Raw genomic sequence first — 72089 nt, forward strand, 5'->3', positions numbered from 1 at the left:
GGTGACTGTAAGGCCTCATGCACCCTGGGCAGCAGGGCTGGGACAAGGGGTGGGCAGCAGGGACGGCTGTCCTGGGTACAATTGTTTATTGCAGGGATGGGGGGTACCCTGTGCCAGTTGCTTCTGTTATAAGGCTGGCAGGAGTAGTGACAACGACATCACTGCTACCCCTAAGGGAAAGGGGGGGGCGCAGATTGGCATATTTGCCCTGGGCGCTGGATGGCCTTGTCCTGGCACTGCTGGGCAGTAACGGGACAGGGTCATCCAGTGCCCAGGGCAAGGATCAGGAATTGCGCCCCCCACGGTTAATACATGCTGTAGAATGGTTGTACCACTATGCATTTTGTCTTTGCCCTCTTGCTTCACTGCACCCAGGGCAGCTTCCCCTCCAGCCCACCCCTAGTCCCGGTTCTCGAACTGGGCATCACAAATGCTGCTTCTAAGGACTTTTGGCTTTTTTTTCTTCCTCTAAATGCCCCTCGATGTTGGCCTATAGGGTTGATTTACTAAAGGCAAATACACTGTGCACTTTGCAAGTGCAGTTGCACCAGAGCTTATTAAATGAGGCAAAGCTTTACTTCACTGCAAAGAATACCCAATCACATGCAAGGAAAATGAAAAAAAAAATGCATTTTTGTTTGAACATGATTGGATGATTGAAGTCAGCAGAGCTTCCCTCATTTACTAAGCTCTGGAGCAACTGCACTTGTAAAATGCACAGTATATTTGCCTTTAGTAAGTCAACCTCTAAGACCCCTTTCACATTGGGGCGGTACGGGCGCCGGCGGTAAAAGGGCTTTTTTTTTTAGAACCGCTTTATGGTTTTAGCAGCGGTATTCGGCCACTAGCGGGGGGCGGTTTTACCCCCCTGCTAGCGGCCGAGAAAGGGTTAAAACCACCGCAAAGCGCTGCTGCAGCAGCGCTATGCCGGCCGTATAGCCGCACTGCCCCATTCATTTCAATGGGCAGGAGCGGTGAAGGAGCAGTGTATACACCGCTCCTTCACCGCTCCAAAGAAGCTGCTGGCAGGACTTTTTTTACCGTCCTGCCAACGCACCGCTCCAGTGTGAAAGCCCTCGGCTGCTTCAGCGGCTCCTTCAGGGCACTTTGCAGGCGCTATTTTTAGCGCTGTAGCGCCTGCGAAGCGCCCCAGTGTGAAAGGGGTCTAAGTGTCCATGCACACATGAGCACCTGTAAATGGCATTTAGAGGCAGGAGAATTTAAAGGCATTTAAAGCAGTCGTATAACCTGCTTGGTGATCTTTTTATCATTTTTATCTACAGGTAAGCCTTATTATAGGCTTACCTGTTGGTGTCAGTGGAAGGAACAGTGGCAGGTGGTTTCTTTTTTTTTTTTAGGCGGTGGGGGGGCGCTAACAAAGCATACTCTGATTGAGGTCTGAATGGTAGAATACAGTGGGGTTGATTTAAAGACAAATAGACTGTGCAGTTGCTGTAGAGCTTAGTAAATGAGCAGAAGCTCTGCTGACTTCCATCATCCAATCGCATGCAAGCAAAAATGCTGTTTTTTTACATTTTCCTTGCATGCGATTGGGTATTCTTTGCAAATTGAAGCTTTACCACAGTTACTAAGCTCTGGAGCAACTGCAACTTTGTAAAGTGCACAGTCTATTTGCCTTTAGTAAATCAACCCCAGCATCTCCACTCATGACCACCAATTCAACACACCAGGTAAGATTTGAAATCCCCGCTCTTCTCCTTCTCCTTCTTTTCTCTGCAACGCTTCTGGGATGGATCAGAGCCATGCTCGGTGCTGGTGCTGAACAATCAGAATCCCTCTAATCCATCCCAGAAATGCCCCACAGATTAAAGGGAGAACAACGGGGATTTCAAATCCCTGGACCACCGCACTGATTGCATGGGAGCTGACAATTCAGCATTCCCTGGAGGTAAGTGCAGCAGGGACCAGGTGTAGAGTGGGGGAGGGGTGTACAGTGTTAGATCACCTTTTTCATTTTTTCTGAAAAGGTGAAAACAGCACTTTAACCCCCTGCCCAGTAATTGCCTTGGCCATCACATACCATTAATATGCCAATGTGGAATCTGAATAGGACCTTTTCATGTCACTAGCTGTGCACACATCACACACTTGGCTCCCGCATTCTAAAGAAACGCTTGCATATGAAAGAAAGCCTCAGCTCCATCTGCTACAAGAACTTTCCACTTTGTATTATCTTGATTTACCTGCATCTCCTCTCCTCTGATAGTGACACTCAACCCACAACAAGAGAACACCCTCTAAAGTAGGCCACACAAGAGCAAAATAACATACAAAAATTTTCATTTTCGGAAGAAGCGTATGATTTTCTAAAGCTATGTTAAGGCTGGGTTCACACCATTGCGAATTGGATGCGGGGATCTGTCTTCCGAGCGTCACCGGTGCCCCCGCACCTCTGGCCACATGCAGTACTGCAAACCCCAAAGGCCTAAATCCTTCTTGTCCATCGAGACAATGCTCACAAATCGAGCCAGGATTTGACAAAAACCAAAACCGCATTAAAACCGCATTACTCACAATCCGAGATTTTACTGTATATCAAATTTGTGTGCACCAAAATTAACTTTAGCTTTTTTTTTTTTTTTTTTTACTAAAAATATAGGGGTTTATTTACTAAAGGCAAATCCACTTTGCACTACAAGTGCACTGCAAATGCACTAGAAAGTGCATTGAAGGTGCACTTGATAGTGCAGTCGCTGTAGATCTGAGGGGGACATGCAAGATAAATAAAAAACAGCATTTTATCTTGCACATGATTGGATAATAAAATCAGCAGAGCTTCCCCTCATTTCAGAGTTTCGCCTCGTTTCAGATCTTCCCCTCAGGTCTACAGTGACTGCACTTTCAATGCACTTTCAAGTGCATTTGCAGTGCGCTTGTAGTGCAAAGTGGATTAGCCTTTAGAAAATCAACCCCATAGTCTTGCACTAATATTATCCACTTTCTGACTGCAATACAAACAGTATATATATATATATATATATATATATATATATATATATATATATATATATGTATTGCGGTTTAAAAGTGGTTTACCGGGGTTATGGGAAGTGCGCTGTCTGTGCTCAGAAAAATATATAGATTCATAAAAAATAGTTCACAATATCTACTATATAATCAACAATATCTGCTATAACAAATGACAAAGCATAACAATAAAAGTTTATATAGTGCTGTGATTCTTCAATATCGTGATGATTCCTTCCGTGCAGAAAACTTTATTTTTCAAAGTGCAATCCGTGCAATATATGGCAAAGGTGATGAAAGTGCTGTGCTCCCTCCTGTGCCCTCCCTCACCAGCTATCCATGTAAAGATCCTCTGTACTGGTGAAATATCTCATGTGTCTTTATCCGCTTCCACAGGTCCCCAATAGTTAGGCGTATTCATATAGGATAAGGAATAGAGCATACATGGCGTGATATCGTTTAAAAAGGTTTTATTATAAAATAATATCCACTCACATGACAAGCCTATAAAACACCATGCAATCCGCGGTTTGCGTTCCAAAATCCAAGAAATGACGTCCCAGGAAGTCTCCGTACCTATGCAGTTTACTCCATTCCCGGGAGCGTCATCAGAGGCTCTGATAAAAAAAAAAGTGATAAAAAAATTAATAAAAAAATGAGTATAAAGAGATGTATCCTAATGAAAAGGAGATTTTTAAGTACCGTAGTTTTGTCGCCATTCCACGAGCGTGCCCAATTTTAAAGCGTTGATATGTTAGGTATCTATTTACTCGGTGTAACGTCAGCTTTTAAAGTTTACTAAAAAAAAAAAATTGGGGTATATATTGTGTTTTTTTTTTTTAATTCGTTAAAGTGTATTATTTCCCCAAAACTTACGTTTGAAAAACCGCTGTGCAAATACAGCGGGACGCAAAAAAATTGTAGCGATTGCCATTTTACTCCCCTGGGGTCTCCGCCCAAAAAAATCTATAATATTTGGGTGTCCTAAGTAATTTTCTAGCAAAAAATACTGATTGTTACATAGATGAGAGAAGTGGCGCGGTTGGCAAGTGTTTAATATGTGCATCTGACATAATATTAGCGCAAAATGATATTATTAGTTAAAAAAAAAAGTTAATTTTAGTGCACACAGACATTTATATATAGATATATATCTGTTTATATATCTATATATAAATGTCTGTGTGCACTAAAAATAACTTTTTCTTTTTAACTAATAATATCATTTTGCGCTAATATTATGTCAGGTGCACAGAAACAATATGCACACACACGCCAGCATGAGTGTTAGCTCCGCCCACTCATGTAAACTAGGTGAGTGAGCGCTGTCCAATCACGCAGGATTGGCGGGCTGGCTCAGCCCACTCCTGTAAACTAGGCGAGTGAAGGCTGTCCAATCACGTTCCGCCCGCTTATGTAAAAAAAAAAGCGGGGCGTGTCCTCCTCGCTCGCTCAATGCTCATCCTCTCTGGCAGCGCCGCTAAAGGGAAAAAAAAAAAAAAAGGGGGCGTATCCGATTGCCAGAAATGGGCGTGGAAGCCATTGAGTCCCTTGTCCCCGATAGGCAGGCGAATAGGTGGAGGCGTGTCCTTGTCACCGCCCAGCAGGCGTGGCCGAGCGCGAGGGCCTCCAGAGAGTTCTATGAAATGTGGCCGGCACACGCGCATTTCCAGACCAGACGCAGGGGGGGTCACTTGCGGCAGTGCGCTTTGTGCTTCCGGCTCAGGCTGATCCTTACGCCACTTCCGGTGATTGTGACGCATTGTGGGGTCTCGGCGGCCCGGTGACGCTCTGTGCGGGGGGCTGGTGCGGGTGCCATGGCGGAGTGCCGAGCGCCGAACGCTCGCTGGTTCTTCACCCGGGAGCAGCTGGAGATGAGCCCGTCCAGGCGGTGCGGGATGGAGGCGGACAAGGAGCTCTCCTACCGGCAACAGGCGGCCAACCTCATCCAAGACATGGGCCAGCGCCTCAACGTGTATCCTTTTCTTCTGGGTTTGTTTCCTCTGTGTTACCTCACCACTGCGGCCTAGTGCCGGCCGGGAAGCCTGCGGCCTCGCCTTCCTCCGTGTGCGGCTGCGGGTGGGAGGACGGCCCCGGGGATCGGTGTGCGGTATGTGGGGAGGGGAGAGGCCGGTGTACCGGCACCGGGAGGATCGGATATTCCGGGGAGGAGGGGGAGGGGGCTTTATATTCTATGGAGGCCGAGTGTGTGTGCCGGGGCCCGGGCCTCTCATACCCCCCTCCTCCTCCACACACACACAGGGGCCCCTTCCTGACATCGTGGGGCCCCTCTATGTACGTTCTACATTATGTATGTTATATCCTGTACGGTAGTGGCAGCCATTGCAACCCCTCTGAAGAGTAATCTGCTATGGAACGCTTTTCAGAGGGCAGCTGAGAAGGGAAAACATCATTTTCTTCTTCTTGTTTTTATTTTTTTATTTTTTTTGTTTCTTTTTGCAAGAAATTTTTGCACTGCATTGCACACGGTTGCGGAGCGTTTTTGCAACCCTCTTCACCTGAATGCGCCCGGGTTCGGCGGGCATCGGTGCCAACCAATGTGACCCTTTCCGTTGCACAGGAACACATTTTTTTAAAAATCTTTTTGTTTTTGTTTTTTTATTTTTTTGCTGCAAAAAGCTTTGGTATGTTGGGTATCTATTTACTCGGTGTAACATCATCTTTAAGGGGCCAGTTCACACCATAGAGACACAGTCCGGATTTGTTACAGGTGCTTTTTTTATTTTTGAATGCGTTTTTTTTTTTTTTACATGCTTTTAATGCGTTCCAGTGCGTTTTTGGTGCAGTCCAGTGCTTCCCCCCCCCCCCCCCCCCTCTTTTTTTTTTCTTAACCTTAAGAGCCAGTTCACACTGCGTTTTTTTTTTTTCTTTTTTTTCTGCATCAAAAACGCATAGAAAGTAGGGTTATATGGTTTTCAATGGCACAGTTCACACCAGTGGTTCCAGTTTCAGAAAATAAAAAGTAGAACCTGCTGCATTTTTTCCCGCACTGGGCTGTACTGGAACGCTGTAAAAAGCATCGAACGCTCCCCGGAACGCACCCAATACGCACCGGAACACCCATGTTCTTATTTAAGGTTAAGGGCCAGTTCGCACCATAGAAACGCGGTCCTGGTGCGTTCCAGGTGCTTTTCTGCATGTGCGTTTTTGATGTGTTCCAGTGCTCCCCCCCTCCCCTCCTCTTTTTTTCTTAACTTTAAGTGCTAGTTCACACCAGACGCAGTTCCGTGCGTTTTTTTTTTTCTGCACTAAAAATGCATGCACAGTGTTTTCATGGCTCTAGTTCACACCACGCCGTTTCCGGTCAGTTTCCAGAGCGGAAACTGACTGCATGGTTTGAACTACAGCCATGAAAACACTGTGCATGCATTTTGTGCAGAAAAAAAAAGCGCACGGAACTGCGTCTGGTGTGAACTAGCACTAAATAAGGACAAGTGTGTTGCAGTGCGTTTTTGGTGCATTTAGGTACATTCCGGTGCGTTTTTGATGCGTTTTATAACGTTCCAGTGCAGAAAAAACAGAAAAAATGCAGCATGTTCTGCTTTTTTTTTTTTTTTTTCTGAAACTGGAACTGACTGCACTGGTGTGAACTATGCCATTGAAAACCATATAACCTACTTTCCATGTGTGTTTGATGCAGAAAAAAAAAAACGCACTGGACTTCATGTGGTGTGAACTGGCCCTTAAGGTTGAGGGGAAATTGCATCGGACGGCATCAAAAAACGCATAGGAACGCATCAAAAACGCGCATGCAAAAAAAGCACCTGGAGCGCATGCGGACTGCGTTTCTAAGTGTGAACTGGCCCTAAATAAGGACATGCGTGTTCCAGTGCATTTTTGATGCGTTTTACAGCGTTCCAGTGCAGGAAAAATGCAGCATGTTCTACTTTTTTTTTTTTTTGGCACTGGAACTACAAGCACTGGTGTGAACTATGCCATTGAAAACCATATAACCTGCTTTCCGTACGTTTTGTTGCAGAAAAAAAACGCACTGGACTGCATGTGGTGTGAACTGGCCCTTAAAGTTTACTAAAAAAAAAATTGGGGTATATATTGTGTTTTTTTTTTTTTTTTTTTTTTTTTAAGTGTATTTTTTCCCCAAAAATGTAGTTTTAAAAACGGCTGTGCACATCCTCCAAATCCATTCTGCTTACCCAGAGCGTCCTCCTATGATTGGAGATATTTGTGTATAATATACAGTGTGATCTGCAGAGTCATTGACATTTGGAGTTTCTGAAAATGACTATGTGGGCTGAATTCACAAAGCTTTGAGGTGTGTGAATATAACCTGAATGTATGTATACAGCCAAAACTTCTTTTTCTTAGGTTTGGATGAGCGTGGGAGCCGTCAGTCACGGCACACGCTGGGGGGAGAAACGGCACAGAGGTCCGTGTTTTCACAGCGCATGCGCCGATGACATCGGTGCACTACAAGTGATATATCTCCTAAACGGCGCACATTTAGGAGATATTTCCAGTATCTATAGGTAATCCTTATTCTAGGCTTACCTATAGATAAAACTAAGACAAAAGGGTTTACAACCACTTTTAAAGCAGGTTTAGCTACTTTTATGTACTTTTATGCTCTTTTGTGCTAGGTTCACTCTGAATGCAGGTTTGAAATTGTCTGAGTTCAGCTGAACTCGCATGATTTCTAATCGGCAATTTGACACCTGTGCGAGTTTATGCAGCGATGTCTATTGAAATCGCCCCCGAAGTCACCAAAAATTGCGCAGGAACTACTTGTGGGAATTTTTTGGCGCTGCAAAGTCGACGTAGCACTGATTGGGACGGTGCTGTTGCTGGCAATGGGCTCCAGTTTGGCATGTCAAATCAGCCCGGTGTGAAAGAAGGCTTGGTCTCATTTAGAATTTGTTTCCTGGAGGCACAGAACTCTATTTTCTATAATTGTAGCTAAAAATGACTGCATCTGATGTAGGTAAACACAGTGTGAATGACAGCATTAAAACAATGTTCCATTCCATGCCTTTATATGTGTATAGAAATGTCCTGTTATCACATATAAATGTAGGATTGACAGGGAATGAGGTCTTAGACTGTTGTCCCTGGAATAGGTGTCCCCCATGGGAAGATTTCCCCTCTTCTCTTGTCTTGGGGTCACTTTCCTATTCTGCGACAATGGTCACCAGTATGATTGTCACGGTTTTGAAAATAAGGATCCTTATTCTGACATGCTAGCTTTGTGAATTGAGCCTTATTGGGGGGGTTGTTAAAACAGCCCATAGATTTGATTTGATTTTCTTTCCTTTCACAACGGGTGAAACAGTGTTGATGGGGGAATGCCTCCTGCAGTGCTATCGTGTATTGCTGAGGGGAGAGGAACCTTCCCAGCCAGCAGAACACAATGATTACTGCCAGCAGCTATAGCCAATGGCAGTAATCACATGTACAAAAAAATCTGACAGGCTGCTTGTAGCCAAGTCTGATTGGGTACAATCCGCCTGCCCACAGATGGATTGAATCTCTGCTGGTCCCTGCTGAGCTGGCCACATTTTGATCGATGGTTTGCTTTGCTAGCTTAAGTCTATTCACATTTTCTTTGAGCAGATAATTAATCCAATTATAAAGTTTCCTGGGAAGCTTCTTTTTTATATAGTGATGTAATTACATGTATTTTGAGGTTACAAGGGTTATCTGCTTCTTTTCATCTAGGGTGGGACAGAAAAAGAAACTATACTTACCTTATTTCTAAAAGTGTATCCAATACCTAAACTTTTTTTCTTTTGGATAGATAGGGAATTATTAAACACCTGACTTTTTTTGGCGTGTGTATTGTGTCCCATGGGGAAGTATTCTCTGAGCCCGGGTTCACACCATAATACGCTGCGCACCGCACAGGAGCGCTGTGCGTCCCTGTTCACCGTTTCAGGGACGAATCAGGGCCGATTCTATGCCTGAATTCGGCCCTGAAACAGAGCCAAAGACGCACAGCGTTTTTGTGCAGTGCGCACCGCAGCCGCCCCGGAGATATGTGAACCGGCTCCATAGGGAGCCAGTCACATTCTCCTGCTATGCGAATTAGAGGTGCGGAAAGGTGTGAACCCGGGCTTAAAATGGCCTTAGATGGATCGAATCTCAGCTAATTCAGGAACCAGCTGAGATTTAATCCATCTATGGGCAGGCTGGTTGTACTAGTCAGTCCATCTGTTGACTTCAATACAACCAGGCTGTTGGATTTTTTTCATGCAATCACTGCCGGCGGCTAAATCCTCCAGCCATGATTATTGTGTTCTGCTGGCAGTACACAATAGTGTTGCAGGGGAGGATTCCACTGACTGTTGATGGGGTTAATCAAGCAGTTTTCTTTCCCTCCACCTGCAGTTGAAGGAAAGAAAATTGCAAAATCTATGGGCTGCTTTTCTTTCTGTCCTGTGCACACCACAGGAAGTAAAAGGAAATCTCTACAAATGCGGGGGGGCAGATGTCCCCATTGAAATATTTCCCTTATCTCGTTTAGTTGTGAACTAACATTTTGGCTGTACAGCAGGTGTGGTATTTCTTGCATTGAGGCCCCATTCAAAATGAATGAGCTGCTTTAGCATATTTTAGCACCTGAATTTACATGTGTTATCTTGTGAACAAGCTTTACACTAAACGGTGGGTCACCTTTTTATCTAGTTTTCTAGTAAACTAGATTGGAAACAGAACTTTCTGTAGGGTTGAAGTTTGTTGAAACTTTTTATCTCGGTTCTATGAGCAGATAATCAGAAATAGGATAAATATTCAGAAGTTGAATCAATATTACGTTTTTCATGAGGATTTTATACATTATAGATCTGCTCAGTAGGGAGAAGTGTGGTGTAGGTTGTCGGTCATCGAGCAATAAAGTAATCTTATGATCTGGTGGGATTTATTGTAAATTGCCAATTTTCTGGTTTAATGACACACTTGCGCTCATCTGGATTTTAAAATATTACCTTTGCCTGGTTTGAAACCTGACGCTCTACAGGTAACTCCCTAAATTTGCACTAGTAAAATGCAACTAAGTACTGTACATAGAATGCTTTTGTTATTCATCTTTATTTCCAAACTGGTTCCTGCTTTCCTTAACCTGAAACCTACAGATCCCAACTGACCATCAACACTGCCATTGTTTACATGCACAGATTCTATATGCATCATTCTTTTACCAAATACCACAGACACGTAAGTATTTATCTTCTTTTCTTACGCTAAAAAGAGTCTATTTCCATTTAGTTGTAAAGTTAATGCATTTATGTAATTTGTGAACCTTTTCTAGAGTTTAAATCCAGACTGCCAGGTTCCCACGTGTAGTAACTGGCGATCCATTCACACTGATCTTAAAGAGGAGTTCCAGCCTGGGTGAAAAAAAATTAAGTCAGCAGCTACAAATACTGCTGACTTTTAATATAAGGACACTTACCTGTCCAGGAAGCCTGCGATGTCGGCACCCGAAGCAGACCCGTCTCTCGGCCCTGGGTGCAGGCACCGGCATTCTTACCTTAGAATCTTACCTTACCTCATTTCCCTTAGGAAACAAAGTGAGCCTGTTTCCGACTGCGCATGCGCGAGTCGCAGTGCTTTCTGAATGGTCCTGTCTCCTGGGACACACGGGGGTGCTCTTTAGTTTTAAGAGGAGTTACATTTTTGCCTGGAACTCCGCTTTAAAGAATGCTGCTTCTACAGAAGGTTTACCTGTAGAAGAAGCTGTGTTATCCCATGTGTCCATGCACATTAGGATGTTTAGTGGATGAAAAGAAAATCTTTATAGAATGCATTTTTGAGAGGCGTTTTCTGGCAGAAAATCCTTCTAAACGCACGTACAAAAGTGCTCTATAAGCGTTTTTTTCTGCCAAAACAGCTGCCATTTTTTTAAGCTCAGTGTTCATGTACCCTAAATGTGGGATATAGTAGTCTGCTTTCTGTGTTAATACGTAAATGTGTTTTTTTTTTAATGCAAGCAGTGTAAGTGCCTTAATTTGGATGTAGTATCATCCTCTCAGTTCATGTACAGCAAAGCTTGGACTGAGGAAGGGAGAAGCAGTACAATGAGCCAACCACTTGTGCTTTGATGCAGGAAGCATTCCAAAAGGAGAGAGCAGAGTGTCCGAGAGATAAGCTCATCCGTGTACTGCTACTCCTTTCACTGTCCCCTCTCAGTTTGTGGAGGGGCAGGAGGCAATTGCTACCTGTAAAGACAGCAGAGAAAAATTAGGTGGGACAGGGTTGTGCTGCGTAGCAGAGCTGTGTAAGTGTTAGAACTGGATTAATAGATATGAAAATTTGTTTTGGCAGCTAAAACCTCTTTAATCCATGTATTTCATCATTGTATTTAGTGGTTTGCCTGGAGGATAGCTTTAATGTGAACCAAAGTGTTACCTATGCAGGGGAAAGAAACCGGGTCACTTTTAATGGTAGCCTAACTAGCTAGTCATGCTTACTTTTCAATTGGCCGTTGCTGAGAGTGAGAAGACCAAACTGTGAAAGCTCCCTTTAAGAGCCCTTTCACACTGGGGCGGGGGGCGGCGTCGGCGGTAAAACACCGCTATTATTAGCGGCGTTTTACCGTCGGTATGCGGCCGCTAGCGGGGCGGTTTTACCCCCCCGCTAGCGGCCGAGAAAGGGTTAAATACCACCGCAAAGCGCCTCTGCAGAGGCGCTTTGCCGGCGGTATAGCCGCGCCGTCCCATTGATTTCAATGGGCAGGAGCGGTAAGGAAGCGGTATACACACCGCTCCTTCACCGCTCCGAAGATGCTGCTGGCAGGACTTTTTTTACCGTCCTGCCAGCGCACCGCTCCAGTTTGAAAGCCCTCGGGGCTTGCACACTGGAATGAAAGCAGCGGCACTTTCGGGGCGGTTTGCAGGCGCTATTATTAGCGCAATAGCGCCTGCAAACCGCCCCAGTGTGAAAGGGCTCTTACAGCATTGAACTTCCACAGAGCTAAGGAGTCTGTCAAATCATGAACAAACATCCGATATGCTTCTTTATCATTGTATATGCTCTTTAAGATTTGCTCATATGGGTGGATGTTGAAGTCATTCAATGACCATCACTATCAAATTCATAGCTCATTGTGTTTTATAAATGTGATGAGTCTTTGTCCAGGGTTTGATGGAAAAAGTGGCAAATGAAGTAGTTACTGGCAACTTTATATCTGTACCACTCATTTTCCTCTTCGCACAAAAAAAGCATGTATTTTATATATGCACCAGTGTGCCCCTGTTGTTTATTTTCAGTTTGCTTAAAGTGGTTCTCCAGCAGACCCCCCCCCCCCCCCATTATTATTTTTTTAACCCTCCTGCATACTTTGTGGTGGGTACTGAATGGTTCAGATAGGTTAGCCAAATGTGATGGCTCACCATATGTGACGAAGCAGCGGCATTTGTTTTCTCTTTTCACACTTTCCCTTTATTTTAACCCGGGAATCCTTTCTTTGGCTCATTTCCTGTTGTAGTGTGACAACCTTACTAACCAACGTGGTCACCCTAGGAAAAGGGGGGGGGTGTTAGGACTGCATAATTTAATTCTAGCAAAAATGTTTTGATATCCATGAAGATAGGGAACAATGTTAGCTGATAACTTCTTGTACTCTTTGCCTCCAGACTGTTATCAGTTCACAAGATTTATTACAGCTTTTTTTAAAGCACATGTTGATCATTGATTTCAATAACAGACGAATAAGATACATTCTATTAGTTTATTTGCTCACCACCATATTTCACTGAAAAGTCTGTGCATGTGTGATTGAGCGAATCGGTCAGAAGCATGGCTTCTCATCACTGCCATTTGATGTGGTCATTGCCTGCATATTGAGTGCTTTTTATTACTGTGTGTATATGGATATATGGGGAGGTACTCTCCCACACATAAATAATGCTGCACTCTTTTGGACTTTATTGGAGCTAGATTAGAGCATGGGCATTGCCTTATCTTCAAATGGCATTGTAAGCATACTTGGTAGTTGTTGTTCTACTACCTTAAAGTGATACTATACACACAATGCTTAATTTACATTGTCCCTTCTATTTCTGTATGTGGATGGCACTGTAATTTTATTTAAAAAAAAATATATAAGTACCATTTAATATAACGCTGTCATGTGACCCAGATCTTTCCCAGCCTGTCTGTAGGGAAACATAAGCAGGAGGAGTTTCCAATCCTCTGCTGCTGGTCAGATGTTTAAAAAATAGAGTAAAAATAAATGAAAGTTTTAAATTGGCATATAAATGTATAGTTGAAATCAAATCTTTATTATTTTTTTTTTGCAAAAACATGGTGTGGGCGGATTTCTGTCAGTTACAGGCTGTTACACGCCCCTGCAGCCTGTGTCTTAATGCATTAGGATAAAAAAAACACTTGCCTTTATAACCACTTTAAGTTGATTACAGTGTCTCAAATTTAGGGTATCCCATAAAGTGAACATACAGGCAACCTATCTGTTTCCTGTTGGCCCCATGGTTCAGTAAGTTGTTGGCTGAATTATGCATTGTCCCTTTAGAAACAATAGTAGTGGGAGTACAGCAGTGTTTGTAGAGTAGGTGTTCTCTGGAAATGATGAGCTGATGATTTGTGTCCCCATATATACAAAGTGGTTGAATGTAGAGGTTTCTGTTGCTTCTCATGTGCCCAGACAAATGCTGGCCACATTTACTCTTCAGAATTTTTAAATCTGAACTCCTCTGGTGATAAAAACAATACAGTAAGCACATGGTAAACCTTTGGGACTGAAAACCCCTGTGGAAGTATCTGATGGTCAAATTACCTCCAAGTCTATTGACACCAGCAAACAAATTTGGAGAGAACCAAGTTCACCTTTACATAAAAAAAATAATAAATGCATTTTTTTGCAGGTTTATTATTTTTGCACCCACCATCAGCAGATCATGGGTATAATACCACAGTCCTGCAAGACTGTCTTTGTATCTGTGTGCCTGTATCTCTGACACAGCCAGGCAGGTACACTTGAGACAGGAAGCTTAGTGAAGTACCACAGCACTCAACAGAGCCGTGGTAGTTCAGTGAGAACTACAAGCTGACAAAGTACATATGTAACATATTACACTCAGAGTATAGGTGTAACATGTTATAAAAGGTGAACTTATTCTTTAAGGAGATGCAATTCCACTGATGCTGGCTCTGTCCGTATACTTACCTCAACATCATGCAGAGTACAGTGGGCTAAAAATGTTTTTTTAACTTAGTCTTTGCTTTTATTTTAGATAATGTCTCCTACTGCATTGTTCCTGGCTGCCAAAGTGGAGGAGCAGCCACGTAAACTTGAACATGTCATCAAAGTGTCCCATGCTTGTCTTAATCCACTAGATCCCCTGCTGGACACAAAAAGTGACGTGAGTAGATTATCTTGATCCAGGGGGAGTTGAGCTGTGGATATGATACTGCGTTTGGAGCCTTTTGTGTGACGCTTTGCATTCCAATTCTGCAATGCAAGTCGTTTAAAATTAACAGTTATTCTTTACATTGATACATGTATTGATATTTGTCTCGGCTACCATTTTAATCCTATTTCTGTCTGTTTTGATTGTGTGTAGTATTGTTTCATGCTTTGAAATGTATTCTATCCCTGGGGTTAGTTGTCAACGAAACTGGGTATTTATGAATATGGTCTGTTTCTAGGCATACCTACAGCAAGCGCAAGAGCTGGTTATACTTGAAACAATGCTGCTACAGACCCTAGGTGAGTATGACTAACCTGCTGTAGAAAGGTCTTCTTGCTTGGAATCAAATGTGAGATATAAACTGCATAAATATTCTATGAGAAGTAAATTTGTGTGTGTGTGTTTGTGTAAATGTGTGTATGTGTAATTTGGTCTGCCTTAGAAAATGGTTTGCACAGAGTTCTGTAGTTATTTCAAGCAAGTTAATACTGAACAATCTGTACATTTTTGCAGTCATTACAGTAATGAAAATGTTCGTCTTTTGTCTTTTCACTTAGGTTTTGAGATCACTATTGAGCATCCCCATACAGATGTTGTCAAATGTACCCAGTTAGTGAGAGGTTAGTAGTTACTAAACAAAATATCATTCTAAAGTAAATCCATTTTTTATGATGGGGCTGGCTTCTGAAATCGTTCTATAAATGTACTTGCACCTTTTTAATTAAAGCCCAATACCAGGAACCTAAAAATAAAAGAGGTTTACAACCTCTTTAACCCTTGCAGTGCAGACACGGCCCCACTGCAAGGGAGTATTTTTAGGTTTCCTGAAATTTTCTCAGCGCTACCTGTGCAGTCATTTTCCATAGACTTAAATATATGGTGTATATAGTAGGATAGGTTGGAGGGCTAGGGAAGGGGCTGATAGATTTATTTTTAATCTGAACCTGTTCTTTAGTAGTTTGCTTCGGGGTTGTGGTTTGTTTTTGTTTTTTTTAAGTCATCTTATTTAAAATGGGTATGCAGTTACAGTATTGACTTATTGACTATAAACCTTTTGCGGGAAATATTAAAATGTTGATGGGTATTTTCACTTTGCACTAATTTGTCCTGTTTTTTTTCTTTTGCAGCAAGCAAGGATTTGGCCCAGACCTCGTATTTCATGGCTACCAACAGGTGGTTATCCTGAACCTTTGTTGCACTGTCGCAGCACACTAACTTTCTTTTACTGCAGGGTCCCCTTCCTGTGTCTCACTTGCCTTGGTTCATAGGATGGAGCTAGGCTGTCTCACATGGCCTGGTCTTTCTCCTGTGTCTAACGCTCTGCACTATAGGTGGACCTCTGACACAGAGGGGGTGGTTTGCACAACAAGAAATGTAGTGTTGCTTTCTGATCAGTTTCTTGATTCTGAGTGCATTTACTAAACTGGTAGCCCCGAATAGCATCTAAAGAGATAAACTTACCTTAGAATATCTTGGTAAGTATAATCATACTTCAGCTTCATTTAAAATTTTATATACCTATAAATCAGTCCTAAATCTAGCCTTTTAGAATTACGATATCGAGATGCGTTTTTATTTTGTTTAGCTTTAAAGACTAAAGATTTTTTTTCAAACCAACTACACGACAAAGATGAAGACTTAATTGCTAAATTCATCTTGTACATATTTCATAGCCCCCCCCCCCCCCACAAATTTAATAAGGGACTCAGAATCTAGATTCCGAATATTATTCTTGGCTGTTGTTGTTGTGCTCAGGTTTAATAATAACTCTGTTTTGTTTTTCCAGGATGCTGGCTTATTTCTTGGTAAACCGCAGCCATGCTTGCTGACCATGGCTGCCGTTTTTTCCGTTTGGATGGTGTCGCCATTTTGTTGTGGCCCGACATGGGGCGGTTGGCTCCCAATAGAGCTCCTGCATGGTGGACATTGGACTTGTCTTGCAAGCCCAGTGCTCATCATGCAGGAGCCCTCCGCTGCCGGTGTGCTGGGAATATGCGAGTGCCTTCATAATTCTCTCCATCGAGGCCCAATGGAATACTATTCTTTCCCCTCTTAGCAGCTTTTAAATGTTTCTGAGAGACCAAAAATAATTGTATTTTGCTTCCACATGCAGTTCTTTCAGTTTATCTCTACGTTTTTGAGGTTTTATTATTTTGAATATGTTCTGAAATATGTTGACTTGCATTTGGTTTAGTTGGTTTGAAATAGTTTTTATTTTGGATTTCCTGTGCCTAGATTTTAGTTTTTTTTTTTAATTAAATTGCTTTACAGGTGGTGATTACAGATATTTGGAGTACTGTTTTATTGAAGGCACTATTCCTTACTAGTTTTGTTTAGGTTAAATCTTTGTGTAGCTTGCACTGTTAGGGCACTATTTACATGTAAGCTATAGCTGAACACCAGGAATTGTGTATATTTACCTTGGTCCAGCTTTGCACAATGTAAGCATGCATTTCTTATACCTGATGGACCACTGGGTTAGCTGAAAACCACTGGAATAGTCAGCACTACTACCATGATAGCTGCACTCTTTCTAGTCCTGCTCTGTGCGAGCGGCTGAGATTGCGACATCAACGCCTTTGCGCTCCACCTTATCCAATCAGAGCCTTTCTCTAAATGGCAGCAATGCAGAGGAAGTGACCCCCTGCGGTTGCTCACCTCACCAGAGCTACAGCTGCTTGGCACTGGACCTGGAAGACTTCTGCTATCTTTGTAGAATTGGAGATTACTGTAGAGACTTGTAGCTTCCACAGGAATCGTCCAGGTATGAGAGAGCAAAAAAAAAAAACCTACTTCAGCCTAAAACAACCCATTCAGTTTAAAATAGAAATGAAAGGCAAAATATTTGTGTATAGATATAAAAAAAAAAAACCTTTCCCCCTTTTTTATAAGTGATCACATTCCCTCTGTTCTCTGCTGCATTAGGCTCCATTCACATCTAAGCTTTTTTGGGCGTTTTTCTGCTCTAAGCCTCTAAATGCCCAACAATACAAATCCCATTCATTTCAATGACTCCTAATCACATCTGAGCATTCTGTCGCCTAAAGCAAAACGCTCAAAGTACATGAGCTTCTTTTTTGGCAGATTACAGGCATTTTACGGCTTTTACATTGGTGACTTGTCAACTTCCAAACACCTGTACAAAAACTCTGTAAAAATGCCTGTAACATTGCAACGCCTAGATGTGAACGGAGCCTAAGAGCTGGGGGCAGGAGAAAAAGCAGCGCACTCCTGACGTCTCTCGGCGCAGGAAGGGAGATCACCTCTTCCCCCTCTCTTTAGGTAATCATCTGGGACACGTGACATGTCCCATATGACTGCGCGGCCAGTCACGGCGCATGCATGCGCAGTGGGTCCCCGGCTGTGAGCCACAGTCTGGTGCCCACAGTTAAAATGTCGGCGCAGCCGAGCGGGGCTTCGTTCCCCCGCATCGCTGGACCCTGGGACAGGTAAGTGTCCGATTATTAAAAATCAGCAGCTGCAGTATTTGTAGCTGCTGACTTTTATTTTTTTTAAGTGGAAACTCTGCTTTAAAGGAGTATAGCGTGTTTGTCACCAGGTGTGCATGTATGAGAGAATATGTCCTGTAGTGTAAAGCTGGCCATACACTGGTAGATTATCAAAAGGTGGTATGAGAAATCTCAAATACAGATTTCATTTGCTTTTAATGATCCATTTTGGTATAAACTGAATTTCCCGCACATTTGTTGTCTTCTGACATTTTTATTTTGTATAATCAATACAAGTGACTAATGGTCATTCTCTACTCTTTTTTTTTTCTTTTCTTTGTTTCTGCATGTTCAGCCTTCACCTCACTACATTCTGCCTTCAGTACAAGCCCACTGTCATCGCATGCGTGTGCATTCACCTGGCCTGTAAGTGGTCCAATTGGGAGATACCTGTATCGACTGATGGCAAGCATTGGTGGGAATACGTGGACCAAACAGTTACATTGGAATTGCTGGATGGTAAGAATGATGTTTTATATTTAAACTAGTGAAGGTTCTGTATATTTTCTTTTTAAAATCCCTAAATATGCCAGATTTTCTGTAACTTTTGGTGAAAGGTAAAGCAATTGTTAACTTTATCCAGTCCTCATAGTGTATAGCCATTTTCAGTTTTGGATAGAGTAGGGAAGACTTAAAACCACTGTCAACTTATTTTGTGTCGTCTATCCCATTGAGGAGATTTTTTCAGTCACTTTCTGCCCCAGAGATGCAATATGGATTGAGAGGAAATCTCTCCAAAGTGAAGGACAGTTGACACCTGAAAAGGTTTTTTTTCCCCTACCTTTTCGCTCTGGTGGCAAAAATTATAGGTTTTTCATCATTTTCTGTTCTGGTGAAAATGTCACCAGGACAGGGACAGGGGGAATTTTCTGCCACAATTTCAGATTTCATGGGCAGAATTTCCTGCCTAATAGAGGTCATTGCAGGGGTCACAGCTATACCTATTCAGCTTCTAAATCGGTCTCTAATTTTGCCCTATGGCCATTCACTTTAACCAGAGTGGAGGTGGTAGTTGAAGATGACCCCTTTTCCTTCAGGAGGTCCAAGCGTAATTACTGACGCTGTATATGCTGCTTTGCGTAGGAGCAATCTGAGTCTGCTCACTCCATGTTATCCAGCAATGGGGTCCCTTAAATTGCCTTAACCTTCAAAAATGTTCCCGATCAACTTGCTGGGGTGGAGCCTTCAGTGGAGAGGAGAGATTGCCAACAACAGTTAAAATGCCTGGGCGGTGACATCACCCATAGGCTTGCAATGGGGTCGGCTGCCCCTCCTCCCTTGAAGCCGCGGTTGGAAGACAATCACGTGACTGAACTGGAGCGCACTGAGAATAGGTAAGTATAGGCATCCTTCTACAGGGTAATTAGAATAGAAGTTGGGAGCAGATTTAAAGTGATTTGTAGAGTCTCTTTTTAAAAAAAAAAAATAGCAAACATGTTATACGTGGCTCTTCTGTGCAGTTGGTTTTGCACAGAGCAGCCCGGGTCCCTCTTTGCTGCTCCTGGCCCCTCCCTCCTATCGAGTGCCCCCACAGTCAGCAGCTTCCTATGGGGGTACTGGAGCCAAGTCACCGTTCCGTTTGTCCATTCAGACACGGAGCCCCGACCCTTCCCCATCCCCCCTGATTGGCTAATTGATTTTGACAGCCGCGGGGAAGAGGGACGGGGGTACGTATGCCTGCATCGCTGGACTGTGGGACAGGGGAGTGTCTGATTATTAAAAGTCAGCAGCTACGCTTTTTGTAGTTGCTGACTTTTAATTTTTTTTTTTTTTTTTTCAGCGGAACTCCACTTTTAAGATGAAAAAAACTGCCTTTACAACTCCTTTAAGCTTACATAACCTGGAATTCCACTTTAAAGCTAAAATTATTTGACAAAAACAGGAAAGAGCCTCTTATCAGCTCATGTAGTCCGTTTTATATATATAAATATATATAATTTTTTTTTTTTTTTACAGAATTGACGCACGAATTCCTGCAAATTCTCGAGAAAACGCCTAGCCGACTGAAGAAGATTCGCAACTGGAGGGTAAAGAGTTTTGTTCTGAAACGCCATTGCAAATGTCCATTGAGATTAAATCAACTAGTGCACTGGTGTTCTAGGTTTGCCAGTTGGTTACTACTCCTCCATCATGGTAACTTACTGCAGTATTAGGCAGCTTCATTTGTGCCCTCAAATATGAAATAGCTATTTTTCTAATGCCTGCAATGTTTTTTTTTTTTTTTTTTTTTTTTTTTTATGGAATTTTTCATTTACTACAGTTATTCATTAATAGATAATTCAATTTGTTATATATGCAGCTCTACTAAAGGTACCCAACTTGGTATCAGTCTTTTTCCAATCTGGGCATCCGAAGCCAGTCATGTGTGCTTCACAGGAATATGCTAGGAGGAAAGGGAGGGCCTTTCAGTGTGTCTTCAGTATCCATTCAGCAGGCTAGGAGTGAAGGGGACACCACTGTACCTCTTCTACAGTCTACATCTTTAACAGCATTTTTGGCAGGGCTCTGTAAATTTCAGAACTTGATGGGCAAAAATACAAATACTCAGTTGGCATTACAGCTCCCAGTTAAGAATTTTATGTATTTATTTTATTATTTGCCCAAAGGTCAGCTTTAGGCTCCTTTCACACTTGTGCGACTTGTCATGCGACTTGGGACTGCAAAGTCGCATGACAAGTCGTACCTCATGATTTCCAATGAGAGGCATTCATATCTGTGCTATTTCAAGTCGCAGTGACTTTAAAGTACCTGAACTAGTCCCTGTACTACTTTGGTCCGGCTTTGATGCAACTTGAGGTCCATAGAAATAGCATTACTTCAAGTCGCAACAAAATCGCATTAAAATCGCGTGACTTTCAAGTCGCACAAGTGTGCAAGGGGCCTTAATGAACAAAGAAGAAATTGGGCAACTCTATTAAATAGATAACAAAAATTTGCATTAGTTGCAAGTTTTGTATTTTAATTTTTTAAACTATTCTTTCCTGTGTTATCCTTACCTCCAGTTTTATATTTTGGAATTTCCAATCATTTATTTAATTCCGATTTTCTTTCAGGCCACCCAAGCTGCAAGGAAGCCCAAGGCAGACGGACAGCTTGACAACTCCCTCCTGAACTCTTCTTTAGTCCCGAACTCAATTTTGGTGGACCCTGTAGTTGGCATCACTTCAAGCGCCACCTTTCCCAAACCTTCAACATCTGCATTTCCGGCACCTGTAGCCCTGAACTCAGGAAGCATGCCCCTTCAGGCAACCCATAACGCTGATGAACTGTCAATATTAGCCATGCCTGGTACATCCTTCACCATTTCATCCCATCATGAATGGCCTCAACACCAGGAACAGCCTAGAAACGATCAAGCATACAGCCAGAAGCAAGATGGTTCCCTTTCGGCGGCTCAGTACAATATGGCTCAACTCCACCCTGGTTTACATCATCGGTCCGAGAAAAGTTCTGAGCATACAGTGAAACAGGAACACAGTCACAAGACATCCAGCAGCAAACACCACGGACAGATTTATGCTCCTCCTGTAACAATGTCCCATAAAATGTCTTTGGACAAGTACAGAGAGAAACGCAAGCTTGAAACGGTTGAGATTGATGTTTGCGATCAGATCCCAGCTGGTCACCTCGATCAACCGCAACAGTCACATAAAAAACATGGACAAATTCCTGGCGGCAGCTCCGTCACCTCTCCTATCAAAATGAAAATTCCGTTCTCTACCACAGAGAAGACCGACAAACATTCTTCCGACAAAAAGGATAAAAGCGGCTCCCTTAAGTTGCGTATTCCCATCCCACCGACGGAGAGAGGCTCCAGCAAAGAGGACTTGAAAATGAAAATAAAAGTCTCTTCCGCAGACCGACACAGCTCATCCGATGAGGGCAGTGGCAAGAGCAAGCACTCAAGCCCTCATGTGAGCAAGGAACACAAAGACAAGCACAAAGAGCATTCTTCCAATCGGCACCATAGTAGCAGCCACAAGCATTCCCATTCACACTACAGCAGCGGGAGCAGCAACAACAGCAATAAACTTTGTATAGATGGGATGCCAACGACTGTTTTACGGAGTCCCGTTGGTGTGCCCAAGGATGGTGGTACCTCGAGCTCCAGCTCCTCAAGGAAGAGGCCGCATTCCAATGACGCCTCTTACAACCACCACACCAAAATGGGCAAAAGTTCCAAAAGTTCAGGTAGTTCTACTAGTTCTTCCTCTGTTAAGCAGTATATATCCTCGCACAACACTGTTCTTAACCATCCCTTACTCCCTCCTCCCCCTGTCACATACCAGGTGGGCTACGGGCATCTCAGCACCCTCGTGAAACTGGAAAAGAAGCCAGTGGAGAGCAACGGCCCTGATGCCAGTCACGAGTACGGTGCAAACAGCCAGCATATGGACTACAAAGATACATTCGACATGCTTGATTCGCTGTTAAGTGCCCAAGGAATGAACATGTGATTAGCGCTTTTTAAATTTTAAACGGCTTCTCCCTGCCCACTCCCCCACCACTTCCCAACCCTCTTTGCCCCCTCCCCTTTTTATCATGTATATATTATATATATTTTTTTTAATTTAAAACAGAAAAAGTTAGTACGGAAAAAAACTTCCTTATCTAACCAATGGTAACACCTGTTGCCGCAGTTTCAATAAATGTTTAAGTGCTGCTCTTATCCCTCAAAAAAGAAGAGGTTTAGTGAAATGTCTATCTCCACATATGATAGTGTTATTATAAATACTGTAATTGCATGGAAGGTGCAAAAAAAAAAAAAAAGAAAAATTCAGTATTTCTTCAATTCTATGAACATAAGAGAGCGGATGGGTTTGCTTCTAAGTCGATAGATTGCTTCAAGCCTGGTTGACTCCGCCTTCGGCGTTGGCTACCCAGCAGTTCCTTGATGCTTAGATTTTGTCAGATGTGTATAAAAAAAACTTTTTTTTTTTTTTTTTTTTCTTTTTCTATATTTAAAATGTATGATATGCATGTCTCATAGATAAAGGGATAAAAACAGATTATATGGACAACTGTTTACAAGAAGGTGGAGAATAAAATGTACATACATTTTTGTATGTTTAGATATAACCATAAAATACTCAGGTTTGGAGCTGCTTGTAAGAATAACAATATACAGATTTAACTTTATTATCTCGTCATAGTCCATCGAAAAATACTAAACACAACAAATGTGGCTTTGCCTCGTCTCCTTAAAACAAAAAATAATAAAAAAACAAACAAAAAATGTATTCTGTGCTACAATGGCCTGGAATCAGTAGGCTTTCGTGGCACTAGGACAGTAAACTGTAGGCCTTAATGGAATCAGCTGAAAACCACTAAAGAGGACATTTTGTTGTAGCCTGTGAAGCAGACTTTTTACCTGTAAGCATCACCAGAGCGGCAGTAGGGGGAGAGCGCACGTGCCTCTTTTTTTTCTTTTTTCTTTTTGTTTTATTTTTTTAAACACGGTGACTGGCTCTTTCTCAGTCCTCAGGGTTGCGAAGGAAGTAGGAAAAAAGAAAAAAAACAAAAAAACAAAGTTTACATAATCTTTTGCTGTGAAGTGCATTTAAGTGTTTATTGGCTTGATGCAGTAATATAGACAGAGTTGATGGTAAAGGTAATTGTAGATTCATGTCATTTAAACAAAAAAAAATTAAAAAAAACCTTCATAGTTGTAAAAGAAAAGAGAGAAAAACTTCCGTAATCTGTTTTTTTTTTTTTTTTTTTTTTTTTTTTGTTTTTTTTTACCAAAAGTTATTTTAATAGTCCCTAGGATCACTGTTTTTATTAGCGTGTCAGAATGTACTTGTCATTTTGCCAATTCATAAACTTTCCCAAATAAATGCAGTCTTCACACGAGAGTTGAATTTGCTACATCCTGTTTTTTTTTTGTTTGTTTTTTTTTTTTTTTTTTTTTATTCATTTTAGCGGGACAGTTGTCACTGACTTTTGCATTGTACTTGTGAGGTTTGATGTTGGGAGGGTTTCGTGTTTTTTACTTTACTCAAAATGACCGTGAAAACCACTCCCCTCCATTCTGTCGCTGTCTGCATCTGGATGTTGCGTGTTCATAGTATGTGCGGTCTGTTGTTTTAATGAAACTGTAAATTTTTTTTTATATACTTTTTTTTTTTTTTTTTGCCTCCTGAATCTTCTCAAGCCTATTCAGTGACCAGTCTTCTCATTTTACTGTATATGTACTCAGTGCTGACAGACCAGAAAATAAAGCGTATATTTTTATTCATTACTTTGTATTTGAAACTGAATGCACTATTGTAAGTCACTTTGGAAACACAAAAAACTGGATTTTATGTTTAATGTTATAGAGATGGTGCTTGGCAAATGTGTCTGTGTGCAGTGGTGGGAGCTATTTAGTTGGAACAAACCTTACAGCAAATTGGCTCACTAGAAACTTGACATGAAGTGTGGGCATAAGCTCCTGCATTGCGGCTCAGGCACAAGATGGCTGTTCTGATCATGTGTAGGGATTTAGTAGAAACGGTTTAACAAAGCTCACTGTAGAACATGGAGTGTAAACTTGGAACGTTTGTACTCTGCTCTAATTCTGTATACCTGAACGTTCATTTCATTGTGGCAGTCTGATGATTTTGAGTGAATGCACAGGAGGTGACCTTTGAAATGGTTCTAGCCGGTATGCAATTAATATTTTTTTTTTCATTTATAATAAACCGTCGGCATTCTTGCTATAAACCAATGACTACTCTAGCCTTACAATGTATACATGTATTACTGATATTGTTAAGCCAGAATGATAATAAATGTAAATACAAGTTTGCGCGATGACCTTTTTACCTGTATCATTTTCTGTAAGTCTTCTGGATATGTAATTCTTTGTGTGTGCCTCCCTTGACATCGATTTATTCTAAGGCTGGGGAAATTCCAGATAGCCAGTTCACAAAAAACAAACCAACCTTTTTATCCTTTTCTGAACAGGTCAGTTCAATTCTGTTTTTTTTTTTTTTTTTTTTTTTTTTTATTATTCCATATGCATTACAGCTTTAAGCGCACATTAAGATGCTGTCTAACATTAAATCAGGGGTGCTCAACATTTTGAACGGTGAGGTACTTAAGGGATTTGATAACCCATCGTGGGTCACAATAAACCATGGAGTTTTACTGCCCCTGCTATCACACTTAGGCCCCTTTCACACATGCGGACAGTATGTCCGTATTTCATCCATCCGTTTTCGGATGAAATACGGACATACATGCATCCCTATGGGATAGCGGGTGTCAGCGGATGTACATCTGCTAACACCCGATGTTGTCCGGCTCCGCTCTCGTCCGATTCTGCGGACGGAAGAAAATCCTATTTTTCTATCCGTCTGCAGAGCGGATCGGAGGAACACGGACAGACGCCCTGTCATCTGCCTGCTCAGCTGGGGAAAACGGAGCGATCCCCGCTGAGCAGCGGATAAACACGGGGCGGATCAACACGGATCCGTCCCGTGTGAAAGGGGCCTTATGCGCTGTGGTTTACCTGCACCACAGGTGCAGAGTGCACCTGTGGGTTAGCTGAACTTTGCCAAAGACTATGGAATTAGACACAGACTATTATATTTTGCATGTGTGGTGCACTTTCTGAAAAGCGCACCAAATCCACAGGATATAATAGAGGTCTATGGCTCTACTGGAATCACCTCTCTGCGAATTTGCAGTCATCGCCGGCTGTAGTCTTGCTGTCCCAGGCATGGAGTGCATTTGGTATCCCTCCATCTGGATGAGCCGGTGCTATAGGGGAAGCATCTGCTTTTGCGGCACTGCCTACCTCCACAGCTGCTTGCTTCCTCTACAGCTAGGTCCATCCGCAACACTGATGCTCTGGGACAGCTGGTCGGCATCAGCCATCCCAAAGCAGTATGTTGCGGGCCACTGGTTGGGCACCATGCATTAAATAAATTTATACTTTTTCTTCTATGGACTTTCTCTCTCTGTCCTGATGGCAGGAAGTCTGACCGTTGGATGCGTGGCCCCAAATCCTCACCAATGAGCACTCCGCTACCAGAACATGGCTTGCCTAAACACAAACGCTAATCCGCAGTCCCTCTCACAGCAGTAGCGGAGGTCAGTGCTCTGCGAGTGAGAGTGGACTGTGCATGCGTCGTTAGCCCATCCGTGTTTATTCGTGAGGTGTTGATGCAGCACATCCAACTGTTGGACATCCTGCCATTTAGGCGGGATGGGGAGGGGAAGCCCATGCTAGAATTAGCTTCATAATTCGGGATTATTTGTGATAACAGCAGATAAAAGCTTTTTAATATACACCTGAAAATCATGCATTTGGAATAAAAAAAAAAAAATAATAATAATTAAAAGTGAACCAACCTACTCTTCTTGTTCCTGACTCAGATTTACTGACTATTGACTCGACTGGCTACTAAAATGTTTCTTCACTCCTGACTAGCTTATCATTGTCTTGGGTTCGTGCCATCTTCTCAGGGTCTTTAAATCTGTTTTTTCTTTCAAAGTGTATCTAAACCCCAAAACAATGTAATAATGTACAGCTTACAATTCTTAGATGTGGTGACTGCATTGGTTTTCTTTTGTCAGGCTCAGAAAAGTTTTAACAAGTACAGAAATATTTGTTCATCTTGCTGGAAATGCAGTGTCCTTGTCACTTCCTATGAGCTGAAAAGAGCATAAACAATTATATTTTTGTAAACTACTAGTTCCATCAATCCACAATGCATTAGAGATGAACAAAGGCAAAGTCCAGTCTTTGCAGCAATCGAGGCTCCTTCCACAGATGGCATGAAGCAGTAGGTGTAGTCTAAGGCCGGCCATACATGGTTGGAATCGTTGATCACCTTGGGTACAACCAGCCTGCGGGATTATCTTGCGATTATAGCTTGCCTCCCGGCGGGGATGGCTTACACCGCCCCCAGCTGGGAGAAGACAATGGCCCTGCAGGAGGTATTCCCGCATCAACACTGTTGATGGGGGAATTGAGGGAGTTTCTTTCCTGCAACCTGTGGATGCAGGAAAGAAATTTGTATGGCCAGCCCAAGGGATAGGAAGTTCTATTTGCAGCGTTACCAGGTGCAAATTAAAAAAACAAAAAAGTCTGAAAAATAACACCCTCTCATGTAAGGACTAATAAGATGTACATTTGTTTTTTGATTTAGATAGGCTTGAACGCTGAATGCGCAATCGTAAAAAGACCCTTGTTATTCCTTCTGTCTCTTCTAACACCTGCATTTAGATGCTGTTGAAGGTCTTCGTTGCATTTTCTTGTAGCAATCCCTAGATAGCTTTTCGGAAACGCTGTAAAAATGTACCTTTTTTTCCATAAGCTTGCCCAGGTATGATGACATGCCTTAATTGGCTGGAGGTTTTTTATATTGGCTGATGATTCACTCCCTGATCACAGCACACTTAGTTAATTGTAAAAGTAATTCCAACCAATCGTGAAAAGAGACTTGGCAGACTTTCTACACATGCACATGTCTAAATTCCTGCAAATTTGACTTTGGTAGGTAAAGTTAACTCTTACCGTTTCACAGCTTGCTATCTAGGTCAGGGTTTCTCAACTAGGGTTCCTCCAGAGGTTGCTTGGGGTTCCTTGAGCAATTTCTGCCTCTCAGATAAGTTCCCACTGACACCATTAATCTTTTTAGCTATCTGTAAGGGGGGGATTCCTTCCAATTGACCACAAGTGTAAGGAACATCCTTCCCACTGACCATCACACTTATCTATTATGAGTTGACACCAGAAAGTTATTTGAAGGATTTCTCTGTGTTGAGAAGGTTGGGAGAGGCTGCTCTAGGGAGTGTTAGCTGTGAAGGAAGCCGTGGAGAGCTCACAATGGCCTTTTTGCACGGTTTGGAAATGGCAGAGGTAGCAGAAAAACAGCTGGGTCGCTTTAAAGGCTGATCCAAGTAAAGCTGAGATTTAAAGCAGAGCTCAACCCAGATTTAGTTTTCCAAAACAATACATTCAGTGAATGCTGTTAGTTTCTTGGACCCTCAGCCAAACTGTCAAGCCATTAAATAGTTGGTGTGATAACTGATCACATGTGCAGCATCATGGTAACTGCAGATCAAACAGTTTAATATGGAAACTTTCTTGACTGTAATGCCGCGTACACACGGTCGGACTTTTCGTCTACAAAAGTCCGACGGACAAAATACGGCTGACAATCCGATCGTGTGTGGGCTTCCCCGGACTTTCAGCGGACTTTTCCAGCCGCAAATCTGACGGACTTTAGATTTGAAACATGCTTCAAATCTTTACGTCCTAACTACGCCGGGCCCAGAAATCCGCTCGTCTGTGTGCTAGTCCGACGGACAAAAACCCACGCTAGGGCAGCTATTGGCTACTGGCTATCAACTTCCTTATTTTAGTCCGGTGTACGTCATCACGTACGAATCCGTCGGACTTTTGTGTGATCGTATGTAGGCAAGTCCGTTCGTTAGAAAGTCTGCCGCAAGTCCGCCAAAAGTCAGTCGAAAGTCTGTCGGACAGGCTATCGGACTTTTGTAGCCGAAAAGTCCGACCGTGTGTACGTGGCATAACTGATAGGGGGGTTTTGATCCGCTGTAATAGTGTGATTGTTGGCGAATTGAACATGCTGGCTTTTGGTGTCTGAGTGAGAGATCCTTACCAAAATTCCCAGTTCTTTCCTATCGTAGTGACCATTACAGAGCTTTAATGATGGTGTCATGCTTACCTGATGGATTCTAAGTACTGTGAAGTGAACAAAATGTGGAAGTGGCAAGTGAATTACAACTTGTTTTTGTCATGGCCTTGTATTAGGCAAACATGCAAGTTTCAGATGGGAATTCCTTTTATCAGCCTTTGAGATATGAAAATGCATTGTGGGATTTGACCTACTAATGCAACCCCTAAAATTGATGACCAAGGAAAGCTTTGATTTCCATAGACCAAAAGTACCCCAAGCTTGTGTGTCACCCAAAGATAGTAGGGTCCAATAATATTTGGACAGTGACAGAACTTTAAACTTTCTGCTCTCTTCACTGCCACAATGATTAGGCTTTCAGGATGACACTGACGTGTAAACTTTCAGCTTGAAGTCAAGGTGTCCAACTAAATTTCTTCAGGCCCCTTTCACATGAGTGGTCCACTGTCTGTTTTCCAGGCAGACCCGATCATCCCTCAATTCTCCACTGTGGAGCAACGGGTGTAAACGGACTTGTGTCCGTTAACACTCACCTACCTCCAATGCAATCCGGCAAAAACAAACGGAAGGGGGTCTTTTCTCCATCTGGCCGGATCAGATCGAATGCCCATAGAGCAGAGATGGCTGTGTCCGCACCGCATAGGCGGAATGAACACTGACATGTCATCTGCTCAGCAGGGGATCAGCGGACAGATTCCCTGCTGAGAAAAACAGATCCATCCCGTGTGAATGGGGCCTTAGCCATTTAGGAATTACAGCACTTTTTTGCCATCCCCACACACACGCACCCTCTTCCATTTTCAAGCTCTGAAAAGTAGCTGTTTAAAGTAACTATAAGTATTATTTCCAGTGCTGCGTTGAAAATCCTTCACTTTCAATGACTGCTTTTAAAGTGTACGTAAATTCTACAATCATTCAGCACAGATGTCTTCTGTGGTTGTTCAAGCCTTTTGGTTTTACTGAACTATCCAGTACATTCAAAATTGTGGATTTGGCCACTCCTAATGTTCCTGCGGTCTCTTTGTGTGTTCTCATCCTAAAGATGGTCCGCTTTCTTGCACTGACAGCTCTTGGTTCTCGTTGAGTCCTGTTTCACATGGGCTTCAGCTTGTATAAGAGCAGTTTGAACAGCAAGCTTTGAAGTTTTTAAAGTACCATTCAGCTCCAGTTTGTAAAGGTTGAACACAGAGCCTAATGGGAGTGTTGGCTGCTGCTAGCAGGCTTCAGCACTTCTTAAGACCCCATTCACACTTTTCACCTCGACGCTCAACAAGCCAAATCCTATTCAGTTTAATGTCCCCTGTTCACATTTGAGCGTTTTGTAGCCTGTCGCTCAAAAAAGTTCATAAGCTACGTTTCGGGCAGATTTGAGCATTTTTGTCCCTATAGACTTCAATGCAAAACACCTTTTTTCAGCTCACAGCAGCTCCCCTTTTCTACCATCACTCCACACCTTAAACAGGTTTCTGTTGGCCATAGCAAAAATGCCTATTATATTTGCAAATCTAAAAAAAAAAAAAACCTCTTAGACCCCTTTCACACTGAGGCGCTTAAAAACTCCAGATAAAACGTGGAGCGCTTTTGATGCGTTAGCAGGTTTTTTTTTTAAGGTCTTGTAACTCAAAAGAACCATTTTGCAGCGCTTTTCAGACGCTTTTGAATCGCTTCCCATTCATTTCAATGCAGAGGGGCGCTTTAAGTGCGCCCAACATGCTCCAAAGATGCTACTTGCAGTACTTTTTTCACCGCCCGCCAGCACACACCGCCCCAGTGTGAAAACTTCCATTGATATTAATGGTAAGCTGTTTTCAGGTGCTTTTTTTTTTTTTTTTTTAGCACAAAAGTGCCTCAGTGTGAAAGGGCTCTCAAACACCTGCAAAAACCGCTTGTGAAACCTGCCTTTGGTTACATTTACACTTGAACTGAGCGTTTTTCAGGTGTTTTTTCAGGCGTCTTTCATTTAGGTGTTTTTTCTGTGGCCAATAGAAAGCTGTGTAAGGTATGGAGTGATGCTAGAAAAGGGGAGGGGAGCTGCTGTTTGAACTGAAGGTTATGACTAAGGCCTTATAGGCTGAAACGCGTCAACTGACTCAATCTGCGTTTGTTCATTGTGGCTTTTAAATAAAATGAAGAAATTTTAAGAGCAACAACCAGAGTGCAGATAATTTTTTTCTACATTACTCTACTCAGCCAGCGACTGTGGATCAAGCACCTGGGAGCTCTGCTATCTATGTGGTGTATAGGTAGTAGCACTGACTTTTCTGTTTATACTTTGAAATTAAAATGCCTGGAAAAAAAACAGCTCATATCTCGCTGTTCAGGCATTTTCCATTGAAGTCTATGGGGACAAAAATGCTCAAATCTGCCTGAAAAGATGTTCATGTAATTTTTGGAGTGACAGGTGTTTTGCTACAGGCGACAAATTGCTCAAATATGAATAGGGGCCATTGAAACGAATGGGAATTTGCTTGTTGAGCGTTTCTGAGCATCGAGCTTTGAGCTAAAAAACGTTCAAGTGTGAACAGAGTCTAAGAGTTTGCAAGAGTTTTCCAATGCAAATTCCAAACTTGAAATCAAAAACTACATTTTACCTACATAATTGTTAATGAAATGCCGTGGAACTGTCCATAGCTGGGCCCTGGAACAGCTTGTCAGTCAACTATTCAGTTACTTTAGACCTCTTTAATAGGAGGGGGGTTTGTATACATACTGTACAACTCTTTCTTTCTCTCTCTCTCTTAGCATTTGCCCTACTGGAATGTAAATACCCTTTAAGTTAAACCTGGCAGACTGCACTTTAAGCCCACGCTTTTAATTTCCGCTCTACACCATGTGAGCCGCACCATATAAGAAATGATATTCATAACTTTTACTAAGCTGCAAATCCTTTAAGTGGCCTTGCTTGAGTAGCCTTACAAAAGAAGAAAAAATACCTCCTGCATGTGCCTCCTTAAGTCTTTCCACCCTTTTGAGGTAAAATATTTTATAAGTACAAGGGGCCATGTGCATTACTTGTGCTTTGAATCCTGGCGTGCTTTATGTATTTCTTCCAGATCTTTGTGATCTTTTACCTCTTTGCAGGAGTTTCTTGTAGTAAAGACCTTGCTCCTCTCTTCTGGTGCAAGGTGACTGGTCTTGTATCGATCCCTTCCTGTAGTGTTTCCTGGCATTCTATAGAGCGCTCAGCCCTTGGCACAGAATGTGTGGCATAGAGATGTCACTGCCACTTTTACAGGCTGATTACCTGGGTAAGCAAAGGTAAATGGTGTACACAAAGTGGATTTATATTCTGTGTGGTTATTGAGCCCCAGCTAATCACATGGTTACAGATGCACGGTGATTGACCCTGCCTGTACCTTGTGATCATTGTGGCCAATCACAGCGAGCAAATAGTATTGTACACAATGAATGGAAGCCATCTATTGTGTACAATTGTCATGTGATTGATCACATGGTACCAGCAGCAACCCGGTACAGTGATCTGTCATCGGGCGTGTCAGGTGGACACAGTGGGTGGTATATTTTGCAATACAGCATGGCCTAGGGAGGACATCATATGACGTCCACCCAGAACGATGAATGCCCCACCCCGTCATTTGTCCATAGGATGGATGGGAAGCATTTAGGTTAGGGGTCCAGGAGTCCAGCTTTAAAGGAAGGCATTTTTAATTACCTTTTGGGAGGCAGGAGATCTGTTGATCTGAGTGCAGAGCCCTTCCTGTCTCCCAACACGGACGTCTAGTGGCTACTGGAAGCTTCTTTTATGGCAATGGAGGATGGGAACACATCCTCATAGGAACCAAGTCTTTCTAGTTTGAACACATACCAGTCCAATCCAAAAAAGTAATAAGGATGCACACTGTGCAGTTAGCTTTTTAGAAATTTACAAAAAATTACTTACAAAAAATGTCCACTAAGTAGCAAACATTGCTTGACGTGTTCATTGATAACACAGCTGTTTTCTACTTTCTTTTGTGCTGATCTACATCAAATGTTGCACCTAATCCACTTTATGGGCAATCAAATCATTCACTTTTCTTCCAGCTATTGCAGTAATCTCCTTTTAGGAGCCCCTTTGTTCTCCAACTATGGGTGCAAGCTGACGCCTTGTTGAGCATCACTCCATGCAACCAGAAAATGGAGGACACGATGAAAAAGTGGCGATTTATGTCACCTCCCCTCCACATCATCCAATTGGAGAATGCCTTGTATTTACTTAAATAAAAAATGCAAGGCATTCTGTGAATGATGGCAATCCCAAGCAAACAGATGAGATATGCATACTTGTGTTGGTTCAAGCTGGACCAATGTAAGTATGTAATGAAGATCATAGCTGGAGTTCAGCTTTAGTGAAATGTGTCAGAGGAAGGAACCCAGGCAGGCTGCGTCGGCACTCAGCCAAATTTTTTTTACAGTGCTATTGATGTTTGGTGGTGTACAGCTTCCATCTTCCCTTCACTTTTTTTTTTTTTTTTTTTTTTTTTTTCTAAAAACAATTATGGCTAAAGATTACATCAAATGAAGGTGCAACTCTGTTCACTTCTGTCACTGATCGTGGTTGTAGCTGTCTGGGGGGGCTATCATAACAAGATCGTTTTTACAACCTTTTCCTTCTGGGGAATGCCATTGATGAATTCCCCAGAAGCAGGAAATTGAATTATTTTTTAAAGTAATTTTTTTTTTCTTTAACATTTCAGTTGCCTGTGACTGCCACGTGAACTTGCGATATCGTAAAGGGGGAGTTTCTGTAGGGCAAGTCCTGTAGCCTTTTATAGACAAACGTTCGTTTACACCAGATGCTGTCAAACGCATTTCTAAATGCATATGCAAAAAAATGTAATTTCAATGAGTCTATTTCACACCATGGTGGTGCCTAAGTACAGCATGCTGCATTCTTTTTTGCATGTAAACATGCTAGAGCACACACAAATGCAACTCAGAAAAAAAAAGGTGGCCTAAAAATTGCAATACAAGCTCGCTACCGATTTTGCACAGATGCATGTAAACTCGCACGTGGAACTGCACATAAAACGCAGGGATTGTGTAAATGAGCTCTAAGTGACACAAAGAACAGCCACGTGTATGTGCAGAGCAGAATCTCTGGTGCAGCTTTCTTTGTTTTTGACAGTTTTTTATAAATCAGTTCAGTTCTGGGGGGAACAAAATTATTTCCCTATATACGTCTGGTAGGACACTGCCACTCTGATAACTAAAATAAAGAATGATGTATTCTACCTTTCACATCTTGTTTACATTTATTGAGTACCCTTTGGTATGGTGTATTTGTAAACTACTGCACCATATTTTGCCAAATTTGTGTGAATTTTATGATGTAAACCCTTTTTTAAACAGCTCCTGAGAATTACTGGTGAGTAATGTTACTTTTTATTCCATTTAAATGTAGTTGTAATATTTCTCATGGCCTCCTGTATAATTTGGTACACTGTAGTTTGTACATAGATGTGACATAGAAGCACTGTGTAAATTATGTGCAATTGATTTTCCTGCTATATTAAGGTTGGTAATATGTTAAAGCTTTACTCCAAGCACACATTTTAGGTATTTACTTATGTTAACGCGATGTAAGATTTCATCTTTTTAATAAATACCTAAATGGGTCTAGGTCTCACTCTTGCCTAATTTCTAGCGCTCATACTTGGAAAGGGAGGAGCGCTAGTTTCTGGGCCAGTCGGCAAGAAAGTTGCTTTGCAAGGTGTAATCAGTCTAAAGCTGGCCGTAGATGGTTTGAATCTTGGTCTATACTGATCCAGATGAGATTCGAACCATCTATGGGCAGGCTGATTGTACCCAAGTCTTGGGTACAACCAGCAGGTTGGATTTTTCATGTAATTAGCCACTAGCAATAATAACTTTTCCTGGCAGGGACGGCTCCTCATGTTGATAGGGAAATAAAGTGATTTTCTTTCCTGCAACCTGTTTTTTTAGGAAAGAAAATTGCACCATCTATGGGCAGGTTTACACAGGACAGTAAAGCACATGTATGACCTCATTCGTTGTGCAATCACCGGCTTGGGGTGGGTCCTAGACCATGCAACCTAGCAAAGGTGTTTGGGATACAAGATGCACATGTATTTTTGCTATCTGAGTAGAATTCACGTTCATGTAATTACTCCAGATAGGTTTTATCTGATTATGTGAAATTGCTATTTTAATATACAGGCATCTCTTTATATTAACTTCCCATACTCTACAAATAAGTTTGTAGCTCTGTGCGCACCTTCTTTTTGCTTGTTGTAATGCTATTCATCTAACATAATTTTAAGCATAATTTTAAGCTCTGGCACCTTACTTAAAAATGTTGGACATCTTCGAGATTATGGCGAGGCTCCATTCCTCTTTAGGCAGCAGGCTGGGAGTGGAGAGGTGACCAGTCCATATTACTAAGCGGACAAAATTGAGGTCCCCCTGCTTGCTATGTGGTATGGCAGATGTGTGTAAATTACAAGAGAGGCAGTATTTTTGGCAGATAAAAGTTAAAATGTGATTTGGTCAAAGTTAACCTGTCACTTTTGGACTGTAGTAATATACATAAGGTTTGCAGCCCATTCATGCAGCAAAATCATAATGCCTTAGGGGAAGTCCATTGTCTGACTGATGTGGACTTTCTTGAGCCTTGTACAAACTACTAGTTTTTTTTGTTCAACCCAGCGGGTTGAACAAAAAAAATAAAACCTGACAGGTCGCAGCCTCTGTACTAACAATCCAATGTTAGTACAGTGATCTCCCCTGTTGTGCTATTGTGTTCTAACAGGGGGATAGCCCCCCTTCTGCCAGAACACTCCAGTCAGCGATCTCAGCTCTGGGAGCGCCGATAGGTAGACCTTTTTGGTCATGACTAAGGATGAGCTCCGGCGTGTTCGCACAGCCCATGTGCAGAGACCGCCAGGAAGTCGGCATTGCGCTGCGCTAATCACAGGCAGTGAGACATTTCCCCCATCTCTGCAGCCGCGCATCGGGAAGTGCCTCACAGCCTGTGATTAGTGCAGTGCCGACTTCCTGGCGGGTTCTGCACGTGGGCTGTGCGAACACGCATGAGCTCATCCTTAGTCATGACCCTTCAACAGATACTGGTGGAACCAGCTGTCATACATACATACACGGCGAATTTAGGCCGGTTTCTATTGAATCGGCCGATGCTCCCCGGCATTCAGCCCGTGTGTTTGGGGCTTTAATCTTACCTGCACTGGAGAAGAATGGTTACTAATTTCAGCATAAGTGCATCAGATTCCCAAACCAGTAGTCTTGCTGGCTGGGTAGAAATGTAAAAATTGACTAATTTACACTTTTCTAGTGTTGTGAATTTGTTTTATGTATTAGATAGATGGTGTATGTAGGAAGGGACTGCAGTGGTTCTTTTTTGTAGAGAATAATGCCCTTAGTACCAAAATGAATAGCTGCGTTTAACCCAGACAATATATCTAGGAATAAGGTGGATCCAGCAGTTCATTACACAGGCCTTGTTGGGCAGATAAGGTATGGATGTGGCTTTCGTGGTCATTCTGCTGATACTAATGCTATTTCCCTATTAGAAATTTCTTGGCAGGTTGACCGCACCTCCTGCGTCTTCCCCCACTCCATTGCATTAACATGCTCTATGCCAAGCTGGTCATGCACGTTTATATAAACAGCAGGTCATTGGTAGTGCAATGAACAATGCACAGCCAATTGCTCTCTGGCCATCCTCAATGTTGCAAGATTTATTGATGTGAAAAATAAAATGGTCCAAATCAGCACCATTAGAAAGTTCTACCTCCACCTAAAGATCAATGAAAGACAAGCTGTTGCATATAACTCATAAATGTATTATAGGATTATAAAAAAAAGACAAAACTCTGGGAATTGACTCTAGCTGTTAGCCTTAGCAAGCAGTTGTACTGTTCATTTTTTCTGTGTGATGTGTGAATATGTGATTAAGTGAATGTTTGTTTCCTACATTGATAAGAAACCTAAACCTGAGTAATGCACTGTATGTGATAAAGCAATTAGATTCAGCAGTTCACTTTTTGTGGATGACAAAGATTCAAGTCCCAGCAGTATAAAAAAAAAAAAAAAAAAGTTCCCATAGTTACTACTTACTGTGATTTGTAATTGACAGATCTTGGATTAACAGACTGTAATACACTTCTATATGTATTTGGGAGATTTGGAGTTGTCCAAAACCGAGTCTTCTTTCTTTATATACTGTAATTCAATCATGTTTTTGCAATAAAATGTGTATATTTTTCAAAACAATTTGTGATATATCTCTTTCGTAAGGCATGGATTTAATCTTCAGTATTATACAGGCTTAAAGTGACACTATTGTCATTCAGGAAGTAAAAAAAAAAAAATCCACAGTCCCCCTGTGACGAGACCTCATACTTGCCTGTCTCGCAGTCTGCACTGACCATCCTTGTGCTTTTCAAGAGCAACTGAGCATCCTTTTTTTTTTTTTTTATATTGCATGCTTCAAAAGTTTGATACCTTGTCCCCTGCCAGGGGCTTTGGTCCCAGCTGGCCTCTACATCACTACGGGACACAATAATAAAGTAGGGGCCAGTGGAAGGAACCATGATGCTTGATGGGGAACTTTGCATCCAGCACTCCCGGTGAGGGGATCGAGAATTCTCTGACCACTGCAGGACAGGTAGGTATACTGTCTCTTCTTTACAGGGAGGTCTTGTGTTTTTTTTTTTTTGTTTTTTTTTTTACTTCCTGATTTAACAACTGTGTCACTTTAAAATGTATCAGTCAAATTTTCTTTTCTTTTTTTTTTTTTTGATACTGTGGAAGGAAACCCTTGTCAGGTTTTAATTGCTGTCGTTTCCCCCTTTAGGGACATTTGCCCTCCCTAATTGAGCTGGTGATCGTTGTCACCAAAACAAAGTGACTAGATTTTCATAATTTTACAGTTGTGACTGGAATAGGAGGTGAGATTAAATTTTCCATCGGGACACCTGTCTGTCTATGGGGAGATGTTACCTCACCTTGGAATGATTTCTTCTGTTGAGCCTTTTGAAGGGAAATCTTAAACAAGACCTAGACAGAAGCAAAAAAAAAAAAACTATCGGGTGTTTTAACTGTTCCATACTCCCAACAAAAGTTGCTTTATATGTACTCTAAATCTAACATTTGAATCTACTGCTGACAATGAAGTTTTCAGGTAAAACGAATCTATACGTTTTTAGCTGGAACTATCTGTTGCCTGTAAATTTCTGTTACTAATTTTAGCTAGCCCCTGCTGAACCCCCCTCCAAATGAATGCTTCAACTATTCCCAGAATAATGCGGGGTGCACACTATTTTTTTTGAATGAAAAAAAAAAAAAAAAACTTACAGAACGCCATAGTTCTATCAGACAGGTAACTGTACACACTGGTCAAAAGTTGGCTGACCCCTGCTGATCTGACCATTTGTGACCGATTTTTGGCCTGTGTGCCTGGCCTTTCACTTGGTCACACCCATACTAATTCTACAATGCAGTGCAGGTACCTCTCAGCTGGTTGCAGACATCCACATTGCATTGTGGTGTGGAAACCAAGAAACTGCTAGCAATAAATCAGTGGTTCTGATGCACAGTGGAGGGGCTTTAAAGTTAGTGGCAGCATTATGCAGTTACCAGGTGATTCTAGAAGTTTCAAAGATTTACATGTACCTAAATACAGGTACAGACACAAACATTTTTTGCTTTGAGGCTACAGAATATCTGCAAACATTAGGAAATATCAATGTTATTTATGTACATAACCATATACAAATGTAGCTCCCCCTCTATGAAGAAGCCGTGAGTGCTCCCACAGGGTAGGGGGCCTTTCACACGGGCTTGTCCGCTTGCTCAACGAGGGATCGATCTGCTGAGCAGGCAGATGACAGGTCCGTTTCCGCTCAGAGCCCCGGGAAGATGAAACCTGACAGATGGAAAATAGGGTCATCATCCATCTGGATTTCATGGATCGGATAGCAGCGGGTGCCAGTGGACATGTCTTCGATGACATCTGCCACTCCATAGGGGTGAATGGAGGCTCTGATCAGGTCTGGCTGAAAAACTGACCTGGCGGGCCTGATCGGAAAGCCTGCGTGAAAGGACCCTAACTGATTATTTAAGATAATTTTGTATTGGCTGTGATTTTTCCTTCAACTTTTATGGCAGGCTAGGCTGCTGAGATGGAAGATGAGCTTGTACAATAATATGTACATGTATGCTGACTTGTAGAAGTACTTCTAATATACCCCAGATGAAATGGACCTTCGGAGCCAGCAGCCGACACCCATATCTTTTAGATGGGGCAATGAATATAGATGTTGGATGCCTCTGTACCCTTGGGCTAGTCCCTTTTGAGAGTAAATACTTGGCTGCCTTATTTGCCTATCTAATTACAGCACTTAGGCCCACCCATAAACATGATTTTAACATTGCCTAGTTTGGTGTTTGGCATTTGGCTCAGGCAACCATCATGGGTACTCCAGCAGACACCCTTTGCCTGACTAACATCCGTAGAAAAATTCATCCTCAGAAATATTGCCTGCCTATCATTGTTTACTCAAGATAAGGCTTGTACCAGGGTGTCTGCTGGGTGCATTAATGTGCTAAAAAGTTGAGTCTTAACTCCCTTATCTCATGTCCGTCATTGACCTTCATTTATACTCAAACATGTCCTTCTGTTTATAAGAAACTGAGCCAATGGCCAAGTGAAGAAGCCATTGCAGATTGGGACCCCAAATAAAGTAGCGGTGAGCATAGTTGAGGTTGATAAACATGAAGGCATATGAGAAGTAGGTGCTAGATGTGTGGCAGGTCAGGACAGTGCAAGTTAAGCTGGCCATACACTGTGCAAATTTCTTTTGGAAAGGAATTTGCTTGATTCTACCATCAACACAAACAGGGTTGATGCGGGAATCCCTCCTGCTGAGCCATGGTATTCTCTCAGCAGGGGAAGCCATCCCTGCCGGGAGAAGACGGTGATTATTGCTAGTGGTTAGAACAGCAGGCTGGTTGTACCCAAGTGTATTGATCAACTTGGTACATTCAGACTGCCCATACATGGTTTGAGTCAGAATTGGCCAAGATTCGATCCATCTATGGCCTGCCTTACACACTATACTCTCTTCCAATCACTGTCTTTTTATCCAATCACTGTTATTTTGTTCCTTCTTCAGGACTATCTCAATGACTCACAAAGGAGTCTGTGAGCCTCAATAATAGACTTCTGATTTTATTTTTTCAGAATGCGGAGCATTTCAATTCTATGCAACAGTAAAAAAAAAAGGCACTTATTTCCCAAAATGTTTGCAGCTTTGCTACTTTCCCAAATTACAGTATCAAAGAATGTTTTGGTCCACTTAACGGCTGTATGAAAATTAATTCACAATTTTTTTTTTTTTTTTATCTAAAGACACGGTTTCAGAGACCAGTTTCCCAAATACATAGTCACCGCACTTAATTACCTTTTTCAAGAATGAAACGCTAGTGGCTGAGCCAGATGTCCCATTAAAAATGACTGATCATACGGTATCAGTGATCATGCGCTCTAAAGATAGCCGAGTGTTCACCTGGAAGGTCTGTCATTTATTTAAATCTTAAAATAGTTTGCTAAACTCGGTGTGAAGAGTTTTGTTTGTGAACTTTGTTGTGTGAGATACTTATTTAATTTAAACTTTGGCGATAAGACCAAGAAATTTGCAGAAGCTTTGAATATTTGCTTTCAATCTCTTGTGAATGTTCTGTTGTAAAAAGGGCCTGCTAAGTAGTGCTTGCAGGGTGTATAATTAAAGAGAAGGTTTTGAGATATTTTGGGACTGGTAGGTTATAAAAGATGAGGCCTAAGGGCCAAAAGTGGCATGTTTGTGTCTGCTGTGTGTGGATCAGTATGAGTAAAGTATTTTGTGAATGTAATGGTTCTATATCAAGCACTTAAATGACTACAAAAATGTCTATCCACAAGCCAACGTGTGTGTTTTTTTTTTATACTCTGGCTGAATGCTGTCTGTCATTGATTAGATATAAATGTGTTTTTCTGAGCGGATTGTATCTCAGAAATGTTCTCTTCAGTTTTATCCCTTAATCTTATACATTTCACAAACTATGCAGATCTGTAACCTGACGCAAACCTGATCCACTAAGTAAAACTGGACATCTACATAAACAGAGGTATCCCTCAGTGATCGTAAACTGACCAGTAGATCTAGAGGTAAAGACAACTGAAGAGCATGCAGACCCTTATGCCGCGTACACACGGTCGGACTTTTCAACCGGACTGGTCCGGCGGACAATCCGATCGTGTGTGGGCTTCACTGGACCTTCAGCGGACTTTTCCAGTCGCAAATCTGACGGACTTTAGATTTGGAACAGGCTTCAAATCCTTACGTCGTAACTCCGCCGGACCCAGAAATCCGCTCGTCTGTATGCTAGTCCGACGGACAGAAACCCACGCTAGGGCAGCTACTGGCTATCAACTTCCTCATTTTAGTCCGGTCGGACGTCATCACGTACGAATCCGTCAGACTTTTGTGTGATCGTGTGTAGTTAAGTCCGTTCGTTAGAAAGTCCGCCAAAAGTCCGTCGAAAGTCTGTCGGACGGGCTGTCGGACTTTTGTAGACGAAAAGTCCGACCGTGTGTACGCGGCATTAGTTGCCTAAAAAAAAAAAGAGAGATTTGCCCACCTTCCAAGCCACCTTATTGATCAATAAAGGCCTTCCTGCACTTTGAATTTTTCATAGACTTGCACATAATATCAACTGATTTATTTTCACAGAAGGTAACTTATACTAATGCATATGTCTATCGAACAGTACAGGACACAAAAATTGATTCGTAGACTGGGGGTTATATGCTGCTACGTTCAGGTGATTGGTCAATGGCAAAAGCTATGCTGGGTCCACCCCCCTAGTATCCCCATATAACCTCTCCCAATCCATGAGGCTTCAGTTTATTGCTAGTGTCCTTAGGTGTCGGATGCCTTTTTTTTTTTTCCTATGTCTGCTTCAGGCACTGAATCCTGTGTCGACACTCACCTTGGCACATGGTGCAACAAATGTAGTTAGCTGCTGGGTGCTAATACAGGGCCATGCCATGGTCCATCCCTATGGCACCCAGACCCTGAAGACCCTCTCTGAGGGTATGCCCATCATGAAGGGTGAAGTATGGACCCTGGGCAGGACCAGCGGTATGGACAAGGTAAGATAGGGTTTCCTTGTACCACTTGGCATACTGGTTCCTGGGTTTACATGTTTTGATGGCACACTAGTAATATACTACATTGTTATTTGACTAGATTTACTGCAGTGCTGTGCACATTAGCAGTTGATAGGGCACTTGCACTTGGTGTTTTTCCCTTAATGTATTGTCTCACTATTCTGTTTAATGGGTAACATTAGAACGTTCACCTATTCAAATTTGGTAGTTTAACACCTGAGGACACCACCGGAAGTTCCTTTTCTGCTACTGATATAGTGCTCATAAGACTGAGTTGCATCCTTCTGGCCTTTTCTGCTGACATAGAAAGCTGATTGCTTTCCACACCACCTGTTGCCGAACTGCAAACGTGCCGAACCCCCTTTAAAGCAATATTAAACCAAAACCAAAAATGTAATATATTGCAGCTTAACAATTATTAGATGTGGCTGCATCAGTGTTTTTTTTTTTCACTTGGTGATCTGGCCAGTATCTCAACTTCAGTATTAAGAGTGCACCAACTCTGAATGGAGCACACACTAATTCTGCCCAAACAGTAACATTCCCTGATGCACCTGCCTGTGACACCTTGAGATTTTTGTCTTCCATTATTTAAGTAAATTGCTACTTTTCTCTCTCGACATATGCTGGTTAATCTGGATTAATTGATTAAATGACTAGCTGGACTGGTTGTACATCTGACCTTGTCACTTTAGAGATTACCTAAACTATGGTCCCAATATTCTGTGTGGATTGAATGGAGAACCTGATTCCTCAGATCTCTACAATGTCTTTACAGTATGGCTTGAAGCCTGGTCATCTTATCCAGTGTGGGAAAGATGCCTTTTTTGCATGCCCTTCAAAGGACTTTGGCAAGTCCCTCAATCAATACATTGAGATGGCTACTGATGGGGAGAGGTCCCAAATCCCACCATCCTATATCGCACTTTAATTTGCATTACATATCTCGTACTGTGCAGTTCTCATTCCTGTGCCCCTCCAAGACACATTCCTTATTTACTGCAGGTCTTTCCAGTCATGGCAAACCTTTTTCAGGCCACTGGATTGCTAAAAACCCTTCCTCAGGCCAACAGCTGGTATATTATGGAGGCGATGGGGTGGTCTACGGCAGTGTTACTCAACCTTTTTTTTTTTTTTTTTAGTCAAGAAGACACCATTTCAAATTAGTCATTGTCAAGGCACCCTTTAAAATTATGGACAGCCTCGAGGTACCCCATGTAAAAACTATACTAATAGTTTTACACAATGCAGCAACATCCACATGTAGAACACCCAATGTTAGAGGTGATTTATTTTTCCAAAGCAAATACACCTTTGCACACTTGCACGGACTAGTATTCCAATGTTTCTCTTCTCCCTCAATTTCTCACAATCAGTCAGCTAATGTGACCCCAGTGCTGAGGGAGAGAGGCAGAGGAAGGTCACACAAGGATACTGTGGAGGTGTCACGAGGGCCACGTACCTGATGTGAGACCGAAGTAGTGGGGAGGCCTCCCTTGCACCTCGGGTCCTTAAAGCCTCTGGAGATGGAGACAGAGACTTGGACACCGAGTGGCAGGGGTGCCAAGGGTGCGGAGCACTGTGCAAGCCTTCGTCCGAGATCCGAGCCGAGGTCAAGTCCAGTTGGGCAACGAAACATAAAAGGATTAACCAGAAGAAAAATGGTCGAGAGCCAAGCCAGGGTTGGTTCCAATCTGGCAGCTGAGTACAAAAGGGGCAAAGTAGTAGAATGGTTAAGGTACAAATACGAGGTCAATGGCAAGCAGCAATCAAGAGTAGTCAAATAGGTTTCCAGGTCACAACAGGTTCAGACAGATCACACACTAGCACAGGAACAAGGGGGGACTGAGGCTTAGTTCACACAGGGGCAACCCGATTTACAGCGCGACTTTGCAAGGCGATTTGGAGGCGAATTTGAGCAACTTACAACGTGACTTAAAGTTGCCTCCACGACAGGTGACTTTGGCTGTGGCCAATCACAGAATGATCAGCTCTGTGGGAGGGAGTTGCCTGGGTAAATTATTTTCTTTTTCCTGTAAAGTCGCTTTAATGTAGTTGGAGATCCGACTTTGAGACAACTTCCATTGAAAAATATGGGTATAAGTTGCCTAGAAGTCGCCTTGAAGTAGTACAGGAACCTTTTTTGAAGTCGGAGTAACTTCAGTAGTGTACATTAAGACGGCTCTCATTCACTTCAATGGAATTTCTTATGTCCAGCGACTTGGGGCAACTTGAGGTCTGACAAGTCGGATCCCAGGTTTCTGTAGTGTGATCCAGCAATTTGGCAGTGTCTGGGCTGGGCTTATATAGGGAAGTTTGAGGTCACTTCCTGTGCACCTCCTGGGCATTTTCCCGCCTCTTTCCATCAGGTTGATGTCACTTCCTGTGCGCCTCCTGGGTATTTTCCCGTCTTTTTTCCATCAGGTTGAGGTCACTTCCTGTGTGCGTCCTGGGCATTTTCCTGCCCTTTTCCATCAAGTCTAATGCGCAGGTGCTGGTTGGCGCCCTGAGGCGTCTTTGGCGCATGCTCAGTTGGCACTGATTTCCTCTTGCGGCAACGCGCCATTGGTGCATGCGTAGTAAGCCATGGACTCTTACAGGAGGTGACGGACATCCTCCTTCTCAACTGATGTCATTAGTTGTTAGGATGCCAGTGTCTAGAAATTCATAACGGTGCATAATGAAAACATGGCTTTATGTAACTAAAAGGCAGGCTTGATCCACCTGCTGGCTGGTATACGATTTTTGATCAATTTTTAGGCATTTTTCCAAGGCACCCCTTAAGAAAGCTCAAGGCACCCTGTTTGAAAAAGGCTGGTTTACAGATATTTACCTAGACTTAAAGAGGTGTAAATACCTTTTCTGGGCAATTATTCCTGATTGCGGTCCTCTCCCCACCTCTCTAGTTCATTTCTACTCAGAAAATATTACTTAACCCCATTCTCACTTATCGTTACAATGGGTGTCCATCGTCTTTTTCTACTCTGGAAAGGATTCCAGGGCTTACCAACCCCTACATAGGAACTCCTGTCCTTTAAAAGCTTTACATACTGCATTGCACAAGATGTATTGGTATGATTATTGTGGTAGTTAGGTTTCCACTCAGTACCCCCTGACACAGCCATTTGTCTAACCTATAGTTAGATATAAGACTTTTATATAAGACTTCTGTACATCTGCATTCAAATCTAATGCCAGAAAAATTCTTTCCCTCCACAGAGGGAGGTCATAAACCTTTTTTTTTTTTTTTCCTGATTTGAATGGCCACTTCCATTCACTATGCCCATGGAGTGCTAAATGAATAGATTTGTTCACAACCCCTGGGATAAAAAGTGTGTTCCCTCAGAATTGTGACTTATAGACTTTCACTTTAATTGTCATCCAACATTTGACAGCAGCTTTTTTGCATACCCCCCCCCCCAAAGGCTGTGCCTACATGCAGTGGGAAGTTATTTTTCTTTGCATACTATTGTCTAGGTAATGACGTCTCTTCAGTGCAACAATATTGTGTGTCCAATTCATTAAAAAAAAATCTTGAGCAGCTTCTAAGCATGATCCATTGTCCTTTTATGAGATGTGTTTTGCTCTTTTGCAGATTCTACTAAAGATAGCACAGGGGTAGTTCTTATGGGCAACCATTTCCAAATTTCCTTCCAATGATTTATGCAACTTTGAACCAGACTTTCTTGTCATGGTCATGACCTCCCTGGACTAATCCTCAAACCTTGTTCTGAGCTGCAACACACCTTTTTTCCCACCCCTTCTGAGCTTCCACAGAAGTTCACCAATTGCCATTTCCTGTGGTAAGGTGTTTAAGTTGTCCTCCCCTGCCTAGATCCTGACCTCAGGGTACATTAGAACTAAATTGTATCAAATTATTTAAATCTCCCTGTTCCCAGGGTTTTTTGGGTGTTTCCCTTTCCTCTCCTCCTATGGTCCACAGCAGCTTTAGCATATGCCTGTTGTACTCGACCATCCCCATTAGCTTATGGATTTATGACAGCCTGGGCAGGCAATTTCCTGATATCTTTACCAGCCAGATATTGGCCATGTTAGCACATTCCATCCTTACCTTGGATGCCACACTTTACAGGCCCATTTGGGTGTTAGCTGCATCTCCTACTCGGCATATTGGACTAATTAAAAAAAAAAAAATCCTGAATGCCTTACTCAGCCCTCATTCTATATATACAGTACCTTGACATGACCATACTTCTAACTATAAAACTATTCAAGCTAAACTTAGGAAAATTACGACATACCCTACTTACAACCAAAATTATAAACCTGCTGCCATAAGAAAAATAAAGATACATCTTTGTGACAATATGTGCAAAACATTGCATCTCTGGTATTGAGACTCCCCCAATGCAATATTCTCAAAAGATCTTCCACCACTGTTATAAGTGAACTATTTAACTTTGTCACTCCACCGTAAATGTTCACCAGCATAAGTGGAAAGTGGGACCTCACAGCCTACAGGTCTATATGTGCATGGATATGATACCATCCCCAAATAGGATTTTAGAATAGAACACTGCCCATACCTCCAGTGCTGTGTCATAGCCCCAGTATTACATTTTATGGATACTGAGACTGACGCAGCACTGGAAGTAGTGGCTGAAATCTTATAAGGATGGCACCATATCCAAGTACATATTGGCCACTATGCTCCGAGGTCCTATTTTCTGGTAAGCTGTTGGATTTGATTGTGGTGGAGATATCTATCTGTGGGTGATCAGACATCTCAGTTATGCTGATAAACATTTATAGTGGAGTGACAAAGTTACACAGTTCATATACGCTTTATGTAATCCCCCTACTATACAGGATCCTTTCTCATCACTCCTACAGGACCTCAGAGCTATCCTGAGTTATGCTTGTAAATAGAGAGAATCCCTCCTGCGGATACCCTCATATAATCCAGTCGTATTCCTGTGCAACAGCGGAACCCATTCTTGGACTCCCCTTCCACTTGGGGTCAAGATAGCCGGTATGACATGACCGTAATCCCCGAGGTCTCTCACTGAAATATTCCCCCTTGGGGCTCCTCTTTTCACTCACCCACCCAGGTGGTCATCCCCCCCCCCCCACAAGGCTTTTACCCTCCAAGAACAAGACCCTCCGTAGCCCATGCCTTGTTAAAATTTGGTTTTGAGGCCTATACAGTACCTACAGTGCTGTACCCCTGAGAGTTTCCTCTGTTTCACATTTCTACCAGACTGTTGGTTGTTAGGCAGCTGTTCAGTCTATGCTGTTGCTGCTGTAACACAATATTTCTACTGTAAAGTTTATTTTGAGATTTGTTGACCCTCTTATTTTCTTCCTGTGGGCCTGTTGCGGCTGTTTTTTTGTTTTGTTTTTTTTTTTCTTGTTGCCCAGCCCTAAATTATTTCTTGGAGATGTGCCATGGTTTGTCAATTCCTTTGTCCTGTAATGTACGATTAGAGGAAAAATTTTGACTTGCCTATGAATTCCATTTCTTGGCGTACCCTCCCCTCTTTTCTGTGATATCTTAATTGCTTGCTTACAAATCTGGAGCCTCACAGAGTGGGCAGAATTATATGGGAACACTAGGGGGACCCTGCGAAGCTATTGCCTGTGTCCAATGACCTTACAGTAGTGGCATATAACCGATGGACTATGAATTGATTCCTCTGTCCCGTACTCTGAGATACAAAATTTACAGGTATGTTAAAATTCTTCTTTTTTCATATATGGAATTTCCAAAATTGTGAAAGGTTTACTTTTAAACATCTCAAATTTTGTAGGGAAATGTAGATACATTTGACCATTACATTTTAATAGAACCAGTCAAATTTTGCCCATAGTAGGTCTTGCAGATAATAAGTAACCTAACACAAAAGCACCGTATGACCAGTAAATACTTTAAAGGATAAGTTCACCTTTGGGAACCTGTGACATGTTCCCACTGCTGCAACCTCTCCCCAACCCACTGCCTCTAGTGACTGCGAGCTGGGGATCTTCTCCCTGAACTTGCTGTCGCAATTTAAAAAACAAAAAAGGTGGCAGTGCGGGGCTCCACCCACCCCGGCCGCATCATTCATTCACAGAGGTGAGAACAAGTACCAACAGTCTTTACGGCACTGTTGAGCACTCTAGGTAGTTTAATGATTCTTCCTGTCATTGTGTACTTGTCTGCTCATACGAGGTATGAGCAAGCAGCTCACACGCACAGTCTGCAAGAGCCCTGATCGTGGGTGCAATGCTTTGCAGGCTTAAAAAAAATGTACTAAAAGATGTGCATTTATTTATTTTTTACTAACAAGAATTTATCCTTTAACTACTTGCCGACCAGCCGCTGTCATACAGCGGCAGGTTGGCCCCATCCTGCGCGTGTCGACGTAGCTGTATGGTGGCTACTTTAAGGGCTACATGGAAGTAGAGAGAGATTTGCTGTTCCTAGTGATCAGGAACAGCGATCTCTCTACCCCGTCAGTACACTGCCCCTACAGTTGTAAACACCCCCCAGGGAACACATTTAACCCCTTGATTGCCCCCTAGTGTTAACCCCTTGATTGCCCCCTAGTGTTAACCCCTTCCCTGCCAGTGACATTTATACAGTAATCCGTGTCTGTTTTTAGCTCTGATCCCTGTATAAATGTCAATGGTCCCAAAAAAGTGTCCGATCTGTCCACAATGTCGCAGTCCTGCCACAAATCGCTGATCGCCGCCATTACTAGTAAAAGATAAATAATAAAAAATGCCATAAATCTCTCCCCTATTTTGCAGACGCTATAACTTTTGCGCAAACCAATCAATCTACACTTATTGCAATTTTTTGTCTTTTTACCAAAAATATGTAGAAGAATACGTATTGGCCTAAACTGATGAAATAATTTGGTTTTTTTTTTGGATATTTATTATACCAAAAAGTAAATGTGTTTTTTTTTTTTTTTTTTTCTTTCTTTCTTTTTTTCAAAATTGTCTGGATTGCTCAACTGATAGGCTTTTCCAGGTAGCCTTCCTTTCAAGCAAATGTATAACCAGAGTTTCACAATCACACAAGTTATAGTGCAGATATACACAATCAATACCGGTGTATGTTTTAATATAAAAAAAAAGTCTTTTGTTTTTGCTGTTAAATTGTAGGGGTCACATTATCGTTATATCACAGCTTCAATCTCTTCAGGGCCATCATTGTGGCTGGGAAGAAATCCAAGTGCATCATCCTTGCTGACTAATGGAAGTAGTATACTCAACTACTAAATGCTGTGCTGACCAAGATCCTGCAGGTTTAGGTCTTATTCACACCGGAACGTGCTTTCCTGTGCAGTCTAGTTTTGCAGTCCATTTATTTGAATGGGCTGCAAAAGACACCTGGAATTCATAATGCACTGCACCAAATGGCATGGTTACTGCAATACCATGTCATTTGGTGCAGCCCATTTGCGAGACGCATTCAGGGTGCCAATAGAAAATTGACACCGACACGCTCTTACAGGGGCAACACGTTCACCTGCAGTGCGGAAAACATGCACCAATCGAGCCTTTCCCGAACTGCATTTTGGTGTGAACCAACCCTTACAGGGGGTGTGAATTTCTGTACATGAGCTGACAATGCTGAAACTGTTGAAATGTCGAATGATGCTTGCAAATCTGTCACATGTTCTTAAGTAAGCAGCTGTAACAACCGCCCATTGCTGCCTCTAGAAGGGAAGAGGAAGGACCTTTGATTTCATTGGACCTACAAGAAGACCCCTTGGGAAAAAAAAGGTATGTTTTTTTTTTCCTTTTGTGGAAGCTCGTGGAGGTATATGAAAAATAAAAGTTGGAGACCTGCTTTAAACCACTAGGTGCTAGTTTTATTGTTTGAAATGGCATCTATATTTGTGGAATGATTTAGGGTTTACATACACTTTAACTTTTTATCAGGTTTTAGGATAAAGTATTTAACTCCTTATTTGCACACCCTGCAAGAGTGTAGTAGAGCTACCAGGAACAGAGCAAAAAATGTTTTTTGTATGGGTGGTAATAAATTTTTTTTCTGGTATTTTTTTAATTATGAATATAACCTTTTAACATCTGCAATCTATATATTACTGATCGCCAACATAATACCCAATGCTGTGGATGTTAGAAAATGTATCCACTTAGCCACCACCAGACACTTTGCACAGCTGCCCAAACTCACCACTGTCACTAACTGCTCTATCCCCCTCTGACTATTGGGAACCAATGACAGTGGTTTTCGATCATGTGATCACAATATTAGCTATGACATAGTGACTAGATAAAGGCTGGAGCTTTCAGTAACAAAATAAGCCTTCCATCTGCGGATCAATGCTAGGTTCAGGCTGCAATGACATCTGAAGTGCCATCTGTTTTAATACTGTAATGCTCAGATACAATTACGGTACGTAACAAAAAACTTTGTTTCATTTTTTGCATATTTGTCAGTCAACATTGATAAAACAGCGCAGGGTCTTTATTAAGAGTACAGAAACAGTTGAGTACTGTCACAAGTATTGAGTATTAAAGTCTTAAGTTTCAAGATATTAGCTATGCAAATGAATTGACTGTTAAAGTGGAACTTTATTCAGATAATTAAGTCCTGTTAGATCACTTCAGGCTGGCCCCTTTTGCAGGTATAGCTATGTAAAACATTTAAAAGAAGTGCATATACTGTTGAAATTTTAGTATTATACTGTCTCACCTTGCTCTGCACATGCTCAGTTGCACTCCATTTTTAGGCACTGCTGAGATTGTAGGGGCCAATCTGCTGACAGCGTTAAAGCGGAATTTAACCCTCCTATCCTTTACAGCCAAGGAAGCTGGTTCTCTTTGATCTGCAACTGCCATGGTGCTGCAAATGTGATCAGTTATGACACCAGCCATTTGATGGTTTGGTTGAGGACACAAGCAAATATGACAGCAATTTCAGCATTCCAGGAATGTAACTGTTTGTTTTTCTGAAACCATTACATTTGTTGCGTTTAGTTCTGCTTTATGATTTACTGCTGTTCAGAGGCTCTGGTCTTCATCAAAATGGCAGCCTCCAGCAAAAAGAAACCGGAGCAATGCTGGAGGCAATTTACAGCACACACTAATTTTGGTAGCATTATTAATGTGGAATGCATGTTCCTTGCTTAAGAACATTGCTTTATGTTTTATTAAGTTGTTATGGGTAAAGTTCTGCTTTAAGTTAACAAACGCATGCTGACAACGTTAAATTGCACAAAACAGTTCAGCCCTCAATTTTAAATCACTCTCACATTCTATGGGGGCTATTACTAAAACTGAAAGAAACTAAATCTGGAGCAGCTGCGCAAGACAACCTTGGCTTCAATCCTCAGCTTGTTCAGTTAAAGTGAATGTAAAGTCTCGTGTTTTTCCCTATAAAAATAACAAACATGTTATTCTTGCTCTGTTGCAGTGGATTTGCACAGAGCAGCACCGGGTCATCCTCCTCGGGTGCCTCTTCTGTGATCCTGGCCCCTTTTTCCTGTTCAGTGCCCCCACAGCAAACAGCTTGCTATGGGGGCACCTGAACTGAGTCACAGCTCCCTGTGTCCGTTCAGACACAGAGCCCTGACCTGGCCCCACCCCCTGTCTCCACTGATTGGCTAACTGACTGAGAGCAGCGGCAGCCAATGCCGCTGCTGTATCTCAGCCAATCAGGACGAGAATCTCGGATGGCTGAGACACTCGTGGACATCGCTGGACAGAGAGGGACCTCAGTTAAGCGTGAGGGGGGCTGCTGCACACAGAAGGCTTTTTATCTTAATGCCTTTAACAACTCTAAGCTTTAAAATTAATAGAAATTGGTTGCCATGCACATCTGCCCAGATTATGACTGCTCAACTTTTCCTTTTAATTCTCCTTGTGCAGTAAACTCCATTGTGCACATTTTTTTTGATCTTTAGGCTGGAAGTGATAGCTTTTTTTTTTTTGTGGCATAAAAATTTGCACCCTGAAGACATGGTATCTGAAGGTTCCCCTCAAAATATGATTGACTTAATGGGGTAGTTTGGCCAGGTGGTCAAATCTATTTGATACCTCCCTATAGAGAAAAGGTGAGTGGTCGCCTGCATCATCTGTGCACCTATGGCTACGTTAGAGGGTCCTTTGGCAAAAATATCGGTCTGCTGACCAGACTTCGAAAAGATCTCTGGTCTAACATCCCTTCACAGAGTATTCTCTGGATAGCATCAAGGACAGCACTGGGAAGAGGATATCTCCTCCAGAGGCCCTCTACCTAAACGGGCGCTTCTTTCTTTCTCAGGAGAAACATTCTAAATCCTCCTGATCTTGTGTCATAGCCTCAGCTTGACGGAGGCCAAATTTAGCCACTAAGTCCTCCAGTAAACCTTCCACTACATGAAGGTTTTGTTGCTGGTTCTGTATCTTGGCCTAGGGAGTGGTATTTCCTGTACCTCCTCTGGAATGTTTCTAAAGTTTCTTTTCAAACCTGTTCATAGTACCCAGGTGAGAGAGGTCACTTGGATACCTTAACCTGCTCATGGTCTGCCTTTAAAAGTTCTGAATGGAATCTATTTGTTTAGTTGTGGTTTCTTATGTCCTCTTTTTCCCTCTGCAACAGCGGTTTATAGAAGGGGATCAGCACATCCAGTTTGTGTTACCCTGCAGGTTGACCTCAGCTTTAAAATGTTTTTGAAAAGTTTTGTTGCCCAGTTTCGGTTGAATTGAGAACCAGAGGCATACTGCTCTGGTGGCTTTCATTGGACTCTGCAAATGAGGACCAATCATCAGTAAGGGTACGATATCACAACCCCAGCAGTAAAGTACATAAACCACCAAGGTGGCACCAGAAGCCAGGCCACAACACATAAGGTAAAACACGTCTTTCACTGGGCAGAAGTCAGGTCTTCACTCTTGGCCAAACACATACCTGAAGTGTAAAAACTGGCTGGCAGACTGAGTCATCGGCACATCAACCTTGGTGAACTTTCACTCCATCAGATGGTGTTTTCTTCAGATCTCTTAGTAAACTGCACATGGATCTGTTGGCATCTGATGCAATGGAAGGGTCTGTGTCCCGGTTGAAGTCCACCTTCTGAGTGTAAAGTCTCCAAGGCAGTTATCTTCACCATGCTAAGGTCTTGTAAGCCCTCTTGGAACACAATGCATGGTTACTCTCATTATTGCAACCATCTTAATTCGTTTTGCCAGATTTAACAGGCTTATAAGCTTAAAGGACAGGAGCCTCTGTTTTTGACACTGCTCACTCTACCAGGTCAATGATGCACGCTGGGTCTTTCAGCAGCTGTTTCTTAGAGATTTTAAAGCAGCTACCTGGTTCTATGTCCACACATTCACCAAAAGAGGATTACCCTTCCCTGACATTTGTTCACTACTTTCTACTATAGAGCTTGCTCCCTACAGGCATATGGTCGCTAGATGGGGCTGTGCTTTTGCTTTTACTTAGTGTCTACTCTCCTAAGGGAAGGGACTATACCCAGCTGTAGAAGATTGTGTCTCCCAAGAAACTACTAAGAGAAGGTTTTTACTGTGAGTACAAAAAAAATCACGTTTTTATACTGCAATCTTTTCAATTTAAGGCAAGCCTGAGCTTAGAGAACAATGGAGGCTCCCACCACTGGCATTTTCTAGTTGCCTGGCATTTTTTTCAGTACATTCTGAATGAACGATACAGAAATTATCTGAAGATAGTGGATCAGGATGACCGTCTACGATACTATAGCTTTTAAGAGGCGTGGTCAACAGTTTTAGTATCTATATTTGTACATAGGCTTCTTAAAAAAAAATGAAAAAAAATAGAGTGAGCACAGTGTAGCTTATTTCCTTATCCAGAGTGAGCAGGGAAAAAACTATTCAGGTATAACTAAATGAAAAACTTTGTTTAGATAGAGAGGGATTAGAAAACCCTGTCAGCTTTTTATTTCTGTTCCTCCCCCTGTTAGGGAGATTCACCCTCTATTTGCCCTGTTTGCTTTTACAGTGGGGAAAATATTTGATCCCCTGCAGATTTTGTAAGTTTGGCCACTTACAAAGAAATGAAGGGTTTGTAATTTTGATAGGTGTATTTTAAATTAGAGACAGAACATCAACCAAAAATCCAGAAAAAACACAATACAAATGTTATAAATTGACTTGCAGTTCAGTGAGTAAAATAAGTATTTGATCCCCTACCAGCCAACATTATTCCTGGCTCCCTGGCTCCCACAGACTGGCTACAGTAGGTGCTCATGTGGTACACAGATTAGTCCTGTCAATTTAAGAAGGTGCTCCTAACAACAACTCGTTATCTGTATAAAAGCCACCTGTCCACAGAATCTTTCTGATTCAGCTTAGATGAATGAAACACAATCTCTCTTTTCCTTCCTGACAGACTAGTGGTGTGCTTTGTTTACATCGGCACACCGCTGCTCCATGTCTCTTCTGAACGATCAGCAGGTTGCAGCCGCTGGACCAGCTGATTGGCTCCCGCTGTGTCCAAATATTTTCAGGGTAGGTCTTATGTCATGTGCTTTCTCCCCCTCTGCCTATCGGGAATCCTCAGTGTGAACCGAGTTAAAATGCTTGTAAGATCCTATAATCCACTCTATTACAGTAGTATATAATGCACAATGTTTGTGTAATATAATTTTGCCAAATACCTTCGTTTATAGCTCCCTTCCGTGACCCGCCAGAGCTTTCTTCCCCGCTCCGAGCACTGCAGGGTTGGGGGGGGGGGGGCGAGATCCCCCGCTGACAGCAGGGAGAAGAGGAGGAAAGCAGCGGGAGGTCAGCTGAGCACAAAGCGGCACTGTACCGAAGGTATTTGGCACAATTATATTACAGAAACACACACACATTGCACATTATATACTACTGTAAGACAGTGGATTATAGTATTTTACAAGTATTTTATAATAGGGCTTATTTTTGGGGTAGGGCTTATATTGCAGCCCTCCTGGAAGATAACAGTAGGTCTTATTTTGGGGGCAGGTCTTATTTTCGGGGAAACACAGTAGTTCTAAAAAAGCAAAGGCAGTGATCACCAATGGGTACTTGTGTAGTGTGGCTGGTTTCCATCTTCTTCAGTCTAATTGCATTATCTGTTGGCCTAGCCACAGAAATGTGAAAGGCCTGCATGTTTATGCTCCAGAGTGACCTTGACATGCTGAGTGAAAGGATGACTGGCAGTGATGGGTTTATATAGCATGCTGAGTCACCACGCCTTAGCCATTAAAGTACTCCAGTTTCCTTTATTCTGTGGTGTTTGTCAGGCACCACCTCACAGGGTTACACCAAGTTTGTTTAATGGCTGCTTTGCAGAAAGAGAGGTGAGTTTTACTGGGACTTTATCTGAGTATCAGAACAGTGATCATGAATTCAATCTGGAAATCTTACTCTGTTTTCCAAAAAAATAAATAAAATTAAGAACTAGATGAAGGGCTTCTACACACGTACAGTACCTTGAAAAAGTATTCATACCCCTTGAAATTTTTTGTTGGTCTATCACATAAAATTCCAATAATTTACGTGTTTAGTTGTAACATAACAAAATGTGGAAAATTTCAAGGGGTATGAATACTTTTTCAAGGCACTGTACATGTGCCACTAAATTGCATTATATGTCTGCTAAAATGCGCTAATGCGCCAAGCATGATGGGTTGCTGTGCAATTCGTTTTCATTTTGGCAACCCAACACAGCTACAGAACACTTGCTCCACAATTGCATTGGGAACTACTACATTACTGGTACTGTCAAGTACCACTATCGCCCCCTATGGAAATTGAGTGTTAGGCTCGGTTCACGCTGCTGCAACGGCAAATTTCCTTCTGACTTGGATGCTGTTTAGGAGCCTGTACAAGGGCTGAAATCACACCCAAGTTGGACCAAAGTAGTACAGGAACCTTTTCTAAAGTCACAGCTCCATCAGTTAAGATGGCTTTCAAAGGGGAAATATTGAATTTGACATGTCATGCGACCTGGGGTCTCACAAGTCTGATCCCATGTTGCAGCAGTGTGAACCGAGCATTACTAATTGGCAGTGTTGAGTGTGTGCAAACTGTTCCTATGTTCCGACATGAGGCAGTTTCTCTCCATGATTGGTGTTTGCAAGGGACACAGTGCTTTTAGCCCCAGTTAGTCCTTGTTGCCTATATTGATCTCAGCAGCTGGTTTGTGAGTTTTTTTCCTGAGTGTCATTAAATTAAGCCGATATAGCTCCCAAGCTTGAAAATACCTCATTGTTTTTTGATACCATAATGGCCAGCTTAAAACCCTAACACTCTGAGGATGATGCCAGTGCTGTTACTAGACTGGAATCCCTGAGAGGCCTAAGCCTCAAAACCTTTCTGGCACACTCCTTAGTTGAACGTCATCTATGCAGACACTAGAGAAGTCCTGATTAGGGATTTACTCTTACAAAACGTTTTAATCCAAATCTGTATGAAGCATTTTGTAAGAAGTGGGTAGTTCCCACGGTGGTCTGGCCTATATCCCACCCTAATTAAACACTGACTACCTATTGTGGAAACACCAGTGTTTAAGGATCCCATAGATAAATGTCTGGAAGCCTTTTTCAAATCTTAGTCACTGACATGCCAAGCCATGCAACCTGCCATAATTGTGGTTCATTTGTCAAACCTTAGGGGATGGACTAGGTATATGTCCAAGGATCCTTCACTAACTAGTTGTAGAACACTTACGTCTCAGCCCTATACTACTTCATACACAGGTAAGTAGTTATTGCCCATCTTCTTTGCCTGAATGAATCTCTTGCTGTAAATATGCAGAACACTCCTTGGCTGAAATGTTGATCTGTGGAACAGAAATGTAAAAAGTACTTGCGCATGCCTTTTGATGGCGAACGTCTTTGTTTCATAGGTGAAGTTGTCGAAAGATGCACCAGAAGGATTTCTTTTTATTTCTCCCAAGGGTCACACTCCTAGGCCAGACTCAAATCCAGCAGCCCAGTTCAGTTGCAAACTCTGAGCCTCTAAAATACCTAAACCTGCAGACAAGTCCCCTTTGTCAGAAAGGTCAGCATCTTGTAAGGGTTGTGGTGTCCAGGAGCTATGAGCTAAAGGCACTTTGCCTCTGCCCTGCTTCATGTTGTTCAACTTACCCATTTCTCCACACAGGCTACCAGAACTCCATGCTGCCCTAGCAGATCTTTTGGGCCAATGAGTCTTTGCCAGTGTTTACAAAACCAAAAAGGGGCATCTGCCCCATCTTGGATCTCAAGGCTTTAAATGTCTTCATTCAAGTATGAAAAATTTGCATGGAATCCACCAGGTCTGTCATAGCATCCTTCCACTGGAGAGACTTTCTGTCTGTGGACATCATTATGCATGCATGTCTCCATCTTTCCAGCATATTACTCTTGCTTTGCTGTGGAATCACACAGTCTGCCTTCAGTACCCCAAGTGTTTACCAAGGTATTAGCCAATACTAGCTTTAATATTCTCACAGGGCATTCCCATTGTGGACCATCTCCTATATATGGAACAGTTGGCTCAAACCATGTCTGACAATGTAATGCAGACCTTCCACACCTTTAAAAATGTTTATTTGGTTCCCGAACCTTCAGAAGTTTGTGCTGCAACAGACCTGTCAGTTGGAGTATCTAGGTAAGGGGTAGGCAACCTTGGCCCTCCAGCTGTTTTGAAACTACAAGTACCTTGAGACATTGCAAGACCCTGACAATTACAGGCATGACTCCTAGAGGCAGAGGCATGGTGGGATTTGTAGTTTCACCACAGCTGGAGGGCCGAGGTTGCCTACCCCTGATCTAGGTGTTGCCCTTGACACAGCTCAGGCCATAGTCTTTCTTCCTCAGGAAAAAATTCTAACTCCTCTCCTTGGACTCTACAGTCCAGGAGTCATTCAGCTCTGCAATTCTTCATGAGTCTTGAGCTTGATAGTGGCTACCTTCAAGGCAGTTCTAATTGCTCAGGGATGGGGGCACTTTAATTTTTTGTTATTTTTTTTTTATTTTGTACACTGTTGCTGTAATTTTTTTTTGATCACTTTTATTGCTGTCACAAGGAATGTAAATATCCCTTGTGACAGCAATAGGTACGTGACAAGTATTCTTATGAAGGGAGCCCGGGTCTATAAGACCGCAAATCCCCCCTGGCACTTGAAAGCATTCAAAATGCCAAGATCGGTGTTTTTAAATACTTTGAAATTTTTTAATTAAAAGGGAGTTCCACATGCTAACTGCTTTGAGTAAAAAAAAAAACCTTACTCAGTTTAAGGTTAAACCGCTTCTCTTCCAACTTCATTGAGTGGCCACGTCTCTTAAGCGACCTGAGACTGAGTAGTTTTCTCCCAATGTTAGAATCACCATTGAGATCTCTATATTACTATCATATCTCCTCTTAAGCGTCTCTTCTTCACGTAGAATACATTTAATGCTTGTAGTTCCTTGTAACTCAGGGGTCGGCAACCTACAGCCCGTGGGCACATCCGGCCCACCGCCGCTAAATGTCTGGCCCGTCAGTGCACGTGACGAATTCACGTGCACCCGACCCGCGGATGTTTTAACCCAGGTCTGCTTTCTTGAGATAACACATGCGGCAAAGAAGCCGCTTGGCTGTTACTCCAAGCAGCGGCGGGGGCAGGAGATCCCAACAAAGCCAGAATCGTCTTAGATTGCGTCTTGGATCTAGTAACCTGGAAGAGATGTTATGACATCAGTTTACAGAAGACTTAAAGGTGCCAAATTTAAAAAAATTACAGAAGTGCAAAGGAGGGATTTGGTGTCTTAGACCCCAGATCCCTCCAACAAGAGTACCTGTCACTGCTTATTACTGTCACAAGGGATGTCTACATTCCTTCAGATAGCAATAAAAGTGATCAGGTAACAGTGTAAAAATGTAAAAAATTAGATAAACAAAAATTTAAAGCACCCCATCCCTCCGTGCTCACGCGCAGAAACAAACCCATACGTAAGTCGCAACCGCAAATATAAACCGTGTTTAAACCACCTGCGATCGTTAGAGCAATGATTCTATCACCAAACCTCCTCTAACTTTAAACTGGTAACCTGTAGAAATTTTTAAGGCGTCGCCTATGGAGAATTTTAAGTATTGTAATTTGTCGCTATTCCACGAGTGTACACAATTTTAAAGCATAACATGGGGGGGCTGTGTGATGTAAAGGGGTCCAGAGGCACGGATGCTGTGTAATGTAAAGGGGGTACAGAAATGCGGCGAATGTAAAGGGGTCCATATTACTATTTTAATTTATTAGCAGGTGAATGTGGCCCCTCCATGCATTCACATACATTGAATCCGGCCCTTAAGCGGAAAAAGATTGCCTGACCCCTGTTGTAACTGATGTCCTCCATTTCTCTTATTTAGCACATCCTTCCTGAGGATTGGTGACCAGAACTGGGATGGGCATACTAAAGATGTGGTCAAACTAGAGCAGGGGTCTTCAAACTACGGCCCTCCAGTTGTTCAGGAACTACAATTCCCATCATGCCTAGTCATGTCTGCGAATATCAGAGTTTTACAATGCCTCATGGGACGTGTAGTTCCGCAACAGCTAGAGGGCCATGGTTTGAAGATTCCTAAACTAGAGTTTTGTAAAATAGCAGAATTATATTTTTCTCTCGAGTAAATACCCTTTTTAATGCATGCAAATATTCTGCTAGCTTTGCTTGCTGCAGCTTGGCATTGTATGCTGTTGCTGAGCCTGTGGTCTACTAGGATCCCCAGATCTTTTTTCTATCTTTGATTCCCCCAAGGGTTCACCCCCTAGCGAGTAACTTGCCTTTATATTTTTAGCCCCCAAGTGCATTACTGTACATTTTTTTTTTTTTTTTTTTTTTTTTTTTTTTTAACATTAAACTTCATTTTCCCATCCTTTAAATTTTCGGAGGTCTACTAAATTTACATTTTCAGAGGTCTACTAAATTTAAATTTTCTATATCCTCTTGTGAAGTTATTGTCCTGCTTAGCATTATCACCAAACACTGAGGTTGAACTATTTAAAGAAACCTCAGTCTACAGTTCATACTTTATAAATAAATTAAACAGAATTGGCCCCAGGACAGAGCCTTAGGGTACCCCTCCTACATCTCCAGACCATTCTAAGTACATGCCATTTATTACCACTCTTTGGACACTCCCCTGTAGCCAGTTTCTATCCAGGTACCATACACTATCATCCATGCTAACAGATTTGTTTAATTAGCGTTTATGGGGAACTGTATCAAATGATTTGGCAAGATCCAGATACATCACGTCCACAGGCCTTCCTCTGACGGCTCACTTATAGAATGTTAACGGGTTGGTCTGGCAAGAACATCTTTCATAAATCTTTGCTGATTACTACTAATGATACTGTTTTCATAAGCAAAGTCTTGTATATAGTTTATAATCCCCTCCGTTTACATACTATTGATGTTAGGCTGACTGGTCTGTCATTTCCATGTGTGTGTATGTATGTGTGTATATATATATATATATATATATATATATATATATATATATATATATATATATATATCCTGGTCCTTTTTTTTTTTTTTTTTTTTTCAATACTGGTGCCATTCTAGCATTCTAGTCACTAAGCTGTCAATAAAAAATAGGAATAACTATGGCTTTAACCTGGGTAATGTGTTTGAGGAGACTCTGGTGTAAGCCCATCTGGTCCTGGGTCCTGGTGATTTATTTACGTTAAGTTTTTAAAATCTTTTTTGGACACTGGCTTCTGCTAGCCACAAGGGTACATTCTATGTTCTGTTACTAGCAATGTAGTCTTGATTTATTATACCCCTCCTTTTTCTTTGCAAAAGCTTAAACGAACAATACATTACAGTTGCCTTCTCCATGTCTTTTGTAAAAAAAACTTCCCCTGATCATCCATTATGGGGCCAATATGCTCTGAGCTCGCTTTGTTACTATATTCATTATGTTTTTTATTAATTTGAGGGTTTTGTTTGTTACTCTTTTGTGTGCTGTGTTCTATTTCAGTCTTACATTTCTTATTGTATTCCTTGTTTTGGAATGACAACAGTTGACACAAGTTGAAGTTGCTTTTATTGTTAAATATATTAGCTTTTATTAAGTATATTACAAACTCAGTGTCGGCTTGCTTTTTTTCTTCTATGTGGTGTAACTTCAGATATGACACCCATTAGAAGCTGGCCGTAACAGCACTAATTTACATTCAGTTTTTAATCTGATTGAAGCCTAAAGTGAATAGTGTGAACAAGCCAAGGTAAGCTAAGATAAACTTTGTCACAAAGCCAGTGCATTTCGGAGACTCAATGCTCACACTTGTCAGGGCTCAATGACTGGTAATGAATTCACAAGAGATACTGGACAATGGTTACAAAGTAACAGGTGTTTTGACCAAACTGTTGAAAAGCAAAGTCCATCAGCAGCTCCTTAAAGTGCATGTAAACCCACTCTCATCCTTTCTAAACTACTGCCATAGTGGTTATCGATAATGATATACATGCCTCCTGCATGTATCCTTACCTGTCAAATGTCTCCCCTCTGTCTGTTATGAGACCCGAAAAACTGCAGATTCTGTGGGTGGGTCTGTTATCCGAAACTCGGTGGGTGAAGTCGTGATGTCAGTAGACTTCCCACCCACCTCTACACTCCCCTTGGCCAGGCATCAATATTTCTTACACTGAACTTCTGCTGGTCTTGTGGATTATGTCCCATAATCACTAACATCCAGTCAAAACCCAGGAAAGTCACCACATGACTTCAGCATGCCCAATCATGCTGAGGTAGGGAGCAGCCAATCCTGGGAGAGCGGCAGAAGAAAATAGGGGGATCTGAAGTACACAGAATGCCTCTCTCACTCGTGGATGAGATATGTAAATCGCCTGTCACTCACAGCAAGGGGGAGAAACGGACATCTATTTCTCTGTCTGACCGTTTTTTTTATCTCAGTGAAAAAAAGATGAGGATTGCTTACAGCTGGATTAACTCTTCTTGACAAGACTGGGCACAGATGACATGAAATCCTATACTGTACAAGGTGCAAGCCTTAATTGAAAAAAAAAATTTTTACATCCACTTTAAGGCCTGTTTATTTAACCATTTGGTCAAAATTCATGATGCATTTTAACCATTGTCCAGCATTTGGGCCTTCAGAAAGGGAGAGGTGTTGGTTTTGTGACAAAGTTTCTGAACTTGCCTCGGAATAAATCAGTGTCTAGGTGATTCAGTTTTGGTGTGACACTTCAATCTGATTCCCTAAATTACAAACCAATGAGACAGTAGAAGTCCTTTGCTATTGAGAAGCTGGTACCCTAGGTAACCAGACATCCTAGTGAAATACCTCTATACCCCCTATAACATTAGGAGAATAAGGTTCCAGCATTATCCTTCCAGCCTTCTTGAATCACTAGAGTTCAGGAAGCTGGATTCAGAGCTGAACACTTAAAGTGGATGTAAACCCGAATTTTGTTTTTTTGTTTTTAATATCATACTGTAGAGTATAAGATTTCCTATCATTTGAGCCCAGTCTTGCCACACAGAGTTAATCCATCTCTGAGCAATCCTCTTTTATTGTTCAGTGAGAAAAATCTTGACAAACTGAGAAACTTTGTCAAATCCTCCCCCTTGCTGTGAGTGACAGGTGATTTACATCTCGTGCTTCAGCCTAAGACACAGGCATTATTTTTTAATTCCTTCCCCCACTCTTCAGCACCTCTGCAAGGATTGGCTGTTCCACACTTCAGCATGATTTGGCATGCTGAAGTCATGTGGTTACTTTCCTGTCTTTTCACTGGATGTTAGAGATCATAGCAGAAGTTCAGTGTAAGAAATACACAGGAGAAAATGCATATTGACAAGGGGAGTGTAGAGGTGGGCGGGGAGTCTGACATCACGACTCCACCCACCGAGCTCCAGACAACAGACCCACCCACAGAATATGCAGTTTTTCGGGTCTAATAACAGAGGGGAGACATTTGACGGGTAAAGATACATGCAGGAGGCATGTATATCCTTATAGAAAACCCCCATGGCAGTAGTTTAGAAAGGATGACATTGGGTTTACATCCACTTTGAGAGCCGATTCGCCCTCGACCAGCTTGGGTGCAGGCTCCGGCATTGTAACTAAAGGAAACCGCCTGTGAAGCCTTCATGGCCGGTTTCCTACTTCGCATGCCCGAGTCGCGCTGCGCTTTCTAAATTGCCCTGTCTTCTGGGGGACACACAGGTCCTAGAAGGCAGCTTTGGGGACGATGCAAATCCAGAGATGATGTAACTCGCCGCTGCGAGGTAGGACGGAAGTTTGATTTTAGCCTGGAACTCCGCTTTAAGTTCAATCTGTAATTCTACTACCATAATGTGTGTTGGGACAGTGAAGCTGAACATATCATTGACTTCTGGAATCTAGTAAAGCAAGCCAGGAGTTTAAGGATTGTTTCTGTCGTCTGAGGTTTCAGGTACAGGCCCCTGAAGGATGTTAGAACCTATGTAGGGTTTTTGTGTGTGCGTTCTGTTAGGAAGATTTCCATTGCTTCTGAATGACGACATGAGAAGTATGAGTAATCTCCCTGATGCTGACCTGGAAATAAAAGCTGTTTAGTAGAGTGAGAACCTCTGTCCGTCTTTGTCCCACTAAGGTGATTACCCTTCCACTTTCTGCATGATCACTTAACTAGTCAGAGGAAATGTCTCCAATGAGGGGGCGCAGAAAAAGAAGCCCAACAGTTTAGCATATCTAAGCTTTCTCCACTAAATCAGAGACACAAATTTGGCTGGAATAATGAAGGCTACTTTCAAAATATCCTGGTACTTTGAGAACATTTTCCAATGGCACCAAAAGTATGAATAGTAAAGGGAATATCTTTCCCTTAAATCATCTCCTATACAATATCAGATGCTACTTTATTAAAGGTAGTTTTCTGCGTCCCACAACTGCTCTTCCACAGGTTCCTCTTTCACACAGACCCATGATCACAATATGTCTTTAGAGAAAGTTATTGTCTTCTGTGATGTCACAGGCTCCTGTTATGCAATACAACAGCTCAGGCAAATCAGTCTTCATTTTGTGTGGGTGAGATGTGTGATTTAGGTCTGCATTCAATATGCCATTGCCATGAATTGCAATAAGGTCCTCTCTGGTACTTGTTTCTGGCTTCCTAGGCATCTTCTGTTGGCTGAAAGGATTTTTGAGGGGGGGTTTTCTCCCTTGTGAATGAGTGTTGTAAGAGCTGTTCTGCAGAGGGGCGCTCTTCCTGTTCCCTATCAATTGAAAACATAAGTTTAGTTTGTTATAGCTTTTGTGTTTTCGTATTCATACAAAATCTGCATTGTCGGCAAATATTTATGTACAGTCCCCAAATTTAATAGAACTTGTATAAGGTAACTTTAACGTAACATAACTTTCTTTGTTGTCAAACCTGTTGAACATCCAAAATTATATACTATGCAAGGATTTTAGTGAACTTACCAGCTTTATTATACTTCTGTACCCACAAATTGAATTGTTTTTAAAAAAGTAGAAAAGGAAAGATTCTGCAAGATTTTTTTTTCCAGATTCATAGGTTGGACTTGATGGATTTGAGTGACAGCTGTCTGATAGGGGAATTCCCTCAGTTTGGAGAGATTTCATCTCATTTCCTGTTGTCTCTGGGACAGGAAGTGAAGGAAAATCTCCCCATTGGGACATTACAAAAATAAAGTAAAAAAATGACTTAACTGCTTGCTACTACATTCAAAGTGTAAATTTAAGTAATTGTCTGCAAATACACTTTACATTTCCCTTTTGCTGTCAAAATTGAAGAACCCCCACATCGTTTCCATTCACACAACATGCATAAAATATTTTTCATCTTTTTTTTTTTTTTTTGGTAGATTGGAAGCCTTTTTGGTAGATTGGAAGCCACTCGGAACAATTTGAAAGTGAAGGGACACATTGAATTTCCCCTGATTAACATACAATGCAGAACTCAAACTGAGCTTTTTAACCCATTATTAGGACATTGTTTAACCACTTCATTACTGGGCATTTTCCCCTTCCTTCCTGCCTGACTTCACAAATGCGTTTCTGGTAGAATGGTCAAACATTCCCATAGACACACTCCTAAACCTTGTGTAACTGTGTTTATGGTATACTTGGCCAATGCCTCTGGAAGCTGGAAATCACTGAAGTAGACACTGTTTCTTCGGTGATCTATACTTGCTTTCAGGTCCCGCACATAGCAGCTGCACTCCTGCTTTGTGAACGCAGGTCAGCTGGCCGCTTGGCATGGAGCCATTCAGAGAAAACTTTGCATTTTCTGAATGAATGCAAAGTGTTCTCTGATCGGACAAGGTGGGCAGGCAGCGCAGTGACGTCACACTCTCCACCTCATTCAATCAAAGAACACTTTGCATTCATTCAGGGAATGCAAAGCATTCTATGAATAGCACCTGTTCTGAGCAGCGGTCCTCCTGTGTTTCACAATTCATCAGGCCCGCCGCTCATCACTAGTGGTGAAATAGCGGTATCTGCTTCAGTGATTTCAGCTTCCATGGAATTGGCCGGGTATGTTATATGGTATGTAAAGGTACGTTGGTCCAAACTGGTATATATAACTTGGCGATGCCTGGAACTATTCTTTAGGCCCATTTCACATGGGCCTTCCGTTTGTCCGTTTTTCATCCATCCGTTGATGGATGAGAAACAGACACCAATACATCTCTATGGAAAAACTGATGTAAACGATTAATCTGGCTTTACTGCTAGTTTCCCCTACCCGATATGGCAGCGGCAACATCCGAGAGCCGATTGAAAAATCGGCTCGGGTGAAGATACCGCTGGAATGTGTGGACAGGTAGGTGTCTTAATATTAAAAGTCAGCAGCTACAATATTTGTAGGTGCGGACATCATTTTTTTCTGAAGGAGCCTGGAGTTCCGCTTTAAAGTGTGTGTCCACTTTTGCAGCCAAATCTAGATAACACCTACTTTTTGTTACATGTTCCCATTCACATAGCATAACCTAAAAATATTTTCCAAATGTTGCTTATTTTTACTTTTTTTTTTTTTCTGAAATTGCCGAAACGAAGGCCGGCCATACACAGTTCGAATCGATCAACTTTGGTACAACCAGCGTGCTGGATTACCTTGCGATTATTACAAGAGGCTGCTATAGCAGCTTGCAATAATCACTGTCTTCTCCTGGCAGTAACCGCTTTCCCTGCCCACCCTCGCCAGGAGAAAACGTTTGCTCATCAGAAGCAATGGCGTCCCTGGGGGGGGGCCAGAGGGGGCCCTGACCCCCACAACATTATGCTGTGCCCCCGAATTTAATTTTTTTTTTTTTTACAAAAGGCAATGTCTTTTTGTTTGGATTCGTAGCGGATGCACCGCATCTTACTCGGGCCGCCGGTGGAGTAACACAGTCTCTATTGAGAGGGAGAGCGTCCCCAGTCAGCTCCTGCGGGTGATTCCTCCCCCCTCCCTCTGCTCGCTGACACTGCATAATGCGAGCGCTCACACAACCACGGTCGTCCGATCTGCTCCTTCCCCTGCATCCTGATTGGCAGGAAGAAGAGTGAGTTGCAGGAAGGACTCCACCAGGACTCTCAGTTACTGAAAAAACAGACTGATTTCTCCCGTCCTTTACAGTTGCCCCCCCTACTTTTGTCCCTGTCCCCCCATGTGCCCCCCCTAAATATGAAAGCTGGAGACGCCACTGATCAGAAGGGATTCTCCCGTCAGCACTGTGTTGATGGGGGAATCATAGCGAATTTCCTTCCTGCTAACTGTGGTAGCAGGAAAGAAATTTGCACCGTCTATGGCCTGCCTAAAGTTTTCCCCTTGTATGCAATGTTGAGGAAGCCGGGGAGTTCATGTTTACCATAATTTACCCTGTCTATAGGGACGTACACACGGGGCGAATATCAGGCGGTTAATTAAGTAATAAATTAAAAGTATGTGTTATCTAGAGTTGGCTGCAAAAGTGGAAATACACTTTAAAGCGGAGCTCCAGGTTCCTTCAGGAAAAATTATGTCCGCACCTACAAATACTGTAGTTGCTGACTTTTAATATTAGGACACCTACCTGTCCATGCATTCCAGGGGAGTCTTATGTGCAGAACCTGAAAGCAAGTATAGATTACCGAAGGAGCAGTGATTTCCAGCTTCCAGAGGCATTGGCCAAGTATACCATATACACAATTACATTGGTTCAAGCTGTGTATAACATGGCAATGCCTGGAATTATTGAACCATAGTAGATGGTTTTATATATATATATATATATATATATATATATATATATATATATATATATTCTTGAGGGTATACAAATGGCACCATGCTTTGTCACAGCAAAATGTATACCCCCCTCATGTTTGGTGGGCAGTACTCACCTTTTCAATAAATGGCTCGCAGTTGCGGCATGCCCCCAAAAAACGCAGCACAGTATTCCCATTGATAAAGCCCATTCGGCTGTTAGAACAAAATAGGACATTCAGGAGGCAGTCTCATTACCTTCTGAATCTCTGTCAGCTGTCCCCTTTGCCGCTCTGTGAAAAGTGATCAATTGCAGATCTCTTTTGACAAAGAACACAAGTGGAAATGAGACCTTAGTAAGTGTTCCCCATATACACTATATTGTCAAAGGTATTGGGACATCTACCTTTACACGCACATGAACTTTAATGTGATCCCAGTCTTTGTCCGTAGGGTTCAATATTGAGTTGGCCCACCTTTTGCAGCTATAACAGCTTCAACTTCTGGGAAGGCTGTCCACAAGGTTTAGGAGTGTGTCTATGGGAATGTTTGACCATTCTTCCAGAAGCGCATTTGTGAGGTCAGGCACTGATGTTTGACGAGAAGGCCTGGCTTGCGGTCTCCACTCTAATTCTTAAAGGTGTTCTATCAGGTTGAGGTCAGGACTCTGTGCAGGCCAGTCAAGTTCCTCCACCCCAAACTTGCTCATCCATGTATTTATGTACCTTGCTTTGTGCACTGGTGCACAGTCATGTTGGAACAGGAAGGGGACATCCCCAAACTGTTCCCACAAAGTTGGGAGCATGAAATTGTCCAAAATGTCTTGGTATGCTGACGCCTTTAGTTCCCTTCACTGGAACTAAGGGGCCAAGCCCAACCCCTGAAAAACAACCCCACATCATCCCCCCTTCAAATGATTTGGACCAATGCACAAAGCAGGGTCCATAAAGACATGGATGAGCGAGTTTGGGGTGGAGGAACTGGACTGGCCTGCACAGAGTCCTGACCTCATCCTGATATGAAACCTTTGGGATGAATTAGAGCGGAGATTGGGAGCCACGTCGTCCAACATCAGTGTCTAACCTCACAAATGCACTTCTGGAAGAATGGTCAAACATTCCCATAGACACATACCTAAACCTTGTGGATGGCCTTCCCAGAAGAGTTGAAGCTGTTATAGCTGCAAAGGGTGGACCAACTCAATATTGAACCCTACAGACTAAGACTGGGACGCCATTACAGTTCATGTGCGTGTAAAGGCAGGTGTCCCAATACTTTTTGACAATATAGTGTATACTGTATTGTACTGAAAGAAAAGCTGGTGAGGGTAATTTGCTTTGCATTACATGCATCACTCAACCAATTTATTTGCTGAAGCATTTCAGGAGTTTACTGCTTAACCTGGTTGTTCACATTCAATGGATAATTTATGGATTTGGCTTTGAAATGATTTCCTGGGAGAGCAAAGTGAGCTGCACATATTTCAAGTAGAATTCTATGCAACACAAAGATACATTTATCGCAAGCATAGATAAAAATATATACTTCAGATGGGTTATTGGAAAAGCGGCTGAAGGGGTTGCCATGAAAAATATGCTACTCCCAAGATATGTGCAGTACGGGTGTTTATGCTGGCTGGTGGAAGATGAAATGTTCTCCTGTATGAGCTAATTTGATTTTTTCCCTTAAAGGGATTTTATGATCCTTTCTCATTACATACTCATTGCTGTACAGTGGTTGGACTTTACTGCTCCTTCCTTCCATTATCGGTCTAAGGGTGCTCTTCCTGAGTAGCCACTATTTCAACAGTCTTTAACTGAGTAATTGCACTAATCCACTGAGAGCTCCCTCTATTTGCTAAACTGCTAATCTCCAAAGTAAATGAAATAACAAAAATTAAGCAAGCTTGTAAAATGTGAAAATTGCTTAAATTATTTTTCTAGTATTGTCGTGACTTCCTGTTTTCCCTGGATGTAAACAGCGCCATTTTTAAATTGTGAAAGCTATTACAAGGCAGCTAACAAGCCCTCCCCCCCCCCCCCCCCCAAATCAATGTCCCCATTGTCTACCAACGCAGCTGTTCAAGCAGTGTTTGAATAGCTGCATCCTCGGCTACACTAGGAATGACAGCTGTGACACTGGAAGTGATGCGCATCACTTCCAGGGTCATCGGTCGCAGGAGAGATCCATTCCCAGAGTTCCTCCTGCTCTCACTAGGGAAACCGCTTCCAATGGTCCACAACTGCCTAGAGAAAAGATGGGGGTGGGTGCCTTTTGAGAGCTCCATAAGTGAGCCACCAGATCTATAGCCACCTAGTCCCTTATCAGAAAGCCCTTCGCTGGCTCTTAAAGCTGGTACCAAGCTCACAGCTGCTACTGCTTGATTTAACCACTTATCTACTATGCCAATCATAAACCTGCCTTTGTAGACCAGAGGTTAATGGAGCTGGCTTTGCGTACAGGGGCACAGGTATGATGGAACAGAATAGGGTCTTTTTCAAACTGTTATCACAAGATTGGAAGCGCGCAATTTTCTTAAATATCATTGTAATATTAATGATAACCTTCACTTAGAACCTGGTTTTAAGAGGAGGGTTTCCATAGTCTTTAGGACACATATACATTGTGTGTGATGGTCAGGTGGCCACCGACTATTTATTTTATTGTTATTATTCATAAATACCATAGATATATACAGGGCTTTTTTTTCATGGGGAACTTGGTGGAACTCAGTTCCACCACCTCTGGCTCAGACCCTTTGGTGCCTGCTCACCACAATCACTTGTAAACACAGAAGTCTGGTGACAGCTCTGCACTCTGTGTGTAACCCCCCTGAACTCTGCACTCTGTATGTAATGCAATCCTGATATTTGATGACCCTTCTACTGTTTGCGAAATATGACCACACCCATTATTTGATGTGATTTGGAGGGGGTGTGTGGGCGGGAGGGGTTTTGGGGGGTCGTGGTTGAGTTCCAGCACCTATTGTTTGAGAAAAAAAGATATATATATAAAATTTGCATGCCTTGCCCATCACAATACTGTTTTTATATTGGATATAAAGTGATGTGTATTTTTATTCTTCTTTAAGCACTGCAACTAAACCTGTAAGTGATCTCCCTTGTTGAGATCTCCTATATTTTCTTTTCAGATGAAGTTGAAACTTTTGATCCTCAAGCCTTCCTGGTACTTCCACCTCCATAGTCATGGTAAGTGACAACCACTCATTCAATAAACATGCACTGCTGGCTGTAATTTAACAATGCTACACCATACCTCCCAACTTTCTGAGATGGGGGACACCTGTTCGCAAAAGTATGTAGGCATAAGACACACCCCCTGCCACTCCCCCCTTAAAGGAGAATTATACAAAAAAATGATTAAACTCATAAGTGCTTTTTTTTTTATACCACTATTATTCCTTAAGTTTTGCTTGTGAAATTTGCAGCAATTTAGAAATTGGATGAAAAGTTGGGCACTGTAAAACACTTTCTTATAGATAGTGCATTTTCTATACAACTATATAGATCAGGCCAAAATGAGGGACAAATAAGGAGGAAAGAGGGACAAATAAGGAGGAAAGAGGGACATTGCTCCAAATCAGGGACAGTCCCTCAGAATCAGGGACATTTGGGAGCTATGCTACACCACTGCTCCATAAATTATAGTGGCCACTATTCTGCTAAGGTTTAATGTCATACGATTTTCTTATTGTGTCATTATGTAATTAGAGTAACCGTGTATTTACATGTGAGATTTTACATATCATAATTTAACCTGCGAAGTTACAATTCAGTCACAAATTAAAACCCTCGATCAGGCTGTGTTGTGGATCTGGCCACCTCAATCCTTTTAAGTCCGTGTTCTGGGATCACCTGCTTGTTATGCAGGAGAGCTGTTCCCGAATACACCCACTGGCAGCTACCTTGCTGACACACATGGCCTCACACACTAAGATAGTTCTCACATTCAGCTTGAAATATTTAAAGTGATGGATCATACAAGGACAAACCTGAGGAAGTACACTCCCAGTGATCTTATAATATGCTTTGTGGATTCAGAGAAGTGAGAATAAGGGCAGATTCACATTTTGCTGCATGAAAATGCATTACATGTAGAAATACCATTTTTTCTGTGTGGCTGGTTCACATCTATGCACTGCAGTTTTGGTATGAAAGGGAAACAGAGATTATATGGTCCCATTCACACCTACAAGATGTGCGTTACCATGCATGCTGCATAAGGAACTATGCATAAGGATACTTACCTGCTCTGTGTAATGGTTTTGCACAGAGCACCCATGATCCTCCTCTTCTCGGGTCCCCCGCCAAGTTCCAATGCTCCTGGCCCTTTCCTCTTCTCCGAGCGCCCCATACTGCTTGCTATGGGGGCACTTGTGCATGCTCCCACCCGAGCCCCGCTTTGTGTCCCTACTCCCTCTTCCCTTGCTGTGAGCTGCCAGTGGCTCCCGCTATTGTCTCAGCTAATCAGGAGGCAGAGAGCCGTGAGAGCAGGTGCTCTCATGCACATCACTGGATCAGGCTTAGGTAAGTTTTAGAAGGGGCTGTGGGGGGAGCTGCATACTGAATGCCTTTTACCTTCATGCATAGAATGCATGAATGTGAAAAACCTTCAGCCTTTAGAACCACTTTAAGTTCACATCTGAAATTTCTTTTTAAAGGCTACAAGTGAGTTTGATCATTGAGCGACCTAATGCAATGATCGCAATAAACTGTGATAAAATCAAAAAGTCAATTACAGTGGTGGCTGGTGCTAAATATTTCAGACGAGAGCGGCAAACTAACCTCACCCACTCCCCCCCCCCCCCACCTGGGGGAGACAGACGGGAAGGTGGCGGTCGCCGCAAGCACACGCACACACACGCCCCCCCCTCTGCAGGAGAAGGATGGCAGGCGGAAAGGCAGCAAGCAGATCTCCCCCGGGCTTTAGACGGACTGACCGTACCCTAGGAGGCAGGGAAAAGCCAGGCAGTTGCTTCTCCTCCCCGCTGAACAGGAAGTGTGTCCTTAGACATGATTGGCCAGGGAGTCCTAAGCCCTGGCCAATCAGGTCTCAGGACAGGACCCACTTCCTGATTGGCCGGGAGGAGAATCAGGAAGACAATTGCGAATATTTAATTTGCTTTTGGAAGGGAAGACCCTCACCATGCCAACATCCCAAAAATATATGTAAGGATT

General features: G+C 42.3%; 2 protein-coding genes across 4 annotated transcripts in view; one reads left to right on the forward strand and one right to left on the reverse strand.

Annotated features, from left to right (window-relative positions):
• The first annotated feature begins 4593 nt into the window (after positions 1 to 4593).
• On the forward strand, positions 4594 to 36807 carry CCNT2 (cyclin T2). 3 transcript variants are annotated; one of them, XM_073634285.1, is made up of 10 exons: positions 4594 to 4963; positions 10095 to 10176; positions 14214 to 14342; positions 14629 to 14689; positions 14948 to 15010; positions 15518 to 15563; positions 18195 to 18358; positions 19856 to 19926; positions 20953 to 22090; positions 22189 to 36807. In XM_073634285.1, exons 1-10 carry the CDS (start codon positions 4806 to 4808, stop codon positions 22254 to 22256), a joined length of 1980 nt encoding a protein of 659 aa, XP_073490386.1. In that variant the 5' UTR covers positions 4594 to 4805; the 3' UTR covers positions 22257 to 36807. The 3 variants fall into 3 exon arrangements, 2 of the variants coding, with proteins under 2 accessions (XP_073490386.1, XP_073490384.1); XM_073634283.1 differs by having other exon boundaries at positions 4595 to 4963; positions 20953 to 36807; XR_012245021.1 differs by lacking the exons at positions 19856 to 19926; positions 20953 to 22090; positions 22189 to 36807 and having other exon boundaries at positions 15518 to 15865; positions 18195 to 18323.
• Positions 36808 to 60148: 23341 nt separating this feature from the next.
• The window catches only part of MAP3K19 (mitogen-activated protein kinase kinase kinase 19), a 69990-nt gene continuing 58049 nt past the window's right edge, over positions 60149 to 72089 (reverse strand). The window contains exon 14 of the mRNA XM_073634282.1: positions 60149 to 63913. Coding sequence (XP_073490383.1) covers positions 63811 to 63913 — 103 coding nt within the window. The 3' untranslated portion in view covers positions 60149 to 63810. The remainder of the gene's footprint in view (positions 63914 to 72089) is intronic.

The sequence above is a fragment of the Aquarana catesbeiana genome, linkage group LG06, assembly GCF_042186555.1.
Source record: "Aquarana catesbeiana isolate 2022-GZ linkage group LG06, ASM4218655v1, whole genome shotgun sequence".
Taxonomy (NCBI): domain Eukaryota; kingdom Metazoa; phylum Chordata; class Amphibia; order Anura; family Ranidae; genus Aquarana; species Aquarana catesbeiana.

Bases quoted from the DNA above. Each gene is read 5' to 3' on its own strand.
- CCNT2 (XM_073634283.1), top strand. From the start codon at position 4,806: ATGGCGGAGTGCCGAGCGCCGAACGCTCGCTGGTTCTTCACCCGGGAG. The intron at 4,964-10,094 runs GTATCCTTTTCT...TGAAACCTACAG, and splicing joins ATGGGCCAGCGCCTCAACGT to ATCCCAACTGACCATCAACA. The intron at 15,564-18,194 runs GTGGTTATCCTG...CTGCATGTTCAG, and splicing joins TATTTCATGGCTACCAACAG to CCTTCACCTCACTACATTCT.